General features: G+C 35.6%; 6 protein-coding genes across 7 annotated transcripts; 2 read left to right on the forward strand and 4 right to left on the reverse strand.

Moving 5' to 3' along the window:
* Window positions 1-663: 663 nt before the first annotated feature.
* On the reverse strand, window positions 664-2363 carry LOC131646979 (bax inhibitor 1-like). The gene is made up of 6 exons (XM_058916900.1): window positions 2194-2363; window positions 1779-1922; window positions 1587-1678; window positions 1238-1424; window positions 995-1150; window positions 664-907 (listed from the first exon to the last, which is right to left on the reverse strand). Exons 1-6 carry the CDS (start codon window positions 2299-2301, stop codon window positions 857-859), a joined length of 738 nt encoding a protein of 245 aa, XP_058772883.1. The 5' UTR covers window positions 2302-2363; the 3' UTR covers window positions 664-856.
* Window positions 2364-10521: 8158 nt separating this feature from the next.
* On the reverse strand, window positions 10522-13701 carry LOC131652344 (vesicle-associated protein 2-1). 2 transcript variants are annotated; one of them, XM_058922186.1, is made up of 7 exons: window positions 13391-13701; window positions 13176-13246; window positions 13006-13087; window positions 11937-12052; window positions 11707-11835; window positions 11203-11271; window positions 10522-10764 (listed from the first exon to the last, which is right to left on the reverse strand). In XM_058922186.1, exons 1-7 carry the CDS (start codon window positions 13440-13442, stop codon window positions 10630-10632), a joined length of 654 nt encoding a protein of 217 aa, XP_058778169.1. In that variant the 5' UTR covers window positions 13443-13701; the 3' UTR covers window positions 10522-10629. The 2 variants fall into 2 exon arrangements, with proteins under 2 accessions (XP_058778169.1, XP_058778168.1); XM_058922185.1 differs by having other exon boundaries at window positions 11203-11277; window positions 13391-13700.
* Window positions 13702-23218: 9517 nt separating this feature from the next.
* On the reverse strand, window positions 23219-25443 carry LOC131646980 (large ribosomal subunit protein bL19cy-like). The gene is made up of 5 exons (XM_058916901.1): window positions 25286-25443; window positions 24881-25189; window positions 24626-24712; window positions 24401-24534; window positions 23219-23525 (listed from the first exon to the last, which is right to left on the reverse strand). Exons 1-5 carry the CDS (start codon window positions 25307-25309, stop codon window positions 23417-23419), a joined length of 663 nt encoding a protein of 220 aa, XP_058772884.1. The 5' UTR covers window positions 25310-25443; the 3' UTR covers window positions 23219-23416.
* A 3218-nt stretch (window positions 25444-28661) lies between these two features.
* LOC131650245 (uncharacterized) lies at window positions 28662-29120 on the forward strand. The gene has a single exon (XM_058919965.1). The coding sequence runs from the start codon at window positions 28662-28664 to the stop codon at window positions 29118-29120; it is 459 nt and encodes a 152-aa protein (XP_058775948.1).
* A 5875-nt stretch (window positions 29121-34995) lies between these two features.
* On the forward strand, window positions 34996-35352 carry LOC131650246 (early nodulin-20-like). Its single transcript, XM_058919966.1, has one exon. The coding sequence runs from the start codon at window positions 34996-34998 to the stop codon at window positions 35350-35352; it is 357 nt and encodes a 118-aa protein (XP_058775949.1).
* A 2380-nt stretch (window positions 35353-37732) lies between these two features.
* Window positions 37733-41719, reverse strand: LOC131652345 (uncharacterized). Its single transcript, XM_058922187.1, has 7 exons — window positions 41444-41719; window positions 41148-41236; window positions 40268-40343; window positions 39570-39619; window positions 39155-39475; window positions 38260-38298; window positions 37733-38097 (listed from the first exon to the last, which is right to left on the reverse strand). Exons 1-7 carry the CDS (start codon window positions 41577-41579, stop codon window positions 37915-37917), a joined length of 894 nt encoding a protein of 297 aa, XP_058778170.1. The 5' UTR covers window positions 41580-41719; the 3' UTR covers window positions 37733-37914.
* Between the last annotated feature and the right edge of the window lie 30370 nt (window positions 41720-72089).

Below are 72089 nucleotides of genomic sequence, written 5' to 3' on the forward strand. Positions count from 1 at the left end.
TCTTTGTTATTAAAAGAAATTTAATATAAAGAAGGTACGCATTTGATTGCCAACAAAATGCACCAAAGCATTCAAAACCATTACTATGTTTCTATCACTAGTGATCTCAAGTCTAAAACACAAGTCTCATACAGTAACTTTCTCTGTGTAAGACAAACGTGAGGTGATTTCATCCTTTGATGGAAAAGAAACTATTGGTGGTGGTATAATGAGAGCATTATGTTTGAAAATGTGGTATAACAATCTTGGAATTTGGAATTCTGATTTTACAACAATTAGTGTTGTTTAAATATGAATATTATAACAGTTTTAACAGTTTGTCCTAATACATGCGTAAACTAAGTTTATCTTTATTTTGAAAAACTGCATAGAGATTAATTTGCAGAGATTCATTTGAATAATATTATCCAAACAGACAAACATATAAGATGGGTTCGAATTTTAGTATCCAAAAGATACATAGAGAATATAGCAATGTGCAAGAAGAATTCCATTACTCTAAAATTTATCTACCTATTTACATTTAGTTTCTTAAGGTGTGTATTAAAGCCCAAATTAAGATTAGCCAGCCTTGAATCATGTAGAAAAAATCTCTTGCTAGTAATATCTTGTTTAACCAATATTAAAAACCTTGTGTGGCCGTCTAAAAAATAAATAATGCTATGTGATAATCTCTCTTATTATAAAATTAGATAAACATGTCAACATGTAATATAAAGCAGAAACAGAACTAACTGCACAGTGGGAAAAAGTTCAAGACAGGAGAACACTTCTTTACAGACAACTGTTATCGTATCTTACTAATTTCCAAAGATTTTAAAGGAAAAGCTTCAAACAAGTTTGATTGATGAGAAAATTAATCTCTTCTCTTCTTCTTTTTCTCAGTCCTGTCTCTTGAATTCTTCAACTGGAAAGAATAACAAAAAAAATCAATCAATACAACATTTATAAGGGGAAAACAAAATGCAAAAGGCTGTTTATGAACATAACTCACCATGATAATTAGAATCCGGACAAAGATTGCAACCAAATCAGTAAACAAGGTCAGAGCATGCTTCACATAATCTAGATCGCCACGGTGTGCCTTCTCAACTATTTCTTGTGTGTCCACTACAATGTAACCCACAAACACCAGAAGCCCAAAATACAACTGCAAAAGAAGGAAATAAACACCATGTAAGAAAACAAAACATAAACATAACTCCCACAAAAGTAAAAAACCCTAGCAAAAATTTACCTCAAATTTGAAGATAGCCATCGAACCTCCGAAGATGGAAGACGCGAAGTGCAACCAGAGAAGAATGGACAACCCAGAAGAAACCAAGCCACCAAGATACAAGTACTCCCTACGCTTAGCAACCAAAGCTGCTCCAGAGAAACACCCAAAAGCCAACGCGGTTGCCACAAATGAACTGAAGATGAGGCTGGAACAATGGAAAACTAATGTCACAAATCTATCTAAAACTAAACATATATTACCCCCAAATCCCTCCTTTCCACTTGCTTGATAAGACAAATAATCTTAAATCTCTTTTTTGATATCCAAAAATGAAAAACAATTTTTTGACACAATAATGAAAGCATACCTTGGATCAACTTGAATAGCCATATCAATCAAGGGTCCAATGGAGGCACCTTGAAACATTGCCGAGGCCACCAACAAACTCAACCTCTTTCTCTGCATAACCATAAACAAACACATATGAGTAAATAACAGGCAAAACTACAAAACCATGAAAGGAAAAAAAAAAAACATAAGAAGCATATTCATTTCATACCTCTTCATAAATAGGTGTTGAAATTAGCCAAACACTGGTTCCCACACCCGCAATCATGGTGAGAAACCCGCCAAGGTTAAAGAGGACATGAAGGTAAGCTCCAACAGCAGCAGCAGCCACAGCCAGAAACAAGGTTAAGTAAACCTACAAAGATTCAAACAACACAATTACAAAACTAATCCAAATTAAACAAATCCAAATATTCTATAAACCTAATTCTTCAAAATCTCTAAATAATCAAAATCGGCTTAATCCAAAAGAGGCATCAACAACAACAACCAATACACATCGAAGATAAATCAACAAACCCTAAAAAAACCACAATTTCAGATGATTTAATTGCTAATTGAAAAAATACCTAAAAATTCTATAAAAAAAACCTAGAAATTTCGACGAATAAAGAATGAATTGAAACCTGTTTGAGATGATTCCTGACGACGGGAGAAATTTGATCGAAGTTCTTGAGAGTATCATAATTCCATCGGTTTGTTGAATCGAAGAACGAAGTGAAAGAAGAAGCCATTGATAGATTCGTAATAACGGTGAAAATAAATTATGAAGATGTAAAAAATGAATACGAGAGAACTAACTTTATATTAATTTAAAAGAGACCTGAGGATAATTTCCAAGAAGGTTCGGGATGCTATTACTAGAATGTCCTTTTTCTCTCTCAATAAGTATAGTCATCTAAATTTGGCTTTTTTATTTAGCTAAACATGAATTTGTCGTTTTTGATTTGTCAAAGGGATTGTATTTAACCACGTAATGTGACCAATGGTAGATAGCCATGTCAGCATTCACGTAATTGTTAAGTGCCACGTCATAATTATACACTAACAATGAAAATTACGGAGATCCTACCTAACCGTCAGAACAAATCAAGGTCGTAATGACTTGGAAATTGATTGGTTGGTTTATAATAATATTAAAAAGTTTCCTTTAAAAAATATATTAAACGGTTGACAATTGACATTACATGGTCTTTTTTTACCGACGTTTCTTTTGTAGTAACTTTCTTAAATAAAATCGCCTGCATAATAGAAAAAATATTCTGAACTGTTTGTCTTCTCTTAACTAATATATCTCATGGAAGGTTGTTGCTTGGTTGCTAGGTTTAAGAGCTTGGATTAATTTTACACTTTTAGGTTCTATTCTCTCACGGTTTATCTTTTTTCAACTCTTTGTAAGCTTAACTATTAGTGTTGATTTTAGTTTGAGGATGGGAAATGCCCTCACTCAATGGTTATCTTGCTTGTATCACTGGTTTCTCTGTTGAATGAATTTGTGTTTCTGTAAAAAAAAAAAAAAACTAATGTATACAAAAAATCAAATTACACTAAAATGTTAAAATTTAATTTGATATTAAATCTCAACCATTAATAGTATTCGATCAAACGGACATATAAATAATTTATTTTTTAGAAAAAAATAGAATATATATATATATATATATATATATATATATATATATATATATATATATATATTTATTTATTATTTTATTTCATTTAATATGATCGTTTGATCAATTATTTTAACGGTTGAATTTTAGTGTTAAATTAAACTTTGACACTTTGGTGTCATTTGATCCTATCCCATATATACATTATTAAATTTTAGAGTTGAACCAAAGACATAAAGGAAAAGAGGCCTATATTTTACCAACTCTATTACAATAATATATGTAACTCAAGCGTCATTATATATTTTTATAACTAAATGAAAAAAATTTGAGGCCTTTTTTAGGCTTAAACTTTTGGGGCCTAAAGCCCTAGCTTTAGGAGCTTGGCCCTTGGGCCGGCCCTGTTTGTTGGTATATGCATGTTATTTGAATTTTCGGTTATACTAGATGGATGTCAAAAGCGCATTCTTAAATGGATACATATATGAACAATATATGTAAATTAACCTCTAGGCTTTAAAGATTTCAATAATCTCTCTCAAGTGTTCAAGTTAAAGAAAGAACTCTATGAACTAAAGCAAGCACCAAAAATTTGGTATGATAGAATAAGTAATTTATCAAGAATATTGATGATCTTAATCAATTAGTACATATCTATGTTGATGATATAATTTTTGACTCCCCAAATGAAACCTTATGTGAAGAATTCTCAAATATGATGTAAGGAGGATTTGAGATGTATATGATGTGGAAATTGAACTACTTCCTTGAGTTGCAAATCAAACACACAAAGAAGAGAATCTTTATAAATCAATCTAAATATTGCAAAGAACTATTGAAAAATTTGACATAGATATTGCAAAGTAATTGCCATTCCTATGAGTTAAAGCACATATGTTGATCAAGATGAATCAAGAACAACAACTGATTTAACAAAGTATCGAGGTATGATTGGATCTTTACTTTATTTAACTGCTAGTTGATATCATGTTTAAGATTTGTTTGTGTGCTTGATATCACTCTTATCCTAAAGAATCACATCTGTCTTATGTAAAAGAATCACGAAATAACTTAAAGGAAACCCTAATGTAGGGTTATGGTATCCTAAAGGAAGTTTATGTGATTTAATTGGTTATTCAAATTTCAACTATGCAAGATATAAAACTGATAGAAAAAGCACAAGTGAAACATGTCACATTTTAGAAAATGTATTAGTATCATGGTTTTTCAAAAATAAAGCATGTGTTTATGCCACTTCAGAACCTCAAATCTTTGTTGAAGTTGTCAAAGATATTCGATGACGAAATGCCATGCAATAGGAAATTGAGGATCTTGAAAATAATGGCATTTGGATAGCAAAAACTCTTCCTCCAAACAAAAAGACTATCATTATAAAATGGTTGTATCAAATTAAATATAACTCAGATGAAACTATTAATGTTATAAGGTAATACTCGTTATTAGAATATTTCTTTACCCACCTCCCTTGGGGGTCACCCCTAGCGAAATCCCAAAATTACCCCTGCTTCGGAGATGCATCTCCGAAGTTTTTTTTTTTGAATTTTCATACATTTCGGAAATGAATCTCCGAAAACACCAAAAAAGTGGTGTTTTCGGAGATGCATTTCTGAAGTAAAAAAAAATTCAAAACCGTGAATATTTCGGAAGTTCATTTTCGAAAATATTCCTCCATATACAATTTTCCCTCCTTCACTATTTCATCATTTTTTTTCCAAAACTTCTCCAAACCCTCTCCAAAACTCAATCAATCTCCATCCATTTTTCGTCGCAAAATCAAGTTTCAAACCGTTGATCACGTTAAAAGGAGCATAGAAAGCTACAATTTGAGGTAAACATCTCTCATTTCATCCCCTATTTCACTACATTGATTCAACAAATTTATGCTGAAACCTGCAATGGTTCGGAAGTTCATTTCCGAAATATATTACCTAACAAATTTCGGAAATGAACTTCCGAAATATGCCCTAGCAGTTAAAAAAACAGTTTTGGCCAATTTTGCTAATTTTTGCATATGTTAGGTATGGTGCATCCGGACAACATTGTGCAAGACGATGACGCAGTAGTTCCAGAAGTTGTCAACGTTAATAACGATCCGGTTATCGACGTTAAACCTATGATCAATGCGGTTGATGTTCGGCAACAATTTACAAATGATCGGAGCTTCGGTAGTCGCGAGCATTTGATTGATTGGGTTCGGAACGAAGCTAGTAAACTTGGATTTGGAATTTTTATTTTAAGGTCCGACAATGGAAATAGTAGGCGGAAATCTTTCATTGTTTTGAATTGCAAACGGGGTGGGAGTTATGCACAATCAAACCGGGTGCTAAAACACGAAGACACGGGATCGAGAAAGTGCGGGTGTCCGTTTAAGTTGCGCGCGACTCGGAGGGTTGATGATTTGTGGTGTTTAAGCATCATTTGTGGAGTTCATAATCATGCCTTGGATGCCAAGTTACACGGGCATCCAATTGCGTGTCATTTGTCCCGCAAAGAGAAGAATGTGATTTCGGATTTACCGATAGTCAAAGTGGTGCCTCGCAACATACTTGCCGATTTGAAGCGTAAAAAACCGGATAGCGTTTCAAATATCAAGCAAGTTTACAATGAACGACACAATCTCAAAGTTTTGAAAATGGGCCCTCGCTCGGAAATGCAACAACTTTTGAAACTATTAGGCGATAACAAATATGTGTCAAGCTTCCGAACGTCCGAGGACAAAGTTACGGTGCATGATATTTTTTGGACTCATTTCGAAAGTATCAAATTGTTCAACATATTTCCAACCGTTCTTGTCATGGATTCGACGTACAAGACAAACAAGTATAGGCTTCCTCTTTTAGAGATCGTCGGTGTGACCTCGACGGACAAGACTTATTCGGTCGGGTTTGCTTTTTTGGAGTTTGAAAAAGAAGAAAACTTTACATGGGCTTTGGGAATATGCAAGTCTTTGTTGGTTGATCAAAAGGTTATGCCAGACGTTATTGTCACCGACTGGGACAATGCTTTGATGAATGCGGTCGATACCGTCTTCCCGACATCGACCGCGTTACTTTGTCGGTATCACATAACTTGCAACGTGAGAAGTAAGTTGAAACCCGCGGTTGGGACAAAAGATAGGCCGGATGAAAACGGTAAAGTTATCAAAGCCGGTGTTGTGGTTGATAGGATAATGGCGGCATGGAGGGAAATTTTAGATGCATACTCCGAAGAGGTGTATATCGAGAAATTGGTACACTTTAGGTCTTTGTGTGGTTCCATTAAGAATTTTTGTCATTACGTCGAATCCACCATTCTTGACAAAGTAAGGGAAAAAGTCGTGTGCGCTTGGACAAATCGAGTTAGACATCTTGGTTGCACCACGACTAACCGAGTTGAATCCGCACATGCGGTCTTCAAGAGGTGGTTGGGTGATAGCAAGGGGGATTTGTGTCGGGGATGGGACACCGTGAACCAAATGCTTGAAAATCAACACAATGAAATTCAAACATCGTTCGGTCAGAGCAAAACGGTTATGGAACACTGGTATAAGGGCCAAATTTTATTCTCCCAATTGATTTACAACATATCCCGATCGGGTTTGAATTTTTTGTTTCATGAAGCGAAGCGGTCGGAGACCACGGGTCCGGATAGTTCTTTATGTAGGTGCACCATTAGAAAGACATACGGCCTTCCATGTGCTTATATACTTTCAAAAAAGAAGAAGTTGAATTCACCAATACGCATGGATGAGGTAGCCGACCATTGGAAGAAGCTTCGTTTTGATGATTTTGACCTGCCGAAAGAAAATGACTCCAAAATCACCATCTCCGACGAGTTGGAAGTGATAATGGAGAAGTTTGCTAAAGCGGATGACACAATGAAAATGCACATAAAAGAACAATTGCGAAAAATTGCATTTCCGGAGACCACCAATTTGAAACCGCCATCTCAACCGGTTAAAACAAAAGGTGCACCGAAAAAGTCCAAAGTTACACAAGAAGACACATCAACAAAACGATCTCTTTCCTACTTTGAACATGTTGATGCATCATTCCCGGATTCACCGACACCGAAGTCCAAGTGTAGTGGTAACAAAGGAGCCCGTATTTCGAAGCCACCTCGCACACCGCCGATCAAAAAATCACCGATTGTCTACATTGATGAGATGCCACTTTTTATGCACAAATATATCGATAACATCATTGAAGTTGGAGGCGACGACAATTGTGGATATCGGGCCGTTGCGGGTTTGCTCGGTAAAGGGGAAAATAATCACACTTTAGTCCGACGGAAACTTATTGCGGAGTTGACTTCGTATCGGGACATCTACGGCCGACTATATGAAAATCAAGAAAAGTTTGCGAAAATTCATGATTCTCTTGTTCCATCACTTACCGGTATCGCTCCGGTTTCGAAGTGGATGTCATTCCCCGATATGGGTCATCTAATAGCAAGTGCATATGATATGGTGTGTGTCGATTTGACGAGGTTTGGACTAAGTGAGACTTTCTTTCCACTTCATAGTCGACCGCCATTGGACGCGTCGAGCCGCATCATATGCATCGGGTATCGACGATCGCGGCACTTCGTCCAAGTGTTTTTGAAACCGGGGTGTCCTATACCGGCTACTTCTTGTCAATGGACGACACATCGTTCAAATGAGGCGGAGACTTGGCCGGATCCTTTCGTTTCAAGAATGGCGGAGTTTGAAGAAATGATGAGCCAAGAGCGCGAGCAAAATAGAGAGCGGTCGAAGAACGTACCTATTTTGGACTTAAGATCCACCGATTGGTTCGGTGAATTTTAGTTTGTTCCGGATCGTTTTTTGTTTGTAATGACCATTTTTGTATGTATTGTTGTTTATCATGTAAAATCGGACCAATTCAATACATATATAATATAAGTATGTTTTATGTCATCATTGTCTAATTTATGTCTATTTTGAATTCCTTTTGTATTTTTTACACAAAACACTAAGCAATCAACAAAATGCAAAATTTATGCCTGTTTCTGCATAATTCGGAAATGAACTTCCAAAATATACTAGTTTGCCTCCAATTTTCGAAAATTCATTTCCGAAACATCCACTGAATGCAAGATAAGGTTTGTTGGGCCATTATTACTCCAATAAGTCTATAAATATAACACACTCTTCTTCATCCTCTTCACACCTAGAAACACAAATGACACAAACCTACCCCCACCTAGCATTCGTCTACTTCACCACCGGCTACCCGATGCTGTTCCAATTTCGCTTCTCGCGCGACACGCCGTTTGCGGAGTTGATAACGTCGCTCCACACGCTATTGCAATATCCCGAAAATCGAAAGGTTGTCAAGCTCGAGTACCGCTCGCCATCGCTTAACGACGAGGGAGACATTGAGTTCACACCTTTTGAGATCAAGAACGACGAAGATTTAGCGGTTTTGTGGACAACGTTCGACCGATTTTCTTCTAATGGTCCGATCGAGTTGGACGCGAAACTTCAATGATCGGGGGCCGACGTTATCAAAATGTTGACTTATCCTCACCTACCCGTGTTTAACAATATGTAACTTTAATCTTATGTAATGTGATCGATGTAAGCTTCATCCGATTAAATAAAGCGAATCGTTCTTGTTTGTTATTTTTCTTCTGTCCAGACCTTATTTCGGAAGTGCATTTCCGAATTCCTCCAAGGGGGGTGAATTCGGAGATGAACTTGCGAATACACCAATTTTCTGAAAAACAATTTTATTTCGGAGATGCATCTCCGAAATCAATATTTTTCATTAAAATATTCACCTTTTCGGAGATGCATTTCCGAAAACACATTTTTTTCCAATAAAAGTACGTTTTCGAAAATGAACTTCCGAAACAAGGGGTATTTTTGTAAATTCGCCAGAGGTGACCAAGAAGGTTAGGAGGTGGGTAAAGAAATTTCCCGTTATTATTATGGGGAACAACCAAGTTGAAAGATTGGATTATCATAAAACCTTTACTCTCGTTGTGAAAATGGTAGCGATAAGAATCTTTATCGATCTTGTTGGTGCCAAGCGTTGTGAATTTCATCAAATGGGTGTTCACATCACCTTTTTATATTGTGAGCCTGATAAAGAAATATATATGAAATTACCTCTCGGTTTCAAGACATATCAACCAAAGACATATACACTAAGTCAGACATGTCGTTTGCACAAATCTCTATATGGATTAAAACAGTCACCTCATATGGTTGTTTGCAAAACTCAAAGCATCCACTTATGGTACAGTTTCACTCAGTCGTACTATGATTATTCTCTATTTACTTTACATTATGATTGCATAGAGTCGAATGTATTAATTTGTGTAGATTCCCTAATTATTTTTGGAAACAACAAATCAATTAAGTCGTTCAAAACCTACTTGAGCACATACTTTCATATAAAAAAAATTTAATCCTGTAAAATATTTTCTCAGCATTGAGGTGGCTCGCAATTCCTATGGAATTTTATTGCATAAAAGAAAACTGTTAGAAGAGAACAAGAACACAATTCCTATGGAATTTTAATTGTCACTACATCATAACTTTCTTACTCTTTTTATATGTTAGTTCAATTTTTGCAAAAAAACTGTTAGAAGAGAACAAGAACACAATTCTTGGCGTTGTTCGTTATCTTAAGGTATGCCTCTAATTGAACATGTTGTCCTTTAAGTAGGCACTCTCTCACTTGATGTATTGTTTTTCTTGAGAACTCACATATCTCTTGAAAAACCAAAAAGACAACAAGTTGTTTCTAATTCCTTTGTCCAGGCTGAATATCGTTACATAGCTACTACGACATGTGAACTCAAATGGTTGAAGGTTTGATGGATTGTTTTTCTTGAAAACTCGCATATCTCTTGAAAAACCAAAAAGACAACAAGTTGTTTCTAATTCCTTTGTCGAGACAGAATATCGTTACATAGCTACTACGAAATGTGAACTCAAATGGTTGAAGGTCTTTTACTTTCTCTTGGCATCCCTCAATCTCAACCCATGAATATATAATGTGATAGCAAATCAGCATTGCATATAGCCCCCAATCCAATTTTTCATGTGCACACAAAACATATTAAAGTTAATTGTCATTTTTTACAAAATGAGCTTTCTAAAAGGCAACATTTCAACTCACCATATATTCACTAATATTCAACTGCAATCCAGTTTTTCATGAGCACACAAAACATATTAAAGTTAAGTGTCATTTCTTACGAATTAAGAGCATAAAATTTACAGAGAAACATGAGCAGTTTAAAAAGTATACATAAAATTTATCTCGAGCTCTGACAAAAATAATGCAGCAATCTCTTCAGAAGCTATTGTTAAGCTGCAAGGTAAGATAAATAAAAAATCTCTCATTTAAAAGAATATAGAACTTTACACTTTTACAGTGAACAACGCCGAAAGTCTGCATGCATGCAAAGGTTTTGAACGGTTTCAACTTTCAATTATTCTGTAGATGGTGAAGAGAATAAAAATTTCAAAAGAAAGCCAAGCAAAAATCCGATGAGACCAACAAAAACGGCGAAGGTGAAGGAAAAGCCAGGATCGCCTCTTTGGTTTCTTCGCCTTTTCAGCATGTCCTACACATTCAAGACAACCAATGGATTAGTGATATTGGTTTGTAATAGCTCTTAACTGTATGATGCATCACAGTTATTATAGATTTAAGTGCTGCATCCAAAATGAAAACAGAAAAGCTTTTATTCAATGTTAATTTCAAGTCCAACTATCACTTAGAGCTCTAATTCACTTCATGGCCAATTTTAGTACTCAGGGAATATGGTGGACTTGAATTGACCATGAATTCATTTTTTATTCAGAAAAGTAGCTCCCTCCATAAATATTTCGGTTAACTGTACGATAAGGGAATGCCATGTTTCTAGTTAGTGCGCACGTAAAAGTATCATTTTGACATAAGAAATGACTCAGAAAAATGAAATAAAATGTAGTCTATGAATAAAATCTTGACCGAAATCTAATAATAAATGAGTTATGGGGGAAACATGTAGCACAATTACCAGTTCCTGTTGAAGCTGCCGCGTTTGTCTGAGAATGGTCTCTCTTTCTTCCTTCAGGACCTGTACAGCCTGACTCTTCAAGGAAAGGAAATTCAATTTCAGCATTACTGGCTAATACAGTCCATCACGGTGTAAACTTTGATTTGGCTAAACCAAAGTAATGAACCTTAATTTGGTTGAGGTTTTTCGTTATATAGAAGCTGGGAAAAGTATACATGTATAATATAGAATAGAAAGAGTGGCAAGAAAACAGATAAATCGTTTATAACCCGATACTACATTTACTCTGGAAGTGAGAAATTTGATGAAAGAATGGATTTATATCTTCCATCCTAAGGCCTATAGCAGAAAGTACAATGCTTATTCAATTTTTAATTTTTACTACGCCTGGTTTGGAACATAAGATATAGCATTATTACGAAAAATAACCACATTTGAAATGAAGAATGAAAATGAAACTTCAAACTGAATTGCCCAAAAGATGGAAGAAAAGAAGACACTCACAGAAGATGAATCAAGTTTTTGTGTGGAATTCTTCCCATCATCTTCAGAGCTTCCTTCGGGTGACGTGGGAGAAATATATGAGACTCTTAGTTTCAAATCCTCTATCGAATTACCACTATCCTTAGTAAACTGCAAGCAAAAATAACAGTATCAGTAATCATTTTTTTTCATTTCAGCTTATATAACTGATACAAATTAAAGGACAATGTTGAGGACAGTTACTTTCTCACCGTATCTTGAGGAAGATCATCCACATCAGTATTTGGACTCACTATTGTACTCTGTAAGAGAAACTTGTCTTTACATTGCATGTCTGGAGGGTATTCATGTTGAGCTTGGAGAGTCACTGTACAAGTACAATAATTGAACAATAAGACAGATGCTAATAATACTACAGAATGCAATAGATCCGGTTGATTTCGAGTGTAGTATTGTTTGACCAAAAATCAGATCACTTGGAAAATACCTTTTGAAAATAGTGTATAACATAGTCAGATGTATGTCACTTTTTTCCCTAGTAATCAGTGATGTAGGGAATCCAAATTTATATTTTATGACCGGGTAAAATTACAGTGTCAGCATTTAACATTTCTGCACCTAAATTTTTCCTTAATCTTCTATCTGTGTATCATATGAAATGACCAATTACAAAATTAAGGTTCACTAGATGGTTTTTTAGTAATGTGATCACATGCATATCTCCCTTAAGCAGTTCAATCTTTCACAACTTTGAAGACCTTGAAAAAGTGTTTCAATTTCAAGCCAAAATGAAAAAAAAGGTGTTATTATCAAGAGCTTCTTTGGCAAAGGGTAAGGAATAGTAGAAAATAATATTACTCTTCACTAAATCAACTGATTTGTTTAAACTGATTTGTTTAAAGAATAAAGTATCAAATAGTCTCTAGACTAGAGTTTCAAGATATTAAGTACTTGTTTTCATTTGATAATTTCTACATTTTGATTCAATATTGTGCGCTTCAAGTGGTTAATGAGTTTTACTGACGGTCAAATCGATTAGAAATACCCGAGTTCAAACTTGATCTATGAAACACGGACACAGACAGAGACACGGAGACGACACCGACCCGGAAACGGACATGCATGTTTTCAGAGGTGTCGGCGCCACAGAGACCCTGGTTGAAACAATACATGGCCATATTTGACTTATTTCTCGGCCGAACTCCGGATTACCGGTCAGGCCATTTTCCATGGAAACCAAAGGGTAAAGACAGAAAATTCCCACAAATTTAAAAACATACACTTGATCTTAATCAAAGAACTATAGTTATAAATGAGTACCTCTGATGATACATGAATCCCAGGGATGTATAACACCTGTGTTTGGCCGTACAAAATACTTCTTAGGAGAAGTGGTTTTGACCTAACAAACACCAAATAGAATAAAATGCAATCAGAATAATCTGGAGAAAAAACAAACCTAGCATCAATGTGAAGGTATCATAAATTACCTTGAAAGCAACATAGTCCTGTGTGTTATTCAAGACTTTAAGATCACAAAATGTTTGCTTTTCCAGCTCAACTGTTCACATAAACATCATAACAACAATATCTTATTAAGATTGCATCATCATTAATGAAAAACAAAGGAAATTAATTCATATAATCATGATCTTAAGATGAGGAATATTAATAATTGTAATATATAGTAGTAAAAAAAACATACATTGAAACCTGAGCTCGTCGGGAGTAATAGTGATGAGAGAAGTTGCAGTCATGACGAAGAGGAATGAGTTGTTGTGGAAAGGGGAATGAATTGGGATTAGAGAGAGAGAATGAACATCGCAGCGGAAAAGAAGGGTGAAGAAAGGGAAATGGAAGAGAAGTAGTAATGAAATTTATGTGTGGTGTAACGAGGAAAAAGGGAGTACCAATGCAATAGAAAATAACGCGATTAATTCGGCACCTGGATAGGTTCCGGTCTGGACTCTGAACCAAAAGGAGTGAATGAGTGTCCTTTGAGGACACGACTCTAAACACTGCTTTTATGTGTTTTTGTACGTGTGAGAGTGAGTGTGTCGTGTGTTGGAGTTGGAGTTGGGGCCACACTCACTCGCGTCTCTCACTTGTCATGTCTTACTATTCATTTCATACACCTGTCCTTTGTATCTGTATTTTCACCTCTTTAATTAAACCAACAAACATTATTCAATTCAAACTATTTTTATTAAATACTACTCCAATAGGGCCTGAATTTATACAGTCGATAAAGTAATAAATTTTAGGGGTTCCCAATCTACTGTAAAAAAAAAAAATGTCTTCCGTGTGTCTAGAGATACATCAGCGGACACATCTTTTTTACACATGACTGTAATGAAAATGGTGAGAAATTATTGTTTTGTAAAAAATTATTCTAGAGATATATTCACGTATGCACTAAAGATTAATTCGAAAATACATATCCGAAATATCCTTTAATTAACTAGTTACTAAGTTATCCAGAGGCGCATCTCTCAAATATGTTCGGTTAGATTAAAATAGAAATATGCTAAAATAACAATTAACTCCCAAATAAACATTACATAGACAAATATTACATAAATTTAACATTAAATATTATTAAAAACAGATGGTTTGGGACGTTACAACATTCTTATAATATCTTCGATTGATCTTTGAATCGTCACATCCACTTCAATCAAACTATTTGTTGAATAATGACAAAAGGTACTTCTCATCACCTTTGAATCATTATCCATCTTCAGTCCAAGTATTCTTAAATATATCTTCTGTTCATTGTCTATTGAGGGTGAACGGTACTCGAACTTGACAACTCTCCGATTTTCTAGATATTGCAAGAGAGTATTCAATTTTCTTTTCCGATCGACGAGAAGTATGTCCTCGGTGATCCAAATTTGAAGTGGGGTTTTGTGTCATTGAACTACACAAAAGTAAGATGGTGATATGTAATCATTCTGGTTTGTGTAAAAAAAATAGATTGAGAGACCCTATTTATATAAGTTGTAGAGCAATAAGAACATTACATACATGATCATGTATGCATGAAATATTTTGAAGATACATCTTCGGATCCGCCTTATTTTTTTAATAAATAAGAGTCTCTCCGGAGATGCATCTCCTAATAATCTTCTATTTTATTTTTTTAAAATTAATAAAGAGATATCCGAAGATGCATCTCTGGACCCACCTAAAAATTATGCAGAATGGAGCCATGCTAATTATACATAGCAGAATCAACTATCTATCTATTAAAAGAACGTGCATGTAAACTACCAATAATATCATTCACTTTAACTTTTTTTACAATTCCAAAAGATTAAAATAGTAAAAACTTAATCTACCAATTAATTCGCCTCACTTCAACCAAATTCTACCAAATGTTAATTTCCTATTTGATATTTTTTTTCAACTTTCATTTTTTCCTCATCTCTCACTCTACCACACTCCGTCTCATTTTTCATTTTATTATTTTATCTTTTTTTTCCTAATTATTTTATCTTCTCCTAATTATTTTTAATATATTAAAATGTGTAACTATAGTATATGATTATCATGTTAAATATTTATTGGTGTATGAATGTATACAATGTTGACATTTAGTTTTTACGATAATTTAATTAATTTAATTTTTTTATTAATATTAAAAATATTAATTAATCTATTTTTAAATTTTTTAAAATTAAAAACTTATTTTATGAAATTGGATAATACTTAATAGTCATACCCAATTAACTTTCCATCTAATAGATCACCATTTAAAAAAAAAAAAAAACTTACCTAAAATTTCTTAGGTGTGGTTTATGCTATTTGTTAATGAAAATGTAACAAGTGTATTTTAACATCATCTAAGGAGTGAAAATAGAAGAAAATTGTTTATGTGTAAGAGAAAATTATACACTTGTCATATTTTCGTTAAACAATAGTACAAACCACTCCTAAAGAATTGTATTTAAGTATTCTCCTTAAAAAATATCTATTCTACTTTAATTAATAATTTTTATTATTTGAGTTACAAAATTCTTATTTTTCAAATGTTAAAATTACCTTCTTTTTTTTTCACATGTCACTATCAATAAAATACTTATTTTATTTTAATTAACAATTATTTTTATTTGAAACACAATATTTTTATTTTTTAAAACTCAAATTTTTTTCTTACGCGTCACTATCAGAAAAATATCTATTTTATTTTAATTACTAATTATCTTTATTTGAGGCACACAATTATTGTTTTTATACGTCAAAATTTCTCTTTTTCTCACGGGTCACTATCAAAAAAATATCTATTTTATTTTAATTAACAATTGTCTATATTTGAGACACAAAATTCTTATTTTTAAATGTCAAAATTTCTCTTTTTCTCACGAGTCACTATCAGTAAAATACTTATTTTATTTTAATTAACAATTGCCTTTATTTGAGACACAAAATTCTTATTTTCAAATGTCAATTTTTTTCCTTTCTCCATTTCACGAGCCTTTTCCTTCATTTTCTACGATTATTTAACATAATTGAGTTTATATTATCAATATTCAATTTATAATTAAAAAAATTACCTGTGTGGACGCACGGGTATTTTGCTAGTTTGAAAAGCAAAAAATGTCCAAAAAAATATCACCCAATTTTATAACAGTATGCAATGCGTTACTTACAAAAAATGTGTTATATTGTTAGATTACAACTAAAACGCGTCAAAAGTTGAGTCACTACCTAAATATATTGGTGGCTCAATCTCCGACCTTTCCTTTGCTTCTCGTTCAATGCCACTCAACTTGGTGAACTCTTCCATCCTTTCAAGAAAGTGATCTAGCCATGTTTCAGTATCTTGTGTAAAATGTGTCATCCATTCTTGTGATGTCTTTGGTATAGGACATCCTGATTTCAAATAAACCTAAACAAAATGTTGTTTTTTGATAAACCAATACACATGATGCACTCAGGAGGATTATGACGTGGCTTACTCCAAAATGGAAAGAATGTTTATGAGAAACCATATCGTGTTAAATCAATGCACACCTTGTCATAAGCACTTGCTATAAGATGCCTCATTTTTGGAAAGCACATTCATTTGTCAAACGGAGTCGGACCACTAAGACAAGGAACAAGAGCATTGAGAATTGTATCGTAAGTTGCTTTGTTCCCGTATAACTTTGTGTATGATCCCATATGAATCGTCATCTCTTGTATAAGATGACGGTTGACAAATTGGTGGTCGTCCTCTCCTTTATTGAGTAAACCTGAAACAGCTCGAAAACCACAGTTGTCGTCACTTTCAACATTTACAATCTGCTCGATGTATTTGTGCGTAAAAATGACATCTCTTCAATGAACTTTATTTTTGGTAACGTCGATGGAGGAGATGGTTTACTAATGCGCACACCCTTGAAAACACTTTCTGGGAATTTGGAGTTGGAGAATCCAAAAAATGTGAGTCAACAAGTTCAAAATATGAAGGAGACCGTCTTGTGGAGTTGTCACTTTGAGTTAGTTTTACCTTTTTAGGGGCACCTTTGGTTTTAATCGGTTTCGATGATGGTTTCAAATATGTTGTTTATGGATTTGCAATCTTGTTAAGTTTCTCTTTGATGTGTAATTTCAAGATGTCATCAACTTTCATGAATCTCTCTTGGATCACTTTCCACTCGATCATCATAGATATGTTTGATTTATCATCCTTCCTCATACCATCATCATCAAAACAGAGTCGGGTCCAGTGAGTGCAAAATTTGTTCATACATATTGGTTTTCATGCTTCAGTTTCTTTGAAATTAAACAAGCACATGGAATACTATAAGTCTTCCTAAGTGTAAATTCACACTTTGAGCTATTGGGACCTGTTTTACCCGCTCGTTTGGGTTCGTGAAAAATAAAATTCAATGCTGCCTGATATACATTGCCAACCAACTATGAATAAAGGATGTTGTCTTTGGATTGGTGTTCTAACATAGTAATGCTCCGACCAAAAGATGTTTGTATCTCATTATGTTGGTTTCAGAGAATTTGGTTTACAGCGTCTCAATCTTGACAAAAATCACCTTGACTGTTTCCTCGCCAATTCTTCAGTCTGGAATGCGTAAATTTAACCTTGTTAGATTTTGTAATGCCAAAGTGTCGAACCTCATCAGTCCATCCACAAACAATCTTCTCTTTAACCTGAACCGGAACCATGCCCTCAACATATTTCAACAAATATGGATATATCGCACACACAATCCTGAAATGTAGAATAGATTCAACATATAATTCTTTCATGGAAGAATTTATGATACCATTCCATGCATTCATTATATTTTCCACAACCACATCAGGTTTGACAACTTTACCATCTTCACTTTTGACTTATTTCGTACTAAACGCAGGTTTTACTCAACTTTTCATATTTTTGATTATGTGATACTTACTAAGTAATGCAGAAGAAATAGGAAACGTCGTTGCAATTGAATTCATCAATGCAGTGTCGCATTTGATGATTATAACTTGTGGCATGTTTTATTGGTTCTTCAACATATTATTGCACTTTTCCAAAGCCCGTGTAACGTTGTCTTCTTTTTTGGATTCCAAAAATGCAAAACTAACTGTATAAGTTATCTCCATCTAAGTGACACCAACAATTTCCAAGAGCAGAAGTATTTACTTGTTTGTTTTGTATGTTGAGTCAATTATGAGCACTGAGGGAAAGGTGTTGAACAACTTCACAGAATTGTGATGACTCTAAAATATATCTCAAACGTTGACTTTATCATCATAAACTTTGTAACTCAAAACATAGTCGTCATCTTTCAAAAGCTTCAACAGTTGTTGCATCTCAGATCCTGGTCCTCTTACCACCTTGTATCGAGCACGCACGTTGTATATTTGCTTGAATTTGAAACATTTAGAGGTAGATTCTGTTTCAAAGACGCGAGTATGTTTTTCAATGCCATCATGTTTAATGTCATGTTTGAAATAAGTTCTTCTCCTCCGGAACAAGGCGACTTACAATGGAATGACCAGTTAGTTTGTCATCCAAGCCATGATTATGTATACTTGAAATCACATTAAATTTACATGTCTCATTCTCCCTATGATATCCGTGCAATTTAAAAGGACACTCAAATTTTCTTGATCTCGTGTCATCTCGTTTTAACTTCCTAATATTTGGTTGGTATGTGCCACTTCTTTCGATACCACTGTTACAAATGCTTGTCTTCTATCCGAACCATTGTTGGACCTTCCAATTGCAACTCCAAACCCCAATTTTCTGGCCTCCCTACGAATTCAATGTAGCATAGGTTCACGAACCAAAAACACTTCTTTATTTGTAAATTTTGCACAAACATATACCTCTACAATGACCGTCAAACACCCGATTTAACATCATCATCCGATTCATCTGATTGAACATAATCATTCACTTAATCTGGTTTAACATCATTCTTCACTTCGATCGTTTTAACATCCACACTCACAATAACTTTGGGAAACATATCCGGGTGCACCATATCTATTACAACAAATAACAAAAAATAGTGTTAAAATTAAAACTATCAAGACACTCCGGATATGCACATCCAGACCATACCAAACTTCGTTCGGAGATGCATTTCTGGACTCAATGTTCATTTTTCAGCTTCAAACATGGATTGAGTTTTTGGGGAAGAGCTCAGATTAAAACAACTTACTTGGTTGGTAGAGAATTTCTTCAGAGGGAGAATAGTGAAAACCAAGGGAGAAACATGGTTGAAATTATAAAAGAGGAAATTCAGTTTAAGGTGGAGTTTTCTACTATGGATACTAGTAGTAGTGAGGGAACGGTTACAGAGATCTCTACTTATCATTTAACTCATGATAAGGTAAGGAGGGTTATTGTAGCATCTCAAAGGGACGGTTATGCTAGCCTTGGATATTATGTTTTTAATGTGGCTGAAGGAGTGCAAAATAAAAGAAGAAAAACCTTCAGGGAGGCATTTGAAAACAGGTGGAGTCAAGGGTGGTTGAAAATTCATACTTGTAGGTTTGTTAAATTACCTAGCCAGAAAAAGGTAATTGGAAACAAGTGGATGCAAGTGGTAGGATAAGGGTTGTTTGAATTTGATCAAAGTTATTGATTAGAGTTTCAACCTGGTAGAGAGCAGCAATGTTGTTGATGGTTAAATTGGTATAATCATGTTTTAAAGTCGAGGTGGAGATTGTTGAAGTATGTCTTAAAACCTTTGTTGATGAAGAGAAAGAAAACATATTTCGAGATTGTCAAAAATCAGAAAGTCAAAAAGTAATATGGTTCGAGCGATTACGGGTATCAGATTCGATCGGTTCGGTTCATTGATCCATTCGTTAATGTTAGAATATTATATATTAATTTAGAGATCACATAAATTAATATAAAAATATATTATAAGATAAATATTTATAATATTCAATAAGATATATATTTATAATAGTCTAAGAGATATTACAAGATATTTATAAATTTGAGAGATATTATAAGATTATAATGATATTTTTTATTCTAACAATTAAGGAGATATGTTTTGGGATTTGTTATGGATTTGATAAATTTTGGCTATTTTAAATATGTATCTCTTCTGTTATTATAGTGTGACCATTTTAGAACATTAGAGAAAAAGGGATAAATAAGGGTTTAGGGAATTCCAAGGGAAAACTTAGAAAGAAAAAGGTTTTTAGGAAACTTTTAGAGTTATCTACGGGAATTGGGAAATACTTATAAACACTTTGGGTTTGAGTGATTCTTATATTGAGAGTTGGAGAGGATGAAAAACACTTGGGTAGAAAATAAAGTTTGTTCTTCGCTTCTTTGGGAACTGCGAAAACTATTTCTTTTTAACTTATTTGTAATTTCTTGTAACAACTTTTTGAGTATAGTGAATTGGAGAGTTGCTCTCTCCCCCAGAGTAGATCGTTTGATCGAATTGGGTAAACAAACTTTCGTCTTTTTCTCGCCTTATTCTGTTATATTATCTGTGTGCGGATTATTATTGTTGTAGACCATTTATTTTGGTTGCTATTATTCTTGCCTCGCAAATTAATATTTAATTTTTTCGTAACTCACAACAAGATTCACAATATTATTTAATTTTAATTATAAATAATTAATAGAAACTTAAGCAGATCCTTGTATTGTATTGTATGGGAAAGGATTCAGTGCCTTTACTATTAGGTGCCTTTGTAACTTTAGCCTTATTTATACAACATAGAAGTAGAAAAGGTAATCTAGCCATAATTACACTTAGATATTACCACAATATAATCAAAGATAGAAGAAGAAGCAGCTAGATTATGGCTAGATACTCCTTAAACTTTTCCCCAAAAACTCCTGCCACTTTTTCCTTTACAGTTGATACATCTAAGCATTCAGAACCATCCTCATTCCTAATTATGGCTAGATTACCTCTTCTTCTATCTTTGATCACATTGTGGAAATCTCTAGTGTTATTATCCCCTTCCTTTAAGGAGTCTGTTGAGTTTAGAACAGAATTCAGTGGAGTAGCTTTTAAGAATATTTCTATGGAGGAAAGAGTAGACTTAGAGATAGCATTCTTAAGAGAAGTGAGGAAGGTTGTGTGGGAATCAGATGGGGATAAAAGTCCAGGACCTGATGGACTTAACTTTAAGTTTATTCACGAGTGCTGGTCTTTTTTGGAGGAAGATCTAATTACTTTTTTGAATGAGTTTTACGAGAATGTTGTCTTACCAAAGGCCATCACTACTTCTTTCATTTCATTAATTCCAAATTCTAACAATCAACAACATTTGAAAGAATATAAACCCATATGCCATGTGGAATGTTTATACAAGATCCTGGCTAAAATCCTTGCAGCAAGACTAAAGAAAACTCTGGGAGGAATCATTTCTCCATGCCAGATTTTGGATGGTGTGATTGTGCTGAATGAAATAATTGACTTGGCTAATGGAGAAAAAAATGAATGCTTGATATTGAAGGTGGATTTTGAGCAAGCTTATTATTGTGTAAAATGGAGCTACCTCAAGAAAATGTTAGCAACTTTTGGTTTTAGTTTTAAATGGTGTATTTTAAGGAGCAATATGTCAATCCTGGTGAATGGCAGCCCTTCAAAAGATTTTGTTGTGATTAGAAGGCGTAGACAAGGTGACCCTTTGTGACCTTTCCTATTCACATTGGTGACTGAAGGGCTACAGGTCTGATGCAAAAGGCTAGACAAAATGGATCTTTTGAAGGATTTAAAGTAAGTGATGCAGTGGAACACTATATTTTGCAATTTGCAGATGATATAGTGATAATGGGGAAAGGAATTTGGAGCAACTTATGGAGTATAAATCAATACTCGGGGGTTTTGAAATGGTCTCTGGATTGAAGGTGAAATTCTTCAAAAGCAAACTAGATGGAATCAATATAACATAGGAATTCATGATAACAGCTTCTCAATTTCTTTTCTGCTGCATTGATCAAATTCCATTCAAATTTTTGGGAATTAAAGTAGGAATAAATCCTAGGAGATGTTGTGTGTGGAAGAGTGTGGTGGAGGGGCTAAAGAAGAGAATGTCAGGACGGAAGGCAATGAGCTTATCAATTGGAGGGAGGGTTACAATGATAAATGAAATTCTCAATGTACCTATTTATGACATGTCATTTTACAAAGCACCAAAGAAGATCATTAAACAAATAATCTAAATTCAAAGCAAATTTTTATGGCTAGGCAATAAAGACAAGAGAGGTATTAACTGGTTGAGATGGGACAGCGTATGTAGAACTAAGGATGAAGGAGACCTTGGAGTAAAACATATTGGAACATTTAATTCAACACTACTTTGCAAATGGAAGTGGAGGATGCCTTGGAGTAAAACATGTTGGTATATTTGTTTGGATTTGTTGATTGTTTCTTGTAAGGGTTAGACATACATTTTTATAAAATAGGATAACTTAAAATATATAAATATAGTGTATGAATATGGACCAGGTTGGATGCTAAGGTGTCCATGTCTGCACCGTACCTCTTTATTTTAGTAGGTAATTAAAGTTACTAGCACGTTTATTTTAGTGGGTAATTAAAGTTAATAATTACAAAGTAACAAGTTTCAACATTCATATTTTTTTTTTACAATACGTCCATAAAAATATGTATTTCATTTATTTGGCGAAATATTATTATTTCATTAAAAAGAGAAAATCCTAACAAGTATCTGAAGGCATTGTTTAAGAAAAGACAAATAATCTAAAAAAAAGTATACCCTTTATTTCAAAATCTGCAATCATGCTTTGAACGAGAACATCACAACACATGAAAAATACAACTATAATAAACAACATACTATTTCATGGGAAAGGAAGGATTGGGGTACCTTTGGTTTTCTATACCTTTGTAACATTATGACTATATATTGCATTCCTATTCCTTCTTCTTTATTTAAGTATTACTTTAATCATATATTATCTTCTAATTTATACTAAAGGTATCAAATAGTAAAGAAGCAGACCCTACCCCCTATTTCATAATGTGACACACGTATTTAGTAATGTTTCTAGCAGCCATTGGCTTTCTATAATAAGCATGGACAATAAACACTTCAAATTTCTCAATATTATCAAAAACAACATACACTTGTTTCCATTCCTCAGAGGATAGATTAAAGGGAAGGAAAAATATACAATCTACAATACAACAAATCAAAATACTCAAATTGTGGCCCACCTATAACATGTCCAGGATCAGCAGATTACTTTGACTAAGAACATGATGAATGGTGTGTGACCTTATCATTTGAAAGTGGAGAATCTGGGGAGCTTGTGTTTTAGATAATACAATCTTGCCTGCCTGACCTTTCGGTGCTTCACCACTTTGATTTCTTTGATGTTTGGTGAGTAACTGCAACACGAAACATAAGCATCGTAACATACAATATCTCGCAAGAAAAATCCAAGGTAATTAAAATTATGTTGGTGTCAATTGGTAACTTAATAATGTGATCCATTTGGCTAATTTGCTTGAATAAAATATTTCAGATCCTTAAAATCATATTTCATAATCTCTTATCATGCAACATACACCTTAGAAAAATTTACAGAGAAGAATCACAGACATTTATTGGCAAGGCAATCAACAGACTTGTTAGCAGCACATTGAAAAAAACATTAATCTCACCCTCCATTCTTTTAGAGGAAAGAGATATCATCATCGTTAAACTTCAAATAGAACTGAAAAGGAATTCCCAAAGGTGTTGGGAAGTCGAACAGAAAAGGTTGCAAAGTTAAAACACTCCAATGGAGTGAGTGAATCAAATTTGTAAGAACAAGGCAATTTTCAGTTCTATTGGTCTATGGTCAGTGACCAATTTCCTAACAATTAAAGGTGCACAGTTGCAGACTTTAACGAGCAACCAGGGTACCAGCACTACCACGACATTAACATAGAACTACCACGACATTAACATAGAACGCATCAGTTGGGAAGTAATCTATATTTTTTTTAAACGATAACATTAAATTATTCTATTTCCTCTTCATATTTTTAGTCATTCAATGTCTCTCAGCCTCTAAGATACTTCAATTCAGCAATAATATTAACCGAAGAACTCATCCCAAATCCACATCTTCTAGTTTCAACATCTTATATCCTAGTCACAACAATTTGATACATGGTGATACACAACAAGGCTCCAAAAGAAACATTAACAGGTGCAAATTACAGTACTAATCATTACTAAATTATCGGGAGAGAAATGAAAGAGTAAGGATACTTACATTGGGAAGGTTATCTCAACACCAGTGCCAGCAATAATTCTTCGGACTCGAATAGTGGTGTGAATACCAGCATTTTGTCTGGCGATTACAATACCTTTGTAAACAGATAATCTACGCTTGTTCTCAGGAACTTCCTGCAAGTAGAACAAAAATACATCACCATTAAATTCACCTCAGCTTCAAAACCTTGTTAAAAAACTAATTTTAGAAAAACATTAACAGTACCAATCTGATTTCAATAATATCTCCAGTCCTAAGGTCAGGAGTGACCCTCACTTCATCCGAAGCCTCAATTGCCCTCTTATGCAATATCTTCACAAACAACATCACACATTTAGAAATGATATTCAAAATGTGAAAACCTAGATAATTTAAACATTCAAGTTTTCTAATTAACCTTCAAAATAGAATGAAATCTTAATAATACAACAAAAATCGTTAATTAACAGTTCTAATTGCGATTAGGAAGAAATAATTTACCCCCATAACATCACCAAGTTTGACCCGAGTTTGTCTTGGTGGCTTCAATTCTTCAACCTCTGGATTAGATTCCGAAACCTCTTCAGCATCAGTTTCCGGAACTTCATCTTCTACATCCGAAGCCGAAGCAGCATCGGGATTGGAATCAACTCTAACAACAAAAGTAGGCTTAGCAATGAGAGGACTGCAACGCCGTGAAATTGAGGTTGTTGAAATCAACGGCAAGTTACGAGAACCGAATGTGGAAGCGGAGGAAGGAGAAGAGAAACATAGCTTGTTCGGAAGAGATTGCGTAGGAGCAAACAGAGCCTGGTGAATTCAAATTATGGATTAAGTAGCATAATTGAAAATGTAACGGTTTTCGCATTCAATTGAGTAATAATAATGAAATGAGAGAAGAAAAACCTGAAGAAAAACTTGAGAAGCCATGGAAGAGGAGGGAAAATTGGTTTGGAGAAGAGGGTTTAGTTCAGTGGATACGAGTCATGGAAAGACCACAAACGTGGGAAGAAGATGAAGGTAAAGAAAGAACTTACGAAAACAGAGTCCTTATCTGTTTCTATCCGTTCAACACTTGTTGGGCCTGGACTACCAAAACTCTATGGGCCTGAGTTCATTGGCATTATAACACAACAAATTTACCTCTACCCCCTACATTATTCAAATATAAGTTTTTTTAAATTTTAATCCTTTGTTTTTTTACTTGCGATGACCATATGTCGCCCCCTCAGGGGAGTTGCCTAGTCTTAAGCGCCTCCCACTCTCCCAAAAATTATGGGACACATAGAGAAAGAAGTTTTTTTTATCAAAGTGAAGTCAGACTCAATAGTTGATAACTCACGAGCACACCCTTGGAGAAAAAATTGAGGTGAATTCATTAGCAGAATGATAACTCAAGAGCAAATCCAGACACTCAGCGCGAGCACAAGCAAAAACTGTCGACCACAATCCCGACATAACGCGTCGTACTCGCAAGTAAAATCCAACAAGTTACGAGCAAAATATCGTCCTTGCGTTTGCAAACTCACGAACAAGAGACGTCTATGGCGAGCAACGTCTACGGTAATGCGAACTCGCCATCACGAGCCCGGATGAAAGCTCGCTTCACGTAGAGTCATTTGCTCCTCCTCTACGCAGGAATTGACTATAATTCATTGCTCATCGGCCTAGAAGCAACGACTTAGGGGGGCTTCTGTCCTAGACTGGGCTTGTGGCTGACCCATTGTCGAGCACAACCCAACCCATTTCTACATCGAGGACGGTCCATAGTGTTGGCCCAATCCGTTGGGACGACTAAAGAACACATTCCCCACGTGCTCCTCACCCGAGGACACTTCACCAACTGCACCTTCACGCTTCGCGTGATTGGTGAAATCGTCTTGCCCTTTGTAACGGGAAAGTCCATCAATGATCTGCGAATTGCGGGGCAGTTGACCCAGGACGATGACCACGAGCTACTCATTCCTACTTTCACGTGAGAATTCTAGCAGTCATCCATTGTGGGCCTAGACACTCAACCCATAACACAGACCATTGGTCAAATGCTAGGGGCTCATTATAAATACCCTCCTCTGTAGGACGGTCAGGTATTCAATTTTTGACCCTTTCTCACTTACCTCTTCACCTGAACTGACCTAAGCATCAGAGTGTCTACAGTTACACTCCCTCCTCTATTGATTGTTCAAGCCTACGGACATGCTGCCGCCCACTCACACTTTCTGATCATGGGTAAGATCAGATACCTTGTTGTTGGAGACCCAAGTAATAGTGCAATTATAAGGGTAACTTTCGATGAAAGGCTTAAAATGGTTGTTAGAGGAAGTGCATTTGTCAAGGATGATATTTTTTCATCAATTTTCTTGGCAAAATCCATCCTCTTGGCCAAGGTCGTAACCGAGTGAAATTTTAAGGCTTAAATGCACTTTTGATCCCTGTAAGTTAGTGAGTTTTTGATTTTCGTCCTTGTAAGTTTTTTTTTGGGTCTGAGTCCCTATATTTCACATTCGCATTCATTTTAGTCCCTAAAATCAAAATCCGCAGGAAAATTCGCAGGAAAGCTGCAGAGTTTCCTACGGATTTTGGCTTTAGGGACTAAATCGCAACCAATAAGTAAGATATAGGGACTCTGACCAACAAAAAAAACTTACAGGGACGAAAATCAAAAACTCGCTAACTTACAAGGACCAAAAGTGCATTTAAACCAAATTTTAATTATGCTTTCACCCCATCTTTTAATCCATTAAGAAAAATTCCCTTAAGATACTCTGGTTCTACACTTTTAAGTGGGTTAACAAACAATTCAAACTGATCACGATATTCTTCCACTAAGCTTGTTTGTTTAAGGCTCATTAGCAGTTCATAGGGACTTTGAAGCATCGACGGTTGAAAGCACTTCATCAAACCTACCTTAAAATCGTCCCAAGATGGTGAGGGAGAATAAATTTCCACCATTGATACCAAGTGAGTGCTTTTCCTTCCATGGCTATCATTGCAACGTGTACCTTTTCCTCATCAGTGACACACCTTAAATCAAAATAGCGCCTTACACGATTAATCCACCCAAAAGCATCTTCACCCTCGAATATGAGAATCATAAGTTTCCTCCATTTTTCATGAGAGTTGGAGAGATTTTGTCTAATTATAGGGGTACCATAGACTAGGTTGTAATTTCGAATGGTGAGACCGCAGACAGTTCTGAGCAGTTTGTCAATTCTGTGTTGTGATTCATATTTCTCAGTTTCCATTAGTTCGCGCATTTCCTGAATTTCTTCTCCAGTTGCTACAAAACTTTCATACGCCCTTTCTAAAAATTCTAATCTTGCTTCCATTTTGCGACACATGTAGATCATGAACTAGTGCCAATGATTGTTGTTTCTGATACTTTATTGCAGATATATCAGGAATAACTTCATGCATTAACAGTTAAAAATTGCAATAACAACTACAACATACATAATTAACTATAAGACTAAATAAAATCATTAGGATTAGAGAGCCTAGTTTGTCCCAAATTAAACCAACCAAATAACAAACTGAATGAGACTTTCTCATTCTTTATTCTACTTAAAAGACATTACATTTAATTATATAATTTGAGCCAAATTTATTGGGCCTTGGACCTACGCCTAACATATACATTACTAATTGGAGGTCTAATAACCAATGAAAATTTCTTTGCACCCTTATAGGGGTAAAATAAACCTCTGAAAACCCTAAAATGCCCTTCAGAAATGCATCTCTGAATGCACCCCAGATTAATTTTCACTGTGTTTCAGAAATGCATCTCTGAAACCACCCTTATTATTATTTGAACATTAGATTTAGACATTCTGTGGTTTTTTCGGATAAGCATTCCCGAAAATATTGTTCTTATATCAGCTTGCTGCATGATCACCCTACCCCTATTTCATTCTCTCTTTTTTTCCCATAACCAAAACCTATCAAAAAGTTTAATCATTCTCAAATTACTTTTCGTCTCTAAACCAAGTTTCAAGTGTTTTATCATGTATAATAGAGCATAGAAAGCTGCAATTTAAGATAAACTTTCCTCATTTCATCATTCATTTCCTTGCATTGATGTTAAGTTTTAGATGAAAAAATAGTGTCACTTTGGATATGCATGCCTGAAACTCGCCTACTGTATTTTTTATATACATATCTGAAACATGCCCTGTTATAGAAACATAATTTAACATATTTTCTGTTTTGCCTGTTTTAGATATGGTGCATCCCGACATGTTTCTCAAAGCTGTTGTAAAGGTTTAGGACAAGGTGAATGACAATGCTAAGTCGGATAAGGTGTAGGACGACGTTAGAACTAGATGTTCGACAACAACTTAAAAATGATCAAATTTTTAGTGCTCCTCAACATATGCTTGAATGGATCCGAATGGTAGCTAGCAAACTCGGGTTTGGCGTTGTGATTGGAATGTTTGACACTGGTACTAGTAGAAGGAAAGCATTTGTAACGATGAGATGCGAAAGAAGTGGAAAATATGTTCTGAAAATTCGGAAGTTAAAACATGATGACACCGGATCGAGAAAATGTGAGTGTCCATTTAAATTGCACGGATATTGTTGGGTGGATGATATATGGTGGTTTAATGTCATTTATTGTATACATAATCATATGTTATACACCAAGCTACAAGGTCATCCAATTGTATGTCGGCTTAAGCCGGAGGAGAAGGAAATTATTTCGAAAATGTCGATAATCAAAGTTATGCCGAGAAACATGTAACACCTCATTTCTACCTGGCGAGAATTATAAAAATCAGAGTTATAAAATTTTCAACAAACATATGGGATGTCACAATTTCAACTTACAACAACAGCAATTAATCGCATGTAAAGCAGATACATAACATATCACATTCGGATGAACCGATAACAACATACTTTAGTCTTTGAAACTAGACAACTTTTTATTACTTATGCAGCGGAATCACAATATTCAATTTTAAATAACATATCATCTTGTTCAACTAAAACAACTTGAAACATCTTGGCACTTCTTAAAATTCAACTTAAAAATTCAGCAACATAAAACAAAGGCAACAACTAAACAACTATCATCCATCACATGAGTGTTATGTATCAGAGCGACATCACCGACTCGAACTATCGAAGCTAACTATTCTTCATTGTTGTTTACCTGCACGTTACCAATATAGGAGTAACATTCAAATAGAAGGGGTGACATATCTACCAATATAAACAAGCATATGATAAATAATATATTAGGATTGGATCATACCAAATTACCACTTCACAACTTATAACAACAATTAATCTGACACGTCATCAATATAATATTACACAAAATAATCAACTTAATATCATAAAAAAATCGCCACAACAAATATACAATTTATTTATCATCAAAACAAAATCATCAACATCATATAACAACTTAAAATGCGACTCATAATAATGCACATGCATGTGGTACCATTGGTGCAGAACTCCCAACTTAAAAACCGCCAATTAATAGAGACGTCAACAAGGTATAAGCCTTCAACTTTAAAACAAGGCATAAGCCTTCAAATTAATATTTGCCAATCTATGCCAACTTACTGAGCATCAACTCCAACTTGATAATGCGATGTGTGCGACGCAATATGGATGTCATACAACAAGAATAATTCATCAACAACACAACAACTTAGCAACATTGTACCAATAAATAAAGGTACTCATCATCACTTCGACACTGGCCATAGGCCTACAACTTAGCATCAACATATCAACAACAAATCAACAACCATAAATCAACACAAATAATTCAACGGCAATTCAACGACACATCAATATTGGTCATAAAGCCTACAACTTTATCTTGCAAATAATTAGAGGCAATTCAACTAAATTCACATCACCTGCAAGTTTACAAGTTTCCAACAAATATCCAACGTAACAATTCAATCAAAACAACCTACACACGTTCCGTAATTATTCGGACAGTTTTCAATCCAAACCGGTTAATTAATTTGTCAGTTAAAGTTACTAATACTCCTATTTGGTACTGTTTTCATCCATTGCTTATCAGTACTACTAGTTCATGTTATTGAAAGTTGCTTCTGCTATAAAATCCTATTTGTGCCATTATTCTTACTGTCACAAATAATTATGCTACTAACCAATTTTCTGTCATTCTATTCTAACTATAATACCAGCTGAGTTATATATATATATATATATATATATATATATATATATATATATATATATATATATATATATATATATATATATATATATATACTTCTGCTATTTCTACTGATAATTTTTTGCTCTGATATCTACATTAATACTGCTGTCAACAAATTCTCCCTAGTGCCTAGTATTATCCTTCTGCTACTTCCATTCCTACTAATATTTGCAGTTAATATTCCTCTACTATGGTTATTCTTCTGTTAATGTCTGCTACTGTTACTAAAAGGAGAAACTAAACAACTTTGTTTTTCAATTAATTAATCATCATATTTCTCATTACCAAATAGTTCTATTACTAATTATCATTGGAATTCATTTTTGGTTAGGCCAAGGCACACATTAGAGAATCCATTGAATGAAAGTACTACAAAATGATGGTGGCCCCCACCCCACTCTCTTGTTCATCTGGGGCACCCACCCCAGGCATATGGGGCGCCCACCCCTTGCTTGTGTGGCCCCCGCCCTAGTTTCTTTCTTTTTCCCAGAATTTCCTTTCTTCTTCCTCTACTAATTCCTAACTCCAGAATTCAATTTCATTTCTAATTTCATCGACCACTTAACACAACATCCAATATTCTAGAACATCAATTTTGGTTAAATCGACACGAACAAATTTTCTTTTGCACCAACATTTCATTGATCGAACATAATTAATTTCTTATCGATTTCAAAACATCACAACAAAGAACACCAACACAGACAACACCCACACCAAACATAGTAGTAATTTCAGCAACCCAAAATCCCACATATCAATCATCATATACCCGATTATATAGTCAGAATCCCACCCTTACCTTGGATTGGAGACCGCACTACAATTCTCTGATCGAATCCGAGATTCGCCGTAGATTCTAACCTTTGCCTCTTCTACAACTTTTCCTCTTCACAACAACTCTTCGTATCTTTACCAAAACCCTTAATCCAACTTTCTATTAACCTAATTCTCTTCCTTTAATATAAACCTTGTATTATTATTATTATTCCTATTGGGCTTAAGCTTCACACCCCCATATTTCTATGTCAACCACCAAAACAAGCCCAATCAAATAATTACTTCATTATTTCACCACCGCTAATTAAATGATTAATTCCAATAAGATAATTTAAAGTCCAATATTTCACGTTCACTTCATAATTCATCCACTATTTCGAAACAATTCATTAAAAAATTAATCGAATTATTCAGGGCATTACAAAACATACTTGCCGATTTGAAACGAAAAAGACCCCATAGTGTTTCAAATATCAAACAGGTATATAATGAACGTTATCAACAGAACATGGCGAATAGAGGTACAGATCTGAAATGCAACAACTTATGAAACTTTTGGATGACAACCACTATGTTTCAAGGTACAGAGTGGGTGAGGATAAAGTCAGTGTTCGTGACATTTTTTGGACTCGTTAAGAAAGAATCAAGTTATTCAATACATTTTCAATCGTTCTTATAATTGATTCAACGTACAAGACCAGAAAGTATAGGCTTCTACTTTTAAAAATTGTTGGCGTCACTTCTATGGAGAAGACATTTTCGGTGGGATTTGCATTTATGGAATATGAGAAAGAAGATAATGTTACATGGGTGTTGGATATATGCAAAAATTTGTTGAAGGATCCACAAAATATGCATAGTATCATTGTAACCGACCGAGATATCACCCTTATGAATGCGGTAGGAAATGTGTTTCCTACATCATATGCATTACTTTGCCAATATCACGTAACAAAAAATGTGAGAGCTCGGATCAAACCTACGGTCATGTTGGAGAAGATAATGAATGCATGGACGAATATATTAAATTCTTCTACAAGAGTTGTATGATAAGAATGTGGCACATTTCAGGAGTATCTGTGTTAAATATCCAGATTTTCTAAAATACGTTGAATCTATTATTCTTGATCAGGCGAAGCGAGCGAATACGATGATGCCAAATTGTTCGAAGTTCGGATGTACAATTAGGAAAACTTACAGGCTTCCGCGTGCTTGTCTCATTTCTAAAAAGATCAAGCTAAATTCACCCATACATATGGACGAGGTCTACACTCATTGGAAAGGACTCTGTTTTGATGATTACGGTGCGACGAAGAATGGTATATCGAGTATAACCATCGCAACCGAGTTGGAAGTGATCATGGATAAACTTTCTATCCAAAAACCATTAAAGAACAGCTGAGGAAAATCGCCTATCCAAAAACCACTGATTTGAAACCTCCTCCGCAACCGGTAAAATCCAAATGTGCCCCTAAAAAGGTGAAAAGTACATAAGATAACAATTCAACAAAGCAGACTCCGTCTTACCATGAAGTTGTTGATTCACATTTCCCGGATTCTCCAACCCCAAAATCACAAAAACGTGTTTTCAAGGGAGCTCGCATTTCCAAACCACCTAGTACACAGCCTATTAAAAAACAACCACCTATTATCCACATTGATGAGATGTCGCTTTTTATGGACAAACACATTGAAAGGATCATAGATATGGGGGTGATGGTAATTGTGGGTTTCGGGCCTTGTCTGGTTTACTTGGTAAAGGAGAGGAGAATCACACTCTTGTGCGCCAAACACTTATTTCGAAGTTGACGATGCAGAGGGAATTTTGCACACGACTATATTGGAAAAAAGAAAAATTCGATAAAATTCACAATGCTCTTGTTCCATGTGTTATCGGTCCCGTACCAGTGGCAAAGTAGATGTGCTTCCTTGATATGGTCATCTTATAGCAAGTGCATATGACAGGGTGTGTATCGATCTGACGAGATATGGTTTTTCGAAGACATTTTTCCCTCTTCGGAGTCGCCCACCTCAAGACCCTTCCGATCGCATCATTTGTATTGGGTATCTTAGATCGCTCCATTTTGTTCAGGTTTATTTGAAACCGGGGTGTTCTGTTCTTGCTACATCAGTGGAGTGGACGACACATTCCACAAAAGAGGCGGAAACTTGGTCGAATCACTTTTTGGAAAAGATGGCAGAGTTCACCAAATTGAAGGGACTCAAGAGAGAGAGTCAAATTGGGAGAAGTCAAAGAAAGAACCTGTTTTAGATTTAAGTAGTGATAGTTCGTTCGGTGCATTTTAGAATGTAATCGAACCATTTTTTTGAATGTATTGTCGTGCACAATGTATATTCTATACGGTTCAACACATATATAATATATCTATTCTACATTTTACCGCTATTTAATTTTACCGTTTTATTCCTTTTCATGTTTCTATGGAAATGATTCTGCTTTTGTTTTTGCATATTTCGGATATACATATCCAAAATAACCTTCATTTAAAAAATAACAGGGGTTATTTTGGATATACAAATCCGAAACTCCTATTTTCGTAATAAAAAAATGTGAATTCAGAGGTATACATATCTGAAACATGCCCTGGTGGCAGGATAAGAATTCTTGGGTTCAAAATGCTCCAAATCTTCTATAAATAGGGTCTTCAAACCATTTCTTCAACATCACACACCACAAACTGAGATGAGCCAAACATATTCTCACTTGCTTTTATCTACTTCAGTGGTGAGATGTCGCCACGTCAATTTAGATTCTCCGAGGACACGCCTCTCGCCGAGCTGATTACAATACTGAACTCTCTCCTGCATTATCCAGAAAATAGAAAGGTGGTCAAACTCGAGTATCGTTCACCCTCACTTGACAGTGAAATAAAGATAAATTTCACCCAGTTTGCACTGAAGACGGATGACGACTTGAATGTTATGTGGCGTACTTTTCACCGATACTCTACTAAGGATCCGATTGAAGTCGATGAGAAACTTCAACGACCGGGAGAAAATGTTATCAAAATGTTGCAACGTCCTCAGCTACCAGTTTATAACTAAATGTAATGTTTAATTTCTGTTTCACTATCTATGTAATTTCGACTATCTATGTTAAATCTATGTTAAGTTGTTTTGTTTTTAAGGTTTTTGCTTTTGTTTTGGGAGTCAGTCTTTAATTCGGATATGTATATCCGAAATATGCATTTTGATTCTTTCGAATATGTATCTCCGAGTCTATGCGATAAAAAACTAGAATTTAATGAGTTCGAAAATGCATATACAAATAAAAGAGGTATTTGAGAAATTCTGTCAAAAACCCCTAAGAACCCATTGAGAGATTCTTATGACCAATAACTTTCACAATAGAACTTACAAGATGCCTTGGATAATTTAAAATGGCTTGTTCTAATTCCATTGGTCCTGTTGGACCTCACAAGATATATGCCTGTGAACCTTAAACTTTATCTTCGTCATATATACGTGTAAATTCCACCTTTTGATTGCGTTAAAAAACAAGAGCGAATAATAACTTTTTTTCATCTCTACACCTATCTATCTATATATCCATCACAGAACAATACCTACATTGCTCTCTTCTGTTCCTCTCCCTTGTGCAACAATGGCACTCACACGTGCCACACTTGTGCTAGCCATGTCCCTTACTCTCCTAACATTATCCATAGCCCAAGCCCCTTCCCCTGCACCCATCATGGCCCATACTTCTTCTCCTATATCACTCCCACCAGAAAGTCCGAGCCCAAGTCCAAGTCAGAGTCCAAGCCCGAGCCCAATTCCAAGCTCTACCATAGCTTTCCCTCCTGCCCTTACACCTGATTCACCATCACCTACTCCATCTCCGTCCACCGGAGAATCGTTTTCTGATAATCCAGTAGCCTTACCAAGCAACGCTTTTATTCATAGGAACAGCTTTTTCATGCTACCACTCTTTGCTGCTGCTGCTATGCTTATTTCTTAAACTGAGACGTGATTACCAAGTCACTGAGATATGCATTCATGTAAATTCTCTGTTGTTAATTTTCCCTTATTTTGTTATGTTGCTTTTCTATTATTTTAGTAGCTATGTTTTTTTTTATTGATTTGTTTAGGACAGTGGTGACCAAACATTGCAGATGTATGCATTTGTTGGTGTCATATTTTGTAGTTTACTAAATAAAAGAGACTTGGTGACATGCAATGAAATTTAATTTGACATAGAATTGATGTTACTTATTGGATTTTATCACAAAAGATTATGAATTGATGTTTTACTTATTAGTAATTGTTCACATCTTATGGTGTTGGTTGATTTAATGAAATAAAAATGTGGAATAAAGAGAAAAATGCTTATCATATAAGAACAATTTTTTTTTGAGTTGATTGAATGTGTGGACAGTATTTTCTTGGTTGAAATTCTCTAAAAAGCACAAAACTGATAGTGGAGAATAGAAGAGGTGGACACATCCTTGGCCTAATTGTTTTCTTTTGACACAAAAGAATCCTTATGTACAACTCACATACAAGCAGTTAAAAAGAAAAGAATTTATACGGTGAGAATGTAGTACCACATCAAATAACAAATAAAGCATTTGATTCTATCACAATGACTTCAAATTATTATAATTTACCATGTGTGAATATTTGTTGCTATTTGCAAAGGGATCGTGATCAACACTAATCAAATCAATTTAATTTGAATTATTGATGGAATGTTCGCTATGTTCAGGAATTAAGAAAACGCACTTGTCAAGTTTATAATTAGGCATGAAAAATCCCCATCATATTGAAAGATTTATCTATTAGCTTTTTGCTTTTCGACTATCATTATCTCCTTTCCGGGTGTAACGATCTGCAAAAACACAGACAAAAGTTGTGTTTTAAGAATGCCCATATTCCAACTTCAGAATACTTCATGTTCTCCTTACTTAGTTAATACCAAAAAAAGTTCAAACTAAATCTCACTGCTAACTCTTTAAATGATTGATTAAAATGATACATGAAACAAGAGGATTAAGATTTGTTTTCCTTCTAAAATACAATCTCAGGAAACAGAATCTGAATTATAATTTTTTTCAATCTGTTAAGTACCAGAATTTAAATTCCAAAAACAGTGACATGATTCAAATCCTTTATAACGGTATTCCATATTTATATTTCCAATTTCCAGAATGTGATATTTTATTCTATATTTTATTGTAATGAAAAAAAAAGAAATTCCAGTTGTTTTTCTTTTTTTTCTTTTTCGGAATTATAACTCCAAAACAGTTGATGTCCTTCTCACATTGTATAAGTATTTTTGTACGAAAAAGAGAGCAAAGTGGTGTAAATAGTAGTAATTCTCCCACAAAATTTAAACTGGTAGACCCACCAAATTAAATCCCTTGGGCCTCTTGGTTCACCAGAAAGAAGAGATGGGATTTTAATAGGGAGTTGTTCATCAATCGCCCTATAGAAACTTCAAAATGTTCTTCTAATCGTCCGAATTTCAAAATACAGACGTGTCTACTATACACCAAATCACGTTATCGGAGTAGCACCCATGTTTTTGCCCAAAAAGAGTCCAGATTTTAATCTCCAAATTAACCTTACCTTTCCTCCGCATTTTCTATGTTTCCTTACAATGGGAAACACAATTTCGAATTTTAATCTCTAAATTAACTCAATGACACTATTTTACACCATTAGACAATAAAATTAGAAGAATTGACATTTTTTAATAAATCTTACATTATGAATCATTTATAAATCAATCCCACAATAAACTAACAGTCAACATGTGTCATTCAATATTAAGATCAAATATTTAATCTCTGTGATATCTTTTTATGCATGGTTATGAGATTTGGGTGTGATATGGTGCAAGTGTCCGAATAATATCAATCTCTGTATTTTCCCCTTTGGATTTGTCATGATCTTGAGAGTGTTTGGTGTGTAATTGGCGCGTCAGAATTTTGAAATCCAAAATATACGAGCACTTTTGGAATTTCGCTAGGTTGTGAGATAAAAAGTCATGGTGGATGTATTGAACAATGGCCTTTTAATATAAGGGAAGAGAGAGGAGAGGGAATAGATTTAAAGACATTGTGTTTGGTTCTATAGAGAAAGAAAATTTAATGAAAGAGTATTTCAATCCAAACTTGAAATAAATATGCTGTTCCTAAGAGTCCATATTTTGCTCCTGTCTCTTCCCTCCAATACATTGAACCAAACAACTAAAATTTGAAGTAATTCCTCTCTTCTCCTCTCCATTCTCCCTCCTGCCAAACAGACCTTTACTCTACTCAAGTATCTTTTGCTGTATTATTTTCTTAATTTTTTTTGGAAAGCTACAATAACAATTCCTAAATACCTGTCATCCAAATTCTAATTAGTTAATCCATTTAGTTTTTCGTGCCAGATAACATTTGCTTATACTATCTCCACTCCAGTAATTTGTAAGTAAAAAGACCCAAAATCTAAGGGGTATCACTGTTTAGGGGTGCCCCTTTAAGGGTCAACGTGCAAACACTTCAATGAATATATTAGTATTATTATTTTGAACCTACTTTCTTCTTTGTTTTCTACGGCACTCAAAACAATCATTACATGACAACTTATTTCTAATTCTACCTGAAGAACCCGATTCAAGTTTGCTCGATGGTACTTTCAGCTCTTCCACTAGTATATGCCTAAGCTTCTCATTTTCCTCCACAAGTTCTTCAATCATTTGCTGGTGTTTCAAAACCTACAACAATAGAAACAGCAGAAACATTGAAAAATTCAACAAGAAGCATGTACTCTAGTTATAAGATTCAGAGTTTATCAGTATTTAACTATTTAGTATATTATAAAAGGTGATTTAATATCTCGGCCACAGAATCAATACTAATTAGAAGAAGAAAATTACCATCTGAAGCATTTTGTTCTCTGCGATCAAGCGTCCAGCCTACAAATGAATCTTAGATATTAGAATCAGAATTTCATATAACTAAGAGATGCATTATCAATAAAAAGTGTTCACATTTTGTTTTTTAGGATTGCAGAGTGTGTGAATCTATTTTAAAAATATAAATTCTAGTGAATGATGTAACATGTCCATGTTTAGGCCAAAAACCAAGCTTACAGGGAGAGATGATATTTTCTTTTATACCTATGAATACCATTTTAAGAAAACATCATTACCCAATCCCCATCACTAACTCACCCATCCTTTCTACCCATCAAACTAGAAGCACCACCACAATAGCGGCATTGTGGCCTCTGCAATTGATGTTACCAATTTGCACTGTCGCCAAAACCTCGCCACAGGGATTCTCGAGTGTTTTTGGAAATTTCACATTATACCCTAGAATACTTTGCAAGCCAATAACACTTTGGCAAGCCAGACACTTTTGGCAACATATCCAAGAATCACATACTACCTAGGAGCCGTAATACAAGTCAAGTGGTAGGAAGTAACCTTGGAGACTGCTTATTTCCATTGAGGCTATTTTACCTCAGTTTTAGCTTACCCGCCCATCTCCATACTAGCCCTGGACCTCGATGGTAACCCTAAAAAAATCTCATTCCAAGTGGAAAATGCTCCTACAGTCTATATCTTCTTTCAAAAGTGTTTCACAATACCAAATGCAAATTCTTTGATCATCCATTTAAGTGAAGCATAAAGTGTATGGGAAAGTTCTAAAGTTAGAAAGCATTTTCAATTCTATATATAAAAATATACTCCCCGTGCTTTAATGATAAGAAGAAAAATGCATCAATATTTAATTGTCATGTATGAAAGTGAGCAAATAAGGGCATACGGTTTCACTGGAAGCTCCTCCTTCTCCCTTCAACAGTGGATTTTGCAAAAAGTTGTTAAGAACCTTCTCAGTTCGGCTGCCATATGTAGTGTCAGCTGCAGTGTCTTTTATTGCAGTTTTATCGAAAGCCAAACCAATGTTCATTGGTTGAGATCCCGCAAGACCTTGAGATAATTGATCAGCCGATTTAGTTACTAATGGCATCCTGCTTCCTGGACTGACTATGCTTGTGGCACTTTGTAAGGATGATGGAAATGCACCCGAACTAAATGGTAAACTGGGAGTAATTCCAAACTTCATCATCATCTTTGTCATCGTTACCTAGAACATTAAAGTATTTAAACATTTAAAGATGTGATACATAAAGGAAGATATTAAAAGACAATACTTTTCAAATGAGAGAAGTTTCACATACTACAAAGCAAGATTGAATTTGATTCAACACCCCAGGTTTCACAGCAAGTCCTGCCATAATAAATATAAAAACCCAGCTATCAATTGAAGAATGTTAACATGGCATGGAGAGTATATGTCCACTAAAATAATCAAAACAGAATCCAACCATATATATATATGACAACTAATTTTCAGAGAAGAACAGCGCTCGTGTTTGAAGCGTTCAATGGTTTAGGCATGTTGTGGTTGTGGAACCCTAGCAACTTCTTTTGCTTCAACAATTATATTCTTTAGTGCACACAATACCTCCTAGGATGATGTTTAATACTATATGAGCGTGTAAAACATTAAAACATTAGAATCTCATGTTCCTATTTCTTCAACGAATAATTTTGGGAACTACTATGAACAAAGTATCTAAACATTTTCAGACAATTGTATGAGTTTAAACATTGCTAATAGTGCCACAACAGATAGATTGACAATCAAACAGATCCCAACTAACAACAACCAGATTAAATACCTAACCAAAACAATGTCAAGAGTATAACAAGAGAAAATCGAACTAGTAACATATTCATCCAACAGAAGCAAAGACAAGAAAAATGAATTCTTATCCTTGAATTCAATATGATATTTTATAGGTAACTACAATAATTTAATAATACAAAAATCACAAAATGCTAAAACATTGAAAGAATTGAAAATATGACATACCAGCTCCAAAACCATGACCAAAACCAACTCCACATCCAACACCTAATTCAATATTTTTAGCTCCAAGCTTCCTCAACTGTACCAACATATTTATATGAGAAACAAGTATTTCATCAAAAGCAAGGGAACAAGAACGCTGTAGCACCAACTACATTCAACACTTTGGAAAAAGTGTGTTCCTGTTAGGGGTGGCAAAATGGATGGATTGGATGGATATGGATTGGATCATTAATGGATGGATCAAACCAATCCACTAATCCATTACGATCCATTAAACTCTCTAAATAAAAATCCAATCCAATCCATCCATTAAGGAATAAAATCCATCTAATCCATCCATTAACAAATTTCTAATGGATGGATATCCATCCATCCAAAAGATAATTAAAAATATTTTATTTTTTTAAAAATTTCATAAAAATAATAATTTATGTATTTTAAAATAGTTTTTTTTTTTGTTTTCCCGAAAAAACTGAATTTTTTTGTTTTTTTGTAAAAACACGATTTTTCGTTTTTTCGGAAAAAAACTCGATTTTTCAAGTATAAAATAAAAATAATCCATTGGATTATCAAAATGTGTTGGATGGATTGGATCCATCCATGTATATAAATGGATGAATTCCATTAACTTATTTTTTATTTGGTGGATGGATTGGATGGATTTTTTGATGGATGGATTGGATAAATTTTAGCTTAATGATCCAATTGCCACCCCTAGTTCCTGTCACTATCCAAAACCGACACAGACAATTATGATTAGGTTTAATTTTTTATTTTTTTATAATTATTATCAATGTAGATGTGTCAGTGTCGGTGCCGTGTGTCTGGTGTCTGTGCTTCATAGAACAAGAAGCATAATTGTGATAATTATCTTACTTACAGAAGTATTGACATGCCTGCTAACACCAGAAAATGCATCAGTAGCACCCCTAGTGGCACTCATTACTTGATTCAACATAGGTATTGCAGCTGCAGCAAATTCATAACAAGATAACAACTTCAGTAATGCTGCTCAATAAATCATTAAAATATTAGCCTTAAAAAATGGTAAAAAAATACACACTACTACTAGGTTTGTTAGGAGAAGTAGGAGAAGGAGAATTTTGAGGAGTTTTGGGGTTGAAGAAATTTCTCAAGTCCATAATGTGAAATTGGAAGGGAAGAGAAAGAAAATACCTAAATTTAAAGGGCGTCCAACACCGATTCCGACGCCACAACCGATTCCAAAACCAGTAAATACTTGACCAACTTTCAAAGTAAATGGATTCTCAATTCCGCTTCGAATTGCATTTCCTTCGTTTTTGGTTTCCATTACTTGATACTAGTATTGGTTAAGCTAACAATAGTTTTCCTCCGTCTTCTTCTTCCAGTGTTGCAGTGAGTGGAGCATCGGAAACAGGTGTGGCTTCGTTGCTTCGGTTCTGTTACGCCTACCAACGTGGCGGTTACAGCCAAGCTTGAATCAATGGAAATGGAAACTAATGGATCGGGCTACTGATTTTGGGCCTATAAATAAATCTTTGGCCCATAATGTTAAATTTTGGGAAATTCTCAGGGGTTACTTTTGCCACCTTTAGTGATACTCATGCACCCTACTGAAAAATCAACAACGTCGTTAAGATTTGGAATTAAACATTCAGACGTATCTAAAATGTATCTAAAGTCAAGTTTCAGACCCACGTTAGAACATAGATGAATACATACGATGATTAAGTTCTGTATTTTTTACGGAGGTTAAATTGTACACGATTGATTCATATACTGCGTTAAACCTTCCATCTTCCTACTTCTTCATTTCATTTTTAAAAGGTTACTCAAACCCAAAATAGAGCTCGTGAGAAAATTTGATTTTTCATCATTTTTCAAACTTTCTCGCTACTTCTATTGCATTGCATTCAAGGTTAGGAAATCAACCAATTTCTATTCCATTTCATTTAATCGAAAATCATCGACTTCTTACAATCGATAAGTTTTTCATTTTTTGTTTTGTGCTGCATTAGTTTGAAGTTAAACGCATAATAGGTTGTTTATGGTACTTGAGGACGCATAATAGGTTGTTTAGTGAGGATTTGGGCATTACGTTTTTAGGTTTCAGGAGAATACAAAAGTTAACTTCCGAATTTTGTTGTTATGCATTGTAGAAGTTAACTTCTGAATTTTTTTGTTCTGTATTGTTTTTTGGGTTATTACCATTTTGCCCCCTGCCATATGGGCGACTTTTGGTTTACCTCCCTGTAAATTTTTTTTGTAAAACTAACCTTGTCAAATGAAGATTCTATCGTTTTAGACCTTCCCAGGAAATAGCACATGCCATTTGCTTATGTGGCACGCTGACTGTGTATTTTTTATAATTTTTTAATTCAAATATGCTGATGTGGCTTTATTATACTTATTTTGAATTATTTTAATTTCCACGTAGACGTTATATTTATTATTATTTTAAATTTTCAAAATTTTAACGATAGAAATTTTAAAATTTTGTGGATAGTAGGTGTTGAACCCATGACCTCCCAATACCAAGTGTTGCTGCTGGAATGTATATGTTACATATTTGCTTTATTTCATATTTCCATTATAATTTTTGTTTAAACTAATTGATTTTACATGTATATATTACGTTTTAAAATATTATGTATATATTATGTTAAAGTAAGTTATTAATAAATGTATATATTATTAAAAAAAATTAATTTTAATATTTTATTAAAAATTTATTATTTGATACGTTAAAAAAGTTATTATAACATACATTAAAGTTTATTATTTGATACATTTTAACAATAAATTATGATGTTAATTTTAATTTCAGTATATATTATGTTGTTATAAATTAATATTTGATATATTGTAATAATAATTTTTCTAATAAAATTAATATCTATTTTTTATAAAATTTTAAAATAATATAAATGATTTCAAAAAAGAAATTTGTTTTCTAAAATAAGTTACTAAAAGATAATATTATTTTATAATAAATGTATATCTTATATTTTAAAATATTAAAATTTTCAAGTTTATTCAATTTTTTTTTTAAAATATTTTATTAAATTAATACGTTAAAATTTTATTATTTGATATATTTTAATTATAAATTATGCTATTTATTCTAATTTCAGTATATATTATAATAATAATCATTAATATTTGAGACATTGCAATAATTCGTATTTATTCATATTCTTATGAAATACATTATTATTGTTCATATTACTTTATTATTAATATTATTAATATGCAAAATTAATTAGTTTAAACAAATTATTATGATGGCAATATGAAATAAAGTAAAAATGTAACATATACATTCCACCAGCAACATATAACATAAATAATAAGTTGGCCTAGTGGTATTATAGGAAGAGTAGGTTATAGAAGATCATGCCGTTGATGTGTTACCTGCATGTCAGCGTATTGTGGCTATTGAGCGAGCACGTATAGAGATAGGAGAGTTTCAGGAAGACATTCCTAAAGATCACTGTAGAGGCTTTGATAGCTGTTAACGTCCCTAAATATTTCCCTTACAGCTATAAACTGAGTTATATTTATACAACTTGAATCTAATTTATTTAGAATCAAAGATAATATAATACTCTTTGATTTATTAACCGAATGGTGTTTTCAAAATCAATAACACTAGAAGAGTGGTCGTATTGAGAATTGCCGCCCATCGATTAACATAAATAGACGTGTTCGCTTTAAAAAATTGAAATACAAGTATGAGGACAATGTGAGAATCATGTCCTCTATATGACTGAATTAGACACTACGTTGAACTAAACTAATTGACTTCGTCTTAATATAATCAACGAAATAACAATATGCATAGTTATACCCGGTGAAAAAACATATCAACAAGCAAGAATGCTACTATCTTAACTCATCCACCATGTTTTTTGTATTTAATTTATATCTTTAAGTTCAATATTTTAATTTTATGTAGTTAATCACTACTTGTACGAGTTGTGTTATTTTTGTATTTGAATTAATAAATCTTATTATATTGTTGTTTTTCAATTCAATGTACACCCAGAATGTACAATTCATGTTGATTCAAAATAATGAAAATGAGCAGAAAAATTCACACGTATTTATTATATTAAGCCTTTCACTATTAGTTTAGAAAAAACATTAAGCCTTTGACTATTAGTAAAATCCGAAAATAATAATTAAGAAAAAACATGAGGAAGAGAGAAGTTTAAATAAAATTAAAAAGTCAACTACGTCTATGGTGTTTCAAATTTCAACCCTATTTATTATATGGATAATGCTAACATGTGCCCTAAGGACACATGTTAAAAAAACCTACATTTAGAAAATTTGTCTTGAATAAAATAAAAAATAAAATTAATTATATATTTATAATTAATTCAAAACACAAGTTCCAAAATAAAGTTTTTTCATTTAGGTCTTTAACATAAAGGCACATGTTAACATTATAATAAGCCTTTGACTATTAGTTAACATAGTACTTTGTAACTTGCTCTTTTATTACTTTTTTTAATGTTAATATTGTATAATTGAATTTCAAGAAGAAAAAAAATAGTTGGAGTTTGTTAAAATAACATCTTAAAACAAATTTCACAATGTCGAGAATGATAAATTAAGATGAAAGTAGTTAAATTGTAATACTTTTTATTGAGATGATTGAATTCATTCTTATCAAGTCTAGTTCTTTCATAATTTAAGGAGAATTTATGTTATGAACAATAATATGGTTTGTAAGATATTAAATTTAGAGGGTTGTTATATGTACACCAAAATTTAACACCTTATGTTTATACCGTAACAAAATACAGCATGGTTATGTGCTTATTTGTTTAAAAATAAATAAAAAGTAATTATTATACAGTGTAAGTGTACCATTGAGTGTAAAGATAACATTTATGTTAAATTTATGGTTATGATGGAGGATTTATAGAGTTCTATGATATGATATAGTATTTTTGTCTTTCAATAAGCCAATCAATAATCAAGGTTATAGTATTTTTTGATCGTGTCTAAAAGTAGATTGAGTTAAGCTTAATGGAGATTGTGCGACTGTTAGCTGAAGATTTCGTTTGAGAAGAATGTCCTTCGAAGATTTGGAATTTAAAGGAAGATGGTTACTGATGATCATCTTTGAAGATAAAAATGGCTACTGATGGCCATGCTTCGAGAATGATGTTTAAGTTGGAACAAAGATAGTGAGCGCCGAAGCTAAATTCGAAAAGAATGGTCTTTGGGACTTAGACGTTTTTGCGAAATATGCGAAGTACTGAAGCTTAGCGTGTTTCGTGGCATTCTCGATTCTGATTATGTTGCCACGCGTCGAAGGGAGATTCAGGCGGGATGATTTGAATTTCGAAGTAGTTTATGTAATCACACGAAGACAGATGGCATCCCTGGATTTTCTGTGGGCAACGTGGCATTAGATTAGTGTAGGACCGTTTAGGGTCGAAACTAGTATAAATAAGGGTCTTAATGTTAGGATTCCGTGTGTTCATTTTGTACAAATCACTCACATATTACTCAAGTATCAAGTGTTAAGAGAAAGAGTTCGCTGAGAAATGTACGTATGACACCAACACCATTTTAAATACATGTGTATTTTTCTTTATTCAAGTATCTTTCGATATTACTGCATTCCATTTACTTTATGTCATTTATATTCATGCACTCTTTACTTTCATGTCATCTAATTTTGAAGCATTTAACTTTTCTGCACTTTAAGATTCTTGCACCTTTACAGTTTTGTCTTATGTTTTATCTTTAACTTACCTTTCGCTGATGTTATATTTACGTGTATAACAAGGTCATTGCTAATCTTTATTTCCTTGATTAAGTATTTCTTATTTCGAGACGCACCAACCATAGACATAATTCGAACTATCATGAATAACAACCTTTTTGACTATGTCCCAGGATCAATCTAGTCGATCCTGCGAGTAACCAAATCATATTTATTATAGTTTGGAAGACTAGCGGTTGTTTACCGGAAATCACCGTAAACAAATTGGCACGCCCAGTGGGACAGTGTCAAGCAGATTGTTATTAATCGATTGTTTTGTTTTGTTTAGAAAATATCAAGACCTTGTATGAACCTTAGGAACGGTAAATTAACAAACAGTGCACAACCGATTCCCAAACGAAGGTACAACAAGAAAATGGTCGTTACGACCAGTGCAGGGGGAGATCAAGATCCCCCACAAGGGTCAGGAACAGGAGCGGCAAATTCTATGCATGTTTCGACTTCTACTCAAGGAGCGCAGGATATACCGGGTCCGACTGGATCGAGACCTATGGATAGTTCCCAGGCTATACCTGAAAATAATGCAGCAACGACAGGGACTATTCCAGTTTCAGTGTCGACTACCGCGCCTCCATCCTCAAGTGCGAGCGAAATGCAACTTGCCTCGACAAATGCTGCAAATCAGTTATTTACCCCAGGATCATCCGCATTCGAGTGGAGACCAAACAGTCAATATGGAATGCCATATCCATACATGACAGGTACACGAGGAGCAGAACCTACATACACTACAACTAACCCAGCAACGTTTTCGCCAAATGCTGGTTCACTGGGTCGAAGCGCACAAAACACTGGCTTCTCTGCCCAAATACCCAATTTTACCACAAGCAATCAAGCAGCATTCCGACAAGAGATGGACGCAAGTAACCACGATATGTTAGGAATCCTGGCCAAAGAATTAGCGTCAATCTTAAATCCATTAGCAACCAATATTGCTAATACTAATCGGGAGAATGTGGAAACTTTTCAAAAAAATATCTTCCCAAATGAATCGAATGGCAGAATTCTTGGGAGTTCAACAACCCAAGCGGAGAAATAACCAATCCTCTTATCGAGAAGGCGATCCCATTCTAGAACGTATCCAAAATGCGGTTCCTCCGCCTGGTGCAACCTCTGCTGGCGTGATTCCTCCACAAAGAACAACAATGGTCGAAAGGAATCGGGTAATAGACTTAGAGGCTTCAAATCAAAGAAATGTTCCCGTCCAGCAAGAGTTTGAGGAGGAAAGACCCAGATTAAGGGTAATAGGTAGGAACGAACACCCAGACGAAGTAGCTCAGAGAGTCAGGAGAGAAAACCTGGCTACAGAGAATAACCTAACTGCCATGATAGAGAGAGTTATGGCCAATAATGGCCTTAGTACTGGACTTCGACGTCCAAATTATACATCCCCCATAGCGGATTATATTATGCAAACAGAATTACCAAGAGGGACCAAAGTACCCAAATTCACAAAGTTTTCAGGGGACACTAGTGAATCAACGGTGGAACATATTTCCAGGTATCTGACAGAAGCAGGAGATTTAGCAGGGAATGAGGATTTAAGGATTAAATACTTCCCTAGTTCGCTGACAAAAAATGCTTTTGTTTGGTTCACTACCTTACCCCCAAATTCGATAGATGCTTGGGCAAACTTGGAAAGATTATTCCATGAACAATTCTACATGGGTCAAACCAAGATAAGTCTGAAAGAATTGGCTAGCATCAAGAGGAAGTTCACAGAACCTATAGATGAGTATCTAAACAGGTTCCGTTTGTTAAAATCAAGATGTTTCACGACTGTCCCAGAGCATGAACTAGTCGAAATGGCTGCTGGTGGTTTAGATTATTCAATTAGAAAGAAACTGGATACTCAATATCTAAGGGATATGGCCCAGTTGGCAGATAGGGTTCGACAGGTCGAACGCTTAAAAGCAGAAAAGGCTAGGGCAAACAAGGGCTACAAGAAAGAAAGGGTAGCGTACGTCGAAGCAGAAGACGTTGACAGCGAATCTTTCAAAGACTCATACAGTGTAGAAAAGGTCGAAGTAGATCTAGCCGAACTAAAAGAAGCACCGCCTTATGCTTGCAAATTACTTACCCCTGCCAATGGAAAAAATCCAGTAGAGAATGATAAGAGCGATAGATTTCCTAAGAAAACTTATACATTTGATGTCACTAAGCGATAGATTTCCTCAAATCGAGAGATGTACAGGTTGGAGAACTACAAAGGCAAAAATCCTATGTCCAGATCCCAATGGAGAAGACACCAGAGGATGAAGAAGGCTCAAAGAGAATACAAACCTAGGGAAATCGGAGAATCTAGTAGTAACCAAGTCCCAACCCAGGGGGCAAGGTCAAGCAAACCTCCAGTGGAACGCAAATTGTTCGATTCTGAAAATGAGAAAGAAGAGGAAAAGATGCATTCCAGCCCTTGGAAAGAAGATGATAGAATGACAAATGATTTTGACTCTGATGGGGTATCATCTATAAGGCCACATAACATGGTTTTGTCTAACTACGAAGGCAAAATAGGGCAAACCTTGGGAGTTGTCCAAGTAAATCTAACGGTGGGTTCAGTCACGAGGCCAACTATGTTTATGGTCATACCAGCAAAAGCAAATTATAACCTCTTGCTCAGAAGGGAATGGATCCATGGAGTTGCTGTCGTGCCTTCGACAATGCATCAAAGGTTAACCATTTGGAGAGAAGATGGCATAGTAGAGAATATTGAGGGGGATCAGAGTTATTACATGGCTGAAGTTAATCAAGTTAATAAGACTAACTTCGATAGGAACTTGGCAAACATAGGACCTTGCCATGCTGCGGAAGATATATACACCCCAAACAAGAATGCATTGTATTACTTGTCTTTGAACCCAAATGGGTTCCAATGGAATAGGGAAATAATGGACGGCCTAGAAGATACCGCACCAATAGAGCATTATCCAACAATACGGCCAACAGGCTGGGATGACGACGTTGATGATGCCTGAGTCATCATTCTTCGAAAAGATTTCGGCTTATATAGCCGAGAATAAAAGAAAGACGGCTCTCGAAGCCGAATTATCAAACATGTTGGTTAATGCAGGTCTAAGAAAGGAAGAAACGACAGATTCGGGGATACATATGATCCCCCAACCACCTGAAGATCCTGTTCGAGTCGAAGAAATCTCAGGAGAAGATTCGAGTCAAAGGTTAGACGCAATCTACGATGAAGAACCCTTGGGATTCGAGAAGGACCCAATGGCATCAAACATAAAAATGTTAGCCCAATATCACTCGAAGAAGTAAATCTTGGAGACGAGGATCGAAAGAGGATAACATACGTCAGTGCGAAATTAGACCCAACGTCGAAATCAAGAGCTATCAAGTTGTTAAAAGAAAACAAAGATTGTTTTGCTTGGGATTATGACGAGATGCCTGGTTTAGGAAGAGACCTGTTCGAACTAAAGTTGCCAATAAAGGAAGAGAAGAAGCCCATAAAGCAGACTTCTAGAAGGTTCGCGCCAGAGATCCATTCAAAGATTAAAGCAGAGGTCGAAAGGCTTCTACGTTGCAAGTTCATCCAAACTACAAGGTACGTTGAATGGATTGCCATTATTGTACCTGTTATAAAAAAGAATGGTTCATTAAGAGTATGCATAGATTTTTGTGATCTGAATGCAGCAACTCCTAAGGACGAATATCCCATGCCTGTGGCAGAAATGCTAGTAGATTCAGCCGCAGGCTTCGAATACCTAAGTATGTTGGATGGATACTCTGGGTATAATCAGATCTTCATTGTAGAAGAAGACGTGTCTAAAACAACTTTTCGTTGCCCAGGAGCCATAGGCACCTATGAGTGGGTTGTAATGCCTTTCGGTTTAAAGAATGTTGGGGCAACCTATCAAAGAGCAATGAACTATATATTCCATGATTTTATAGAAACATTCATGCAAGTATACATAGATGACATCATTGTGAAATCTGTTTCAGATTACGATCATCTTGATCATCTAAGCCAATCATTCGAAAGAATGAGAAAACATGGCTTAAAGATGAATCCCCTTAAATGTGCTTTCTTTGTGCAGGCTGGAGATTTCCTGGGCTTCGTGGTCCATAAGAAGGGAATAGAAATTAACCAGAATAAAACGAAGGCTATCATGGAAACTAAGCCTCCATCCACGAAGAAAGAACTGCAGTCCTTACTGGGGAAGATAAACTTCTTGAGAAGGTTTATCTCTAATTTGAGTGGACGCACGCAAGCTTTCTCCCCTCTACTTCGACTCAAGCAAGGAAAGTTCGAATGGCGTGCTGAACATCAAGAAGCTTTTGATAAAATCAAGCAATACTTGATCCATCCACCAATTTTGTCTCCCCCAAATGGGAAGAAGCACATGCGCCTGTATATTTCGGCTTCAGATAATACAATAGGTAGTATGTTAGCGCAAGAAGATGAAAATGGCATCGAAAGAGCCATTTATTATATAAGTAGAGTACTCAATGATGCAGAGACTAGGTATAGCGCCATAGAAAAACTCTGCCTTTGTTTATATTTCTCTTGTATCAAACTTAAGTATTATATAAAGCCAGTTGATATTTATGTTTCGTCTCATTGTGATGTTATCAAACATATGCTATCAAAGTCAATATTGCATAGTCGAATTGGCAAATGGGCTTTAGCCCTTACTGAATACTCACTGATATTTCAACCTCTTAAGGCAATGATAGGTCAGATTGTATCAGATTTCATTGTTGACCATGCAGTGGTTGAAAACCCTCAACAATATGTAGACTTAAAGCCTTGGAAGCTATACTTCGATGGTTCGACTCATAGAGAGGGAACTGGTGTTGGAATGTTGATAATTTCTCCTGATGGAATTCCAACAAAGCTCAAGTACAAGATTGAAGGTCCCTTATGCTCCAACAATGAAGCTGAATATGAAGCACTGATTGCTGGACTTGAAGCTTTGTTAGAATGGGGGCAACCAGAGTCGAAATTAAAGGAGACTCTGAACTAGTGATTAAGCAACTAACAAAGGAGTACAAATGCATCAAAGAAAACTTGATCATGTACTTTGTCATAGCAAATAGGTTGCTTAAAAAATTTGAATATGTGGAGTTAAATCACGTCTCAAGGACCAAGAATCAAGAAGCAAACGATCTGGCACAGTTAGCCTCAGGATACAGGGTATCAAAAGAGAAATTAGAGGAACTGATCGAAGTAAGAGGAAAAGCAATGGCTACCAAGCTTTCCCCAAGTGATCTGGAGAATTCACAATTAGGTTTTGCCACCAAAGAAGAGTTTGAAGTATTAAATATAGACTCTTTAGCAGACACAGATTGGAGGAGTCCAATTGTGAACTATCTAAATGATCCTTCGACAGACACGGATAGAAAGGTGAAGTATAGAGCTTTATCATATTTCCTGATGGGGAACGAATTGTTCAAGAAAACTCCTGAGGGAGTCTTGTTGAAATGTCTGGGTGAAGCAGAAGCATATTTGGCTCTCTCAAATGTACACAGTGGAGCATGTGGTGCACATCAAGCGGGGCACAAAATGAAATGGCTTCTGTTTCGATATGGAATGTATTGGCCTTCTATGTTAAAAGACTGCATAGAATTCGCAAAAGGGTTTCAAGAATGCCAAGAGCATGCAGGTATTCAACACGCTCCAGCGAATGAGTTAAGTTCAATAATAAAACCATGGCCTTTCAGAGGCTGGGCACTAGATCTGATTGGAGAAATTCACCCTAAATCCTCTAAGGGTCAAAGATACATACTAGTAGGAATAGACTACTTCACAAAATGGGTCGAAGCGATACCGCTGGCGAATGTGGACCAAGAGGCTGTAATTGAGTTTATTCAGAAACACATCATAAACATATTTGGAATCCCAAAAAGTATAAACACAGATCAAGGATCAGTGTTCACTTGGCGAAAGATGCAAGACTTCGCCAAAGAAATGGGTTTCAAGTTGCTTACTTCTACACCTTACTATGCTCAGGCAAATGGACAGGTCGAAGTAGCGAATAAGATAATAATCGGTCTCATAAAGAAAAATGTAGGAAAAAAGCCTAAGAGTTGGCACAAAACCTTGGACCAAGCGCTTTGGGCTTGTCGAACATCTCCAAAAGAAGCTACAAACACTACGCCTTTCCAACTGACATTTGGACATGACGCAGTACTCCTAGTTGAGATATATTTGCAGTCAGTTCGGATACAAAGACAGGCAGAAATTCCTCCTAACATGTATTGGGAGTTGATGATGAACGAATTAGTAGACTTGGACGAAGACAGACTTCGAGCATTGGAGATGATAAAAAGACAAAAAGAGAGAGTGTCCAGAGCATACAACAAAAAGGTGAAAGGTAAAACGTTTATCAATAATGACTTAGTTTGGAAAGTTATTTTACCTATAGATCGAAAGAATCAAACACTTGGTAAATGGTCCCCACACTGGGAGGGACCCTTACGAGATAGAAGAGTTAGCAGAAGATCGCAGGATCCTAAGAGTAAACGGGAAGTATCTGAAGAGATACAAACCAAGCATGCACGAAGTAAAGATTGCAAAAACGTAGATATTGAGGTATACCACGTAAGCCAAAATGGTTTAACTAACACCAAAATGGCTTTGTGTTCAAACAAACGTGTATGGCAAATAAAGTAAGAAGACAAAGAAACTTCAAAATATTTTCCATTAATATCAAAGGAGTACATTCATTACAGAAAAGGTGGTTCCCAAAACATTGAAGGTTACTGTAATACGGTGAACTGACTTTTTAATAATCGGAATGTCGCGGTAAGCAAGAGTCGCCACCGACTTTTATTTTATCCAAACTAAATCAGAAAGGCAAAAAGAAACAGAAAAAACCTTTTTTAAAGAAATCTAAGTTCGGGGGGTAATTTATGCAAAGGGAAGGTGTAAGGCACCCTTTGCATCCATGGTTTTCCATGGGCTCTTAATTGCTTTGCTTGCTCGTTTGTTTAGAAAATGTAGATGAAAGAGATAGGGACTTTAGCTTGTGAATAAGCGTTGCCCTTTTGAAAAATTATGAGAAAGAATATAATAAAAAGGTTTGAGCATTGCAAGGCAATTAGGGGCAATTACCTTAAACTCAGATGATAGGTCTCTTTTTTTCCTTTCAGAATGAAAGGGTCTATCCTTGCCATAAAGAGGGCAGGAAGCCTTTCGTTTGGAGGTTGAAGGGTCATCGAAGCATCCTTTGCCATAAGACTATCCCATGCCATAGAAGGGCAGGTAGTCTAAGGCAAGGATCAGAATAAGCCATTTTCGTAGGCAGCCAGAAGATACCTCAGCCTTTTCGTAGGCAACATCCGAGGGTCTAGGTCATTTGTGTATCGAAGGCAGCATCATTAGGGTCGTGACCTTTTTATCGAGGCAGCATGGCTGAGGTATCCTCGTATTCGAGGGACATGGCTTATTCTGCAAAAAAACACAAAGGCAACAGGCAACAAGGCAACAAGGCAACAGAGAGGGTTACCCAAAAGCGTGCGTGTGTGCACCAATCACGTGATTATGTTCAGTTATGTTATCTTATAAAATTACGTGATGCTAATTCAATTAATAAGTTGCACTCCCTATAATTACTAACCACACAATAATATAACAATAATAATGGGGAAGGGAAATTGTAACCAGCGGAGGAGAGGGGAATTGAAACCAGCGGGATATAAAAATAAAAGGCAAAAGGTTTAACACAAGTAATAATTTGTGAATAGGGTTTAGGGTTACCAATACTCGTAGCTTTGGCAGTTGACAAACCCTGAAAATTGGAAAAGAAAGAATAAACAGAGGGGTGAGTGCATTATCGGTTCGGAGGCAAATGAGGTTAACCTTAATAAAATAAAAGATAAATAAATTAATAATGAATGATAAATAATACTTAGCTTTGATTTGGATTTGATCTGATATGGTTGGTTAGAGTCGGAGGAAACCTCGGGGGTAACCCTGAAAAGACAAAGCAGAAAGAGAGGGAGTGAATGTATGCACAGTTCAGAAATATAAGGACAAACCCTAAAATTAAAAAGGAAACAGAATAGACATCGAATAAATAAAATACTTAGCTTTTATATTTTGATCGGGCGTGTTATCGGAGTGAACCATGTTGATAACCCTGAAAGGCAAGGCACAAAAAGATTTTTAGTGTATGAATGAACTAAAGACAAACCTCACAAACCTTCATCAAGGCACATGTTAACCCTGATTAATAGAATAATAAACTAATCGAAGTAATATCAAGGTTACGGAGAAAAATCGAGAGTTCGAATCAATATATGTCAATTAAATAATTATTGGATGTAATCCTAATTATTTAATTGATAAAAAAAAAGTTTATTTGAAGATAATATCGAATTTTAAATGACAATAAAACACTTACGAATAAAATTATGAAAACTCGTACTTGCGACAAAATAAATAATTGTAAAATTATTATAAAGGAAATTAAGTTATAAAATAAAAGTAATTAAATAATTAAAATAGTAAGGAAAACAAAAACAAAAGAAATATAATTAAAATAAAAAAAAAATTAGAAAAAAGACTTAGCTGATCCTGCATGGATGACCTCTGAAGGTGCGTGATGCTCCTGCGTTCCGCATGCGTTGGATCCTGGGTAGAGATGCATCCGATGGCCAGGCATGAAGGAAGCATCACGCTCATGTGGGCTGGCGTGTACATGATCTGTCAGTTGAGAATTGGTAGGAAAAATAATGGCGAGAGTGAGAGTCGAACTCGCGTCCCCAACATTACCAACGCTAGTGCATCACCATCCCTGCCATGTTCACGTATTGAATATCAAATGCAACTAATTTTATATATCAAAACAAAATATTCAGAAAATCAATTGAAGCCACGCGCGCCCTTCTTTCTCCTTCTTCTTCGTTCAATCATTCTGCAGAGTCTTTTTAGACTCAGTTTTATACCCCTGCAAAAATCAAATTTCAACAAACATGGATGATAAACAAAAACCGAAGTCACGGTCTGACTCGAAATCAATCCCTGAGCATAGTGGTAACACTAATTTGGCCTAATTCCTCCTGAATACAGAATTCCCCAAAATCAATCTCTAAACCCTAACCATGGTGGTATACTTATCCTGCAACAAAACTTCAATCAAATAACCCAGATAGCTTGCAAACGACCTTATAAACACAATTATATATTCAAAAACGGTTTATGATGCGCCCATGAATGGATACGAGTTTGAAATTTTTTTATACGAAAACGTAAATACAGAGGTACGCTTCAACGTCTTTTGGTTGATGATGAGGGATGATAAACGTTCCGGAGACACCAAGGATTTGATTAGGCTGCGTGGGCTGTTCTAAATCGATTTAAAACTTGATCCAATTTCTCTTCTTGATTCACGATTTGACAAGTTTGGAACCTGGTTTTTTGTTTGCAGACAATCCTTGTGAAAAAATTCCTCCTCTTTCTGAGCGTAATTCTTGTGTATATATATGGCAGGGTTTTCTAGGTTTCAAGGATATGGGCTTTCCAAAATATTAGATGGGCTTTATAACATTAGTAAGAAAATAATACAACTAAAGAATGCAAAAAGGATTTTAATAATTTTAATTAAGAATTCAACTTAATTGAATTAAAAATTAAATTTAATAAAATCATGCAAGATTTAATAAAATTGTAAAATGACATATGAAGTGAATATATATTATTATTATTTTTTTTATTTTTTGGAATGAATGCAAAGATATGCATATTCAGTAGAAGTAAACTCAGGAGGGCAAATTTTGGGGTATGACAGCTGCCCCTGTTCAATTATCTTAAACCTGAAGATGTAGAGTGGTTTGTGCGCCAGTCGGAGTCTGAAGGTGGAAGATGATTGAACACTAGAATACCAAGAAATTTGCCCTATTTGAAGTAGGGACTTTTGTCGGAGATGGGCTTGTAGATGCCATCTGATAGTTGTTGGAGTATAGATTGTTACGCAATTTCTGCTTTTGCTGTCTTCCCTCTTTTGAATGTTGAGGAACCGTCAAAGGTATCGACTCAAATCTGTGTTGGGTTATTTAAGGAACCGTCAAAGGTATCGACTTAAATTCGAAGCATATTGTTGAGGCACCGTCAAAGGTATCGACTCAGATATGCGGATAGATTGTATAAGGAACCGTCAAAGGTGTCGACTTATATCTGAAGTATGTCGTTAAGGAACCGTCAAAGGTGTCGACTTAACTCTTGATGTGGGTTGTTAAGGAACCGTCAAAGGTATCGACTTAACTCTGAAGCATATCATTGAGGCACCGTCAAAGGTATCGACTCAGATATGTAGATAGATTGTATAAGGAACCGTCAAAGGTGTCGACTTATATCTGAAGTGTGTTGTTAAGGAACCGTCAAAGGTGTCGACTTAACTCTTGATGTACCGTCAAAGGTGTCGACTTAATACTTGAGAATAGATTGTTAAGGAACCGTCAAAGGTGTCGACTTAACTCTTGTAAATGGAGATAGTGGTATCCTGAAAAGTAGAGGTTAGTTTTCTTTATGCCATGTCATGATGCATGCAATGTGTTTGTGTGACGGGATTCTCAAAATAAATGAGGACCTCGTATGTTATCTATGCAATTGTCGCGCTGTTTTATGTATTATGTATGAACGTGTATGCAATTGTATGAATATGTTTATGACATGTGATATGTGAATATGATTCATGTTGTCTTGATTGAGAAAATAAATCTCTGTATCTTTGAAGATGTTCAGCTGGGGATTTACGGTTTCTGCTTGGGGATGATCAGTAATTTGATGTACCCTGATTTAGAGATATAAATGGACCATGTTGAAGAAAAGCAACTTGTTGGAGAAATAATAGTGTCGAAGATGTAAACTCTGTTGGGGAGTCATGTCTTTGTCGGGACGAGCACATTTGAAGATATCTTCTTAATGATTACCCTGAGGGGATATGATCTTCTGGCTCTGTAGGGAGATGTGGGTGTCTTGAAAGTTGCCCCCAGTATCATAGTTATTTACTACTCGATTCAGGACACGCTACTGAGTATTGATCGAAATGTTGAACTGGACTTGCATAGATTTGCCCCTGCTAGTAGGAACTTTGGAAAGATTCGCCTTGCGAGGGCTTTATGAGATGTACACTATGGGCGATATGCCCCCAGTAATCATAGGCTCAAGACAGTGTCCCATGTTGATTGGGGACTAGCTTTAGATATACTTGGATGTATGCCCCTGATTGTTCGAGCATCCATGAGAGATTCTCGGAATCTTGACTTGATTGCCCCAGATTGATCGGGAAATAGTTTGAAGTCCACTTGGGATGAATGCCTTTGACTTTTGGCATTTTGAGAGGTTCTTCGAATCTTGACTTGATTGCCCCGGATTGATTGGGCAAAACATGTCATGCCCCTTGTATACGTAAGAGACATGGCTTCTTGGAGTGATTTTGTTTGTCGGGATAACTTTCAGTCATTAGCCCTACCCTGTGCAAATTTATTCTGATGCTAACATTTGAAATTATGTAGCAGAATATGTTTAATAATGAATTCATGCAATGCATACGTTTGTCTTGAGTTTTAAAAAAACATTAAAACAAGAGATGTAAAAGCGTGATATTTGTAAAACATGCTATCTTTTGTAGAAGCGAAATATCCACTCAGCATTTTAGTAAACCTTAAGGAGTCGGGATACCTTTTTGGTGACAGTATGCTTTCGAACTAACCATGCTTCAGTTAGGACTTTCAAGGGTTGTAACGTGGCTTGGTTCACGGTTTTAAGAAACAAAAGATAAAGGCTCAAAGTTTATTTATACCCATCCCCTTCTTCGTGATGTTCTTCATTCCTAAGCTCAGTTGGTTCAGCTTATGCATTCAGGTTCCAAGAGACTTTTGGATTTGCGCCTTTGATAATGTTGATGGTTCGCAAACAAGGAGAACTTTTGAGATGGCAGTCACTTTTTCCTTTTGGTAGTCACAACTTTGAGTTGTTCAAGAATTTATTGACTTCTCTCTTTTTTCATCTTTTTGATATCCCTAACTTTTGCCTGAACTGTCTATTTTGAGCTTACAGTCAGCGGGATGCCTTGATTTTTGCCTAAGTCACCTTTTTGATTTTTGACTTAGCAGGCTTTTCTTTGTATATATGTTTTTTCATTTTTTTTTTGAAAGATATTGACTGCCTTTGCTTGATGATTGATGAACCATCATTGGCTTCTGATTGACATCTCCAACACTTCTTGTATGTGTGCGGATGATCGCTTGTGATTGAAACCTTTGTTGTAAGGTGTATTGAAAGATTCTCTTAAAATAGAATGCACAGCCAAATTAACTGAGAACTACCCTGCCCCAGGTTATGATTAAGGTTTTGAAATTTCAAGAAATAAAACTCCTACGCCTTAGGCTCAAAGGGGTTGACGAGGGATTAGCATCCTTATATCTCCACTGTTTAGGAATTGAACAAATGTCTGTACATCTTCAGCATAGTCCGCTCAAAAGCATACTGTATGAGGTTGCGGTATCGTTTTCGTCATCCTCCCTCAAAAGGTATACAGCTTTAGCAAGAGTTGAGTAGACACAAAACATATGCAAAGTAAATACGCAATTTAAAATGAGTGATAACGAAATAATGTATTCACGACAAACATATGCAATGCACTGATGATAATTATTAAAACAGATAATGTCTATCATGATTCGAATGTTTAAACAAACAGAATAGAAATTGCAAATGAAAGTAAAGCTAATGATTAAAAGGTCATCCACTTCAGACATTAGTTAGTCTTGTCGTGACTAGGCATAGGAGCGGTGATCACAAAAGGAGTTCTCAGATTGTTGAATTCAATTTCTCCAGCATCGATCATGTCTTGAATCTTGTTTTTCAATGACCAACAGCTATTTGTATCATGACCAGGACTATCAGAGTGATATGCACACCTCACATTAGGATTATAGCTACGAGCAGAAGTACTAGGATTCTTAGGGGGATCCTTTAAAGTGATCAACTCCGACTTTAGTAGGTGTTGTAATGCTAGAGCCAATGACATATTGATCTTTGTGAATTGGCACTTAGGTACATCTGGCTCGCGTCGTTGTTGTGGAACTGGTGTAGAGATCAAAATTGTCCCCACAGATTGGTTTTGTTCATTGCGACCTTTCCGGTTGTGCTCAGCATTAGTCAGGTGAGGTTCGGGTCATACATTTAGACCATATGTGATAGAGGAAGTCAGAGCAAATAGACCATATATATTGAGGGACATCAGAACTAGTCGTACATTTAGACCTTATCTGTTGAAGGATGTCAGAACGAGTTACTCATTAAACTATATCTGCAGAGGAATGTCAGAACGAGTCATACATTGGACCATATCTGAGGAGGAATATCAGAATGATCCATACATTAGACCATATCTGAAGAGGATTAGCAGAACGAGTCGTACATTAGACCATATCTGTTGAGGAATAGCAGAACGAGTCGTACATTAGACCATATCTGTTGGAATGTCAGAACGAGTCATACATTGGACCATATCTGAGGAGGAATATCAGAATGATCCATACATTAGACCATATCTGAAGAGGATTAGCAGAACGAGTCGTACATTAGACCATATCTGTTGAGGAATAGCAGAACGAGTCGTACATTAGACCATATCTGTTGGAATGTCAGAACGAGTCATACATTGGACCATATCTGAGGAAGGATATCAGAACGAGTTTATTCATTAAACCATATCTGAAGGAGAATACCAGAACGAGTCATACATTAAACCATATCTGATGAATAATGCCAGAACGAGTCATACATTTAGACCATATCTGACTGGAAATACCGGAACGGGTCGTACATTAGACCATATCTGATAGATAATGCTTGCTTGTTAGAGTCGATGAGTTTTTTGACGAAGTTTTGGAATGTAGAAGGGCTTGTCAGAATGAATCTCCAGCTCGATTATATCTGAGAGGAATGATTGTCGAGGCGGAACCTGAAAACAAAGTTAGAAATATGCAATGTCATGAATGCAAATGAAATGTTTTCAAGGATCTTTAAGGAATTTAGATAGCAACATTGGAAAGTGATTTGGTCGCATCTTTGTCTGAAGAAATCTGAACTTTGTCTTTGAACGTCTTTCTTTGAGAATCAAGCTCACCATATCGAGTGGGTCATCGCCTCTGATTCGAGATACTTCTGAATTTGAAAGTATATGGCTAGAGGAAAATAAATCCTCTTGCCCCTTGATAGGTAATGTGTCTCTGAATTGGAAGGTATGCGGCCAGAGGAAAATAAATCCTCTTGCCCCTTGATTTGAAATTCGGTCCTTGATAAGAGTACCTAAAATTGTGCGCCCTAAATCTCTAAGATCCTTGAAAGGGTTAGTTGATCATCTTATGCTTATGATGTCATGATGTCATGATGTTATGCAAATGCAGTTCATTAGTCATGGTGTGAGATAGTAAGGACAAACAAGTCCTTTCAATAAAACCTGCGAGGAAATGAAGGTTAGTAGTAAACACGAACAAGTCACACAAGTCACACAATTTTTGGCTTAAGGCTTGCATGGAGTCTGATCGGGTGTCCTTCCCAAGGATATTTCTATGGATAAGGAGATTTCAGCAACGGGTTCTACCAAGTGACTCAGAATTGTCAGCCCTCCTAAAGCACCCTTGAACATGATACATACATACCATGCAATGATACTTTGAGAAAGAACCTATCTGAGTTGTAGTATCGGGTAGCGACTATGCTCTCAACATACATCAAGAGTAGTCCCCCCACTACGTTCCTAAAAGTCAGGATGGGTTAAAGGCAACTAAAGGTCCTTAAGCTCCGACTCACCCACAGACATCGGCACGAACCTCCCTCATACAAGAGAAGCATGCAAACACCCATGGAGGCCTAACTTAAGCGTGAACTCTCATATTGACCAATCCCAAGCATACACAAGGGAGGTCGCCATGACTATGCCACTTCCTATCTTAGATGTACTTGAATCCGGGAATAGGATTCGTCCTTCAGTTAATTCCCAAAACGCCCCTGAAAAATAAAACAAACAAAGCAAACAATTTAAAATGAATCCTAAACTTTTAAGGTAACCCCTCTTAATCGAAATTTCCCCAGCAGAGTCGCCAGTTCTGTAATACGGTGAACTGACTTTTTAATAATCGGAATGTCGCGGTAAGCAAGAGTCGCCACCGACTTTTATTTTATCCAAACTAAATCAGAAAGGCAAAAAGAAACAGAAAAAACCTTTTTTAAAGAAATCTAAGTTCGGGGGGTAATTTATGCAAAGGGAAGGTGTAAGGCACCCTTTGCATCCATGGTTTTCCATGGGCTCTTAATTGCTTTGCTTGCTCGTTTGTTTAGAAAATGTAGATGAAAGAGATAGGGACTTTAGCTTGTGAATAAGCGTTGCCCTTTTGAAAAATTATGAGAAAGAATATAATAAAAAGGTTTGAGCATTGCAAGGCAATTAGGGGCAATTACCTTAAACTCAGATGATAGGTCTCTTTTTTTCCTTTCAGAATGAAAGGGTCTATCCTTGCCATAAAGAGGGCAGGAAGCCTTTCGTTTGGAGGTTGAAGGGTCATCGAAGCATCCTTTGCCATAAGACTATCCCATGCCATAGAAGGGCAGGTAGTCTAAGGCAAGGATCAGAATAAGCCATTTTCGTAGGCAGCCAGAAGATACCTCAGCCTTTTCGTAGGCAACATCCGAGGGTCTAGGTCATTTGTGTATCGAAGGCAGCATCATTAGGGTCGTGACCTTTTTATCGAGGCAGCATGGCTGAGGTATCCTCGTATTCGAGGGACATGGCTTATTCTGCAAAAAAACACAAAGGCAACAGGCAACAAGGCAACAAGGCAACAGAGAGGGTTACCCAAAAGCGTGCGTGTGTGCACCAATCACGTGATTATGTTCAGTTATGTTATCTTATAAAATTACGTGATGCTAATTCAATTAATAAGTTGCACTCCCTATAATTACTAACCACACAATAATATAACAATAATAATGGGGAAGGGAAATTGTAACCAGCGGAGGAGAGGGGAATTGAAACCAGCGGGATATAAAAATAAAAGGCAAAAGGTTTAACACAAGTAATAATTTGTGAATAGGGTTTAGGGTTACCAATACTCGTAGCTTTGGCAGTTGACAAACCCTGAAAATTGGAAAAGAAAGAATAAACAGAGGGGTGAGTGCATTATCGGTTCGGAGGCAAATGAGGTTAACCTTAATAAAATAAAAGATAAATAAATTAATAATGAATGATAAATAATACTTAGCTTTGATTTGGATTTGATCTGATATGGTTGGTTAGAGTCGGAGGAAACCTCGGGGGTAACCCTGAAAAGACAAAGCAGAAAGAGAGGGAGTGAATGTATGCACAGTTCAGAAATATAAGGACAAACCCTAAAATTAAAAAGGAAACAGAATAGACATCGAATAAATAAAATACTTAGCTTTTATATTTTGATCGGGCGTGTTATCGGAGTGAACCATGTTGATAACCCTGAAAGGCAAGGCACAAAAAGATTTTTAGTGTATGAATGAACTAAAGACAAACCTCACAAACCTTCATCAAGGCACATGTTAACCCTGATTAATAGAATAATAAACTAATCGAAGTAATATCAAGGTTACGGAGAAAAATCGAGAGTTCGAATCAATATATGTCAATTAAATAATTATTGGATGTAATCCTAATTATTTAATTGATAAAAAAAAAGTTTATTTGAAGATAATATCGAATTTTAAATGACAATAAAACACTTACGAATAAAATTATGAAAACTCGTACTTGTGACAAAATAAATAATTGTAAAATTATTATAAAGGAAATTAAGTTATAAAATAAAAGTAATTAAATAATTAAAATAGTAAGGAAAACAAAAACAAAAGAAATATAATTAAAATAAAAAAAAAATTAGAAAAAAGACTTAGCTGATCCTGCATGGATGACCTCTGAAGGTGCGTGATGCTCCTGCGTTCCGCATGCGTTGGATCCTGGGTAGAGATGCATCCGATGGCCAGGCATGAAGGAAGCATCACGCTCATGTGGGCTGGCGTGTACATGATCTGTCAGTTGAGAATTGGTAGGAAAAATAATGGCGAGAGTGAGAGTCGAACTCGCGTCCCCAACATTACCAACGCTAGTGCATCACCATCCCTGCCATGTTCACGTATTGAATATCAAATGCAACTAATTTTATATATCAAAACAAAATATTCAGAAAATCAATTGAAGCCACGCGCGCCCTTCTTTCTCCTTCTTCTTCGTTCAATCATTCTGCAGAGTCTTTTTAGACTCAGTTTTATACCCCTGCAAAAATCAAATTTCAACAAACATGGATGATAAACAAAAACCGAAGTCACGGTCTGACTCGAAATCAATCCCTGAGCATAGTGGTAACACTAATTTGGCCTAATTCCTCCTGAATACAGAATTCCCCAAAATCAATCTCTAAACCCTAACCATGGTGGTATACTTATCCTGCAACAAAACTTCAATCAAATAACCCAGATAGCTTGCAAACGACCTTATAAACACAATTATATATTCAAAAACGGTTTATGATGCGCCCATGAATGGATACGAGTTTGAAATTTTTTGATACGAAAACGTAAATACAGAGGTACGCTTCAACGTCTTTTGGTTGATGATGAGGGATGATAAACGTTCCGGAGACACCAAGGATTTGATTAGGCTGCGTGGGCTGTTCTAAATCGATTTAAAACTTGATCCAATTTCTCTTCTTGATTCACGATTTGACAAGTTTGGAACCTGGTTTTTTGTTTGCAGACAATCCTTGTGAAAAAATTCCTCCTCTTTCTGAGCGTAATTCTTGTGTATATATATGGCAGGGTTTTCTAGGTTTCAAGGATATGGGCTTTCCAAAATATTAGATGGGCTTTATAACATTAGTAAGAAAATAATACAACTAAAGAATGCAAAAAGGATTTTAATAATTTTAATTAAGAATTCAACTTAATTGAATTAAAAATTAAATTTAATAAAATCATGCAAGATTTAATAAAATTGTAAAATGACATATGAAGTGAATATATATTATTATTATTTTTTTTTATTTTTTGGAATGAATGCAAAGATATGCATATTCAGTAGAAGTAAACTCAGGAGGGCAAATTTTGGGGTATGACAGTTACAAAATCCAAAACATAAAAACCTAAAACAAACCACCTCCTAGTTGATCCTTTGATCTAAACCCTCTAGGGGCAACATGGGCAAGCTTTCTGCCTCGAACATGTCCATGGATCCAGAGTTACGCATCCTCCTTAATATTCCCTTTTTAAGGAATATGTAAGATAAGAGCCTTCCATATGGAAGACACGTTACGACCCCTTGACGAGCAGCAGCCATAGAAACTGCTTCAACAAGCCCTTTGAAAATCATTAAAGGGAAGTTGATTTTCTTCCCACGGAGGGCACAAAGGATAAATTCCAAATCCTCCACCATGATGCTGTTTTGATCATGGTTTCGTGGATGAAAGTTGCTCACGAGAAGTTGATGCCAAACCCTAATGACCTTGGCGCTGAAAGGATCGTTATCCATAAGAGTCCTCAACAGAAGATGAGTAGTCATGTTGAAGCTATTGTCATCAAAAGTCTCACCAGAGTTATTGCATCTCATCAGGTTAGAGATGGTGGAGGGAGTGATTCTAATATGGGAACTTCGAACCTCAGAGACTATAGTGGTTCTGGCTTCCGGATCTATGCGTAGAGACGCAAACATCCAAAAGTCTGCTAACATGTTGGGATAAACAGGTCCCTCTAGGATTTCATAGTTGAAATCAAGTTCTTGGTTAGCAAAAAGGGCACTGATGCTTATGAAGTTTTCCTCAAGTTCTTCTTCAGAGAGTTTGAACTCCTTTTTTATGCAAGCCCTAATGTTATTGTATGTGAGGGGTAGTGCCATGTGGAGAAGAGAAGTTTGAAAAGGGTTTTTCTGACTCTGTGTTTGAGAGAATGCAAGAAGAGAAACGAAGTTTTGGACAAGAATTTTGAAGCCAGACATGAAGAAAGAAGTATAATGCTAATCCTTTATATAGACCTGGGGCAATAAAGGAACAGTTCAATTTTAATGATTGATTAGACTGCGTTTGGTATTCCAAAGAGAAGTTATGGCTTCCGCCGTTTCCCGCCCTTGGAAGTTGAGATGTAATCATGAATAACTGGTGCACGCACGTCTCAAAGAGACGTTTTGAAGAAAGTGACGTCATCACTTAATGATGGTTACGGCTAAGGGAGTAGAAACGTCAAGTCTAGTCTAAAAGGTTTGCGAAGGATAGTCAGGTCACGTGCTTACATTTATTAAGATTACTGTGGCAATAAAAATATATTTTGGCAAGCTTTGAAGAATTGCTAGAGTGCTACTCATGACTATTGCAAAATGAAATAAGTGGGTAAATTGACAGACAAAAGTTGCACATATATAGATATTCCTGGAGGAATGTGATTAAAAAACAAAATAAGTGCGCATTACAAAAAGAGAGTACAAGGTTCGAAGCAACTAATTAAAATCCCTAGGAAGATTATCTTTTATCTTCGAATACTGAGTTTCCCATGAAGACATACGAAGATCAAGCAATGCCCGTTGTCTCTTTAGTTCTTCAATTTCTGGCACTAGCTTATGTGCAGCCTCGAAGTGTTGGATCCCTGACTGCGCCACTTCAGTTAATTCCTGCTGATTGGTTTGCTGAATTGTTGCCTGACGAGATTCAGCTTCTTTTATCTTCTCTTCGAGCTTAGTAATTTCCTGCTTCCAGGATTTGATATTCTGCTCACATTCGTCATACTCTTTTTGTTTCTCTGAGCATTTAAGCTTAAGGGCGTCACCCTTTTTGGTTGCATCAATAGCAGCTTTCCAAGAAGAACTATGAGAAGCCACCTTTGTAGTAAGTTGTTCATCAACATTTCGCTTTCGAAGAATGTTTGACTGAAGCTGTTCGATCAAAGAACCCAGCAAAACAATCACCTCTGAGACTTCTTTGGAAACCAGAAATAGATCCACCTTCTTCAAAAGTTGGTTTAAGCTATGACATTTGGTAGGGTCCTTACTTAGAACTTCAACAAGGTTGGTTTCAAAGAACTTTTCCTTTATCTGATGAAGAAGACTAGGAATATCATCTTTGTCACCAGACTCCGCTTGAACAGTTGAAGAAGCTTCGAGCCCAAGAGGCGAAATGCTATCAATATTCATCATGGCCTTGAGGAAGTTGAGAGGATCAGTTTGTTTAAGTTGCTCCAATTCTGAAGGGGTAGGCTTCGCTGGGGCAGGCGTCGAAGTAGTTTCAGGAGAAAATATGGTCCCAAAGGATGAAGTCTCGTGAGGACCAAATGTGGCTAATTTGGAAGTTTCCTCCATAGCATCTTGTTCAGATTCAGTATCCTCACTGTCAGTTGGGTGTCCAGCTGCATTGTTACTACCTGAACATTGACGATCTGCTCCCATATTTTCGCTTTTGTGGGTAGGAGGAGAATCATCATTTGAATGGCTTTCTTCAACTGGCATAGTAGGAATAATGGTTGCTAGGGGCTGAGCGTCTTCGACAACTGGCGAAAGCACGTGAGATTTGTCTGCATTGAGTAATTAGAACACATTATGATGGGAAGATTGCAAGAAATCTGTTTGTCATAAGAAAGAACATGCACTTACCTTGGAGATTATCAAGGTCGATGGTGAGGTTGAAGGCTTTGAGATCAGAAGTGGCTGTGCCAACATCATCCTATAATCATAAGGTAAAATGTTAACTTAATTGTTTAAGTTAAAAATTATAGAGATGATTATGTTGTGAAATCCAAATACCTTGGTTGGAATGTTATCTGGACTCGAGTTGTGGCTCTCTACAACGAGGACATTACTAGCGGCTTTCAGGGGTGACTCTTCAGAAGACACTTTATCACTTGGCGAAGTAATCTTCGAAGAACCAGACCCCTTTTCTTTGCCTGAAGGAGTGACAGTCTTCTGTCTTTTCTTGTGTCCTTGCCTGGTGCGAGGAGGAGATTTGTCTTCATCGTCTGAAACAACTGTTTGAGAAGCTTTTCGCTTCGAATGTACCGGAGGTTTCGAAGTCTGGAGAATATAAATTGAACAAAGTAAGTACTATCCACATAAATATATAAGTTGGAATATAAAATGCATATGTACCGTGGGTTTCTTGCCGGTCGTGGTAGAATCACTCCTACTTGTCTTGTTGCTCTTCGAAACTCCAGAATCCTTTTGTACAGCGGCTTCTTTGATCTTTCTCTTTCGAGCAACGGCTGTAGTTGAAACTGGAATCAGTATTTCTGCGAAAAAAAGAAAAGTTAGTCGAAAGTTTTCCAAACCCAAACCTTCAGGTATTGGAGTCAAGACACGAACATGTTCAAGATCTATATGAAGATGTCCTTTGAAAGTATCCAGGGTATGCTTAGTCGGGACCACTCGTTCAGCGCGTTTTTAGTGCTTTCCTGAAGAATTTTAAAAGCGTTCCCACACACAAACCAGTCTGGGAAAGGAGGGCTTAAAGCCACACCAAAATCAGCACTTGGCAGTGGAGGGAATTTTGGAGGATTAAGTTTGAAAGCCACTTCATAACGCAGTTTTGGTCGAACAGACGAGGGGAGTTTCAACTTATCCAGTTTAACAGAAAAATTTTCGCGTAAAATGACTGCAGCTTCACGATGTCATACCCCAAAATTTGCCCATACTATTTCTCTTATACAAAGTCAAATTAGTACATAAAGCTCCAGGACACACTCTCCTATGCAAGGCTCTGAAACTAGGGTTTGGTCTACTCAAAGGGAAATCAATGAATCAATGACTCCAAGGCATCTCATATGGCTCAATATATATCACATCATCTCCATGACAAGTATCAAGCCTCATCTCATAGAATTGGTCACTCAATTGTTCAGAAAGTCAACAGTCGACTAGGTTAACCTAAAAGTCAACTGTGGTCAAAGTAAAGTCAAAACTCCTGATTTTTTGGCAAGATCCTCATAGTGAAGTATCATTCACCATTTGATCAAAAATTAATCATGGTTCATCAAGGAAAGATCAAAAGTCAACAAATCAAAAAGTTTCTAAATTAGGGTTTTGCATAGGAAAAGTCAACTGAACTTTGACCAGCCATAACTTTCACATGGAACATCAGAAATTTCCCATCCAAAGCTCATGTTGAAGGAAATTTGATTCTCTACAAAATTGTCTCATGCCAAGTCCAAAAATGCTTCATTTGAGAGATACGGACCAAAACATTATAGGTCCTTTCCAAAAGTCAACAAAAAGACACTTTTTTCAAAAAGACATAAAATGAGCATGGAAAATAATTTTGATATGAGACCAAAGATACTGGTTAGAGGACTCTCTAAGGTTTCTAAAAAGTCCTAGAACACCTCCATATCCCAAAAATTGAGGGAGATAGGTCTTGTTAAAGTTGGACTATTTTGGAGGGAAAAATGTGAAAGAATTTGAATACTTTTGCAAATAGGCCCAAGTTATTTTGGTTCAATCTTGATCCACAAGTCACCCAAGGCCCCAAGTTCCAATACCACGAATTTTTAACATTTATTTAATTTTATATGAATTTTTTTATTCATTGAAAGTTAATATAAATCAAAAAATTCAAGGGAAAATCAAAGATTTGATTTTTCTCCTAATTACAATCATCACCAATCATCAAAATATTCATTAATTGCTACAAAATTCGTGCAAGAGTTAAATGATGAAAAAATATTGAGTTTGGCCATAATTAGAAATATCTTATTCAAGCTCCAAATCAAATTTCCAAAAAAATTGATTCTCAAGGATTTTCTTCACAATTATCAACCCTAAGCAATCACTACATATACATAAACCACTCCAGATGTTAGGGTTACGAATTTGCAGCCATAGCACACCAAACCCGAGTTCAAAATCCTTCAAAAAACTCAAACTTCAATACTGAGATTCAAGCCGATTCAGGTGTTACAAGCGATCTCAATTCACTCCTTGATCATCACTGAAAGGTTCCCAACCGTTTTCGAGTCACAAATCATCAAGAATCGAGCACTGTAAGTCATTCTTGGCCGTTTCTTAAATTGACTCGATCCTATGTGTTCATGCATCCATTCTTAAATCTAATTGCATATTCATGTTTAGAATGTTTTGTTCATCGTTTCTGGATGATTTGGCGCGTTATTATGTTGTTACGAGCATGATGCCATATTAGGGCATAAAGCTCCAATTTGGGGTTTTTGTAAACAAGCAAAATTAGGTTTAATCAGGTCCATGACTGGATTAGCAAGGCTTAAACGGTTCGTTCCATGTATGTGCGAAAAATTTTCTTGTCGTTTTGGTCCTGTTCGCTATTTTCCACAGGTGTTAAAAGCGAAGCTTTTATAGCGCGTATGGAATAAGCGGTGTAAAAAACGCTAGTTGCAGAAGTTAGATGAAGAAGATGATCACGTGGAGGCGTCCTATTGGCCAGTATATGGCGCGCGTTTTAATTTGAAATAAGGAGATCCCATGTTTTAAGACGCACAGCAGCATGGTGCTCCCTCATCATCATAGCCGTCCGTCTGATTCACTAATGGATCCAACGCTGCCAGGCCTGAAGGCGCATCATACACTTCCCACGCTTGCCACACATGATCAAGATGAGTATTTTCCAATTTTTTATTATTATTATTAATTGCATAACTCTATTATAATTATTTATATATATGTTTATATATCTTTAAATTTTTTTTATATAACAATAATATATGTCCTCTTACTCTAAAAATTTCTTTTATATAATAATTTTATTTATTTATTTATTTATTTTATTTCTTATATTATATTTATATTATTTATTTTATATTAACTATATTTATTTATTTAAATCATTTTAATTAGATTATTTATTTTAGTATTTTCAATAATCCACATATATTTAATTTAAATTCATAAAAATTCATAAAAATTATTTTTACTCTCAATTTAATTTTCTGATCCCGATTTAATTAATTAGGTCGCAAGACCAATAATTAATTAAATCGTTTACATTTTTTATTTAAATTCATACCCTAATCAGGGTTTACGAAGATCATGCCCTACACTGAATGTTTTTATTTCTTTGCCTTGCCTTTTCAGGGTTACCTTTCAACGCTCTCCGACTACGCGCCTGATCAAAAACACGAAGCTAAGTATTCATTTATTTTAAAAGTCTATTTTTGTTTTCTTTGATTTTAGGGTTTGCCCTTATATTTTTTGAACTGTGCATACACTCACTCCTTTCTATGCCTTGCCTTTTTGCCTTTTCAGGGTTAGTCTCAAGGCTCCGCCGACCATATCAGATCAAATTCAAATTACAAAAGCTAAGTACCTTTTTATTTATTTATTCTCAATTTCGTTATCTCTTATTTTTTATTAGGGTCAGCAATGTTCGCCTCTGAACCGATAATGCACTCACCCATCTTTTGTTTGCCATTTTTCCCGCCTTTTCAGGGTTTGTCAATTGCCAAAGATACGCGTATCGGTAACCCTAAACCCTGTCCTTAATTATTACTTGTGTTAAACCTTTTTGTTTTAATTATATCCCGCTGGTTTCAATTCCCCCTTCCTCCGCTGGTTACAATTTCCCTTCCCCGTATTGCTTTAATTATTTGTTTATACTGCTGTGGTTAGTAATTATAGGGAGTGCAAGACTGTAATTAATTTAGAATCACTAATTTATAAGATAAAATAACTGAATATAATCACGTGATTGGTGCACACACGCACACTTTTGGGGTAACCTCTCTGTTGCTTGTTGCCTGTTGCCTTGTTGCCTTGTCGCCTTGTGTTGTTTTGCAGAATAGCCAGTCCCTCGAATACGAGGATACCTTAGCCAGTAGCCTCGATAAAAAGGTCATGCGACCCTAATGATGTTGCCTTCGATACACTAACATGACCTCGACCCTCGGAAGTTGCCTACGAAAAAGGCTGAGGTATCCTCTGGTTGCCTACGGAAAAGGCTATTCTGATCTTTCCCTTAGACTACCTGCCTCTCTATGGCATGGGCCAGTCTTATGGCGAACGATAACTCGATGACCCGTTTACCTCCAAATGAAAGGCTCCCTGCTCTCTATGGCATGGATAGACCCTTTCACCCTGAAAGGCTAAAAGAACTCTTTTTTTCAAATTATAAGGTAATTGCCCCTAATTGCCTTGCTCTGGCTAAAATGTCTTTTATCAACTTTTTCTTAAACAAACACTCTCAAGGCTACGCTCATTTACGAGCTAAAGTCCTTGTTTCTTCATCTTCTATACATTTCTAAACTTTTGGTTTCAAAACGAGCAAAGCAATTAAGAGCCCATGGAAAACCATGGATGCAAAGGGTGCCTTACACCTTCCCTCTACATAATTACCCCCCGAACTCAGTTTTTCTCAAAAAGGTTTTTCTCTGTTCTTTTAGCCTTTCTAACTTAATTTGGATAAAATAAAAGTCGGTGGCGACTCTTGCTTAACCGCGACATTTTCGATATAAAAGTCAGTTCACCGTATTACAGAACTGGCGACTCTGCTGGGGATAAAAATTCGATAAAAGAGGGGTTACCTTAAAAGTTTAGGATTCACTTTAATTGTTTTCTATTGTTTGTTTTGCTTGTTTTAATTTTCAAGGCTGTTTTGGGAATTCTGCTGTGTGAAAGGTCCTACACCCGGATCTAGTGTACCTTAAGTATGTGGCATGAGACCAGGGAAGCTGTACGACATGTATCGTTATGGTTGAACTGGTGGCCACCGTTAGTGCGACGCTTTGGTTTGTCCTGATGGCCCTTGAATCTGATCGAGGAGACATTTGGCTACCGCGTGGTGTCATGAGCACTAATTCGCCTTTAGAACCTTAGTTGAACTTGACTTTGGCTAATAAGAAGTAGCGAGATGGCTGGCTTCGGATTCCTGACTGAAGCCGGTTGATACTCGATGCTACACTCATTGAGATTGGACTCAAGGGATGCTTTTTGCTGGCCGATTGAGTGCTATGTTGAGACAATGCCCACGAGAAAGATCAGGGATATGAGCACCATAGAACCTGGTTACTTTTAGGACAGGTTGAACCAACTAAACGAAAGGAAGAAGGAT

This window comes from Vicia villosa, linkage group LG2, assembly GCF_029867415.1.
Source record: "Vicia villosa cultivar HV-30 ecotype Madison, WI linkage group LG2, Vvil1.0, whole genome shotgun sequence".
Taxonomy (NCBI): domain Eukaryota; kingdom Viridiplantae; phylum Streptophyta; class Magnoliopsida; order Fabales; family Fabaceae; genus Vicia; species Vicia villosa.

Coding starts and splice junctions, on each gene's coding strand:
- LOC131646980 (XM_058916901.1), bottom strand. CDS start 25,309: ATGGCTTCTCAAGTTTTTCTTCAG. Junction 25,190..25,285: donor CTTCTCAAGTTTTTCTTCAG/GTTTTTCTTCTC, acceptor TGAATTCACCAG/GCTCTGTTTGCTCCTACGCA. Junction 23,526..24,400: donor GTTGAGATAACCTTCCCAAT/GTAAGTATCCTT, acceptor TTCGTGTTGCAG/TTACTCACCAAACATCAAAG.
- LOC131652345 (XM_058922187.1), bottom strand. CDS start 41,579: ATGGAAACCAAAAACGAAGGAAATGCAATTCGAAGCGGAATTGAGAAT. Junction 41,237..41,443: donor TGGACGCCCTTTAAATTTAG/GTATTTTCTTTC, acceptor AATTTGCTGCAG/CTGCAATACCTATGTTGAAT. Junction 39,620..40,267: donor TGGTCATGGTTTTGGAGCTG/GTATGTCATATT, acceptor TTATTATGGCAG/GACTTGCTGTGAAACCTGGG.
- LOC131646979 (XM_058916900.1), bottom strand. CDS start 2,301: ATGGCTTCTTCTTTCACTTCGTTCTTCGATTCAACAAACCGATGGAAT. Junction 1,425..1,586: donor GCTATTCAAGTTGATCCAAG/GTATGCTTTCAT, acceptor CCATTGTTCCAG/CCTCATCTTCAGTTCATTTG. Junction 1,151..1,237: donor TGGCTATCTTCAAATTTGAG/GTAAATTTTTGC, acceptor CTTCTTTTGCAG/TTGTATTTTGGGCTTCTGGT.
- LOC131650246 (XM_058919966.1), top strand. CDS start 34,996: ATGGCACTCACACGTGCCACACTTGTGCTAGCCATGTCCCTTACTCTC.
- LOC131650245 (XM_058919965.1), top strand. CDS start 28,662: ATGCTAAGTCGGATAAGGTGTAGGACGACGTTAGAACTAGATGTTCGA.
- LOC131652344 (XM_058922185.1), bottom strand. CDS start 13,442: ATGACTGCAACTTCTCTCATCACTATTACTCCCGACGAGCTCAGGTTT. Junction 12,053..13,005: donor GGATTCATGTATCATCAGAG/GTACTCATTTAT, acceptor GTACTTGTACAG/TGACTCTCCAAGCTCAACAT. Junction 11,836..11,936: donor ATGATCTTCCTCAAGATACG/GTGAGAAAGTAA, acceptor TTTTGCTTGCAG/TTTACTAAGGATAGTGGTAA.